The 72,089-nt window shown below is 34.0% G+C and overlaps 1 pseudogene; it reads right to left on the minus strand.

Annotated features, from left to right (window-relative positions):
- Window positions 1-19,291: 19,291 nt before the first annotated feature.
- LOC149143153 (phospholipase A1-Igamma1, chloroplastic pseudogene) lies at window positions 19,292-20,539 on the minus strand (annotated as a pseudogene).
- Window positions 20,540-72,089: the final 51,550 nt, after the last annotated feature.

Here is a 72,089-nt window from a genome sequence, read left to right on the forward strand (position 1 = left end):
TTGGACACACACGAGGTCGCTTCAACCAATATATGAAAATTGTTAAACTTTATTGGCAAATGAAGCTTATACTGCACTACTTGAGGGTTGGGTTGAACAAACGTTAAGCCATCGTCGTTAAGCGTTAAACCAATATTTTTATTTACATAATAAAAAAGTAATGAGCCAAAAACACCAACTTAAAAATCATATAAAGATGATTTAAAATCAAAATGAAAAAGTAGATGTGAAAACTTTGGCTATTATTTATTTATTTATTTCATTTTCAAACAATTTCATAGAAAACTTGTTGCTTCATTACGAAACTCCAATCACACAGAAACTTCTCAATGCTTGCATATCCATATTCTATATCTAATACATGGAACATACATGGGGATTCCTCAATCAAGGTTGAATACCATCATATTTTCTAATTATTACGATTATCACTGTTAGAGTAAAGCGGGGCTTCTAATTGTTGTTCTGACTTTTTCTAATAAATAAATAAATAAATTTGTACACATGCTTACACTGAAGGAAAAATGGCTTAGAAAAGACACAATGGAAACCTAGGTGGAACTCCAAAATAATGGAAGTATATCTTCTAATATTTACATTTTTAATAGAAGGATAAATGTTGTCAAAACATTTCATACAAAATTTATTCAAAGGCCAATCTTTGCAAAAGGTAATAAACCATGCACTATTCATGTTGATAACTCAATAAACAAACCATCTATGCAAAGCTTGATGTTTAAATGATTTAAGTTTGAAGGAAATATTTACTCATTTTATGCACGCAATCACATTACTAAAATTGATTTCTACACAATAAGGAAGATATGTTAAGTTGTTTTAGATTGCCACCTACTTATCCATATTTACTTAAGTCTCAATTATCTCCTCACAAATGACTCCTTTTGTGATTGTTGTGTCCCTCTATGGTAGTATTCATTGCTCTATAGCTAATAGCCCACAACCTCCCTTGCATGTGCCTTTTGGCACTTTAACTACTTGTAAAAGACTTGAGATTAAGCTATGTATCAATGTAGAAACAACATTTTTACACTAGAATATGATGTCAAACATGTGTGTTCTTATCACAACAGAAGACCTAAAGATTAAGTTGAAATTCAATCATAAACAAAATATCATTACTTAAATATCAACAACAAATCACTCTCTATCCATGCATTGAAAAAACCAAACACCTTTTCTATTGTTATTCAAACAAGTTTACTCCCTCGGGGAGGGGTTGGGGGGTGTAGGGGGTTTGGGGGGGGAGGGGGCGGGGGTTTGGGGGTATGGAGGGGGGCGGGGGCGGGGGCCGAGGGGGGATGGGGCGCGGGAGTGTGGGGGGACAGTAGGGGGTAGGGTGAGGGAAGGGGAGGGGGGGAGCTTAGGAAGCTTCGTTCAAACAGAAAATTCAGCTGAAAACAAACATCTAGCGTGGCATGCAAAAGATGGACCACGAAGAAATACAGAGTTGGCGAGCGAAACAAAGAGAAAACACAGATTTGATGGATGCAGGGAGTACAATAACTTGGTAATCATATCGAGGGATTTGTCATCATCATCATTTTCGGAGATTGGATCAGGCGTGTTACTTTAATTATTAATGTGTAGTGAATCCAGACAAGAGATCTCTCTTGAGAGGAATAAGTTAATGGGGCCGGGGCTTCAATGTAGTCGTCAGGGGGTTGTGGGGGGCGCATGGGTAGGGGCTCGCCCATACTTGCCTAATTGTGCACTTAGTCTCATTATCCCTCACCTGAACTCCCGCTCACCCATCGACCTGCCTGCCCGTTAGAGGTGGCTGGGCAATTCTGATTATACAAATAAAAAATTTATGGTATATTTTTGTTGTTAATTTAAGTTAATATGTTTTTTTATTTACTAATTTATGTGTTTTTTTTTAGGAAAATGGCATCAAGGAAAATTTCTGTGAATCTTTCTGGACCAAAGAGTCTTAAAGGTGTATCTTCAAAAAACATTGGTGAACGAACTCCACCTGAGCTCATGCCTAAAAATATTTCAAGTGCTTTAAGTGATAAGAAGCTAATCTCAGATTGGAAAAGTTCAAAAGAGGTGAAATTTCCATCAAGAGTCTGGTATGTGAAAGAAAGAGAGAGCACAACTGTGATTTTCGCATTGATTTTTAAGTTGATTATTATTTTTTGAAAAAAAAAGTTGTTATTATTATTTTTTTGACATGAAATTCATAAAAAAAACTATTATTTGACCATTTTTAGTTAATATTTTTGTATAAAAATTGTGATTTTGACATGTTAATTCTAGCAAAAAATTATCAAAACGTTTAGTTTTTTTGTTATATTTATGTTAAAAATGGTTATTTTTATGTCCATTGTTAAAAAATGTTGTTTTTTAGAAACAATTATTTCATGTGGATTGAAAAATTAATTAAGGATGCATAAATATGTAGATTATCTAAAATTCAAACTATCGACTTTCTAATTTAAAAACGCAAAACAATAAAAACCCCCCTAAAAAAAATAAAAAATAAGATAGAGAACAAGAAAATATGAATAAAATGACGACTTAAAAAACTATCAAATTTAGAAAATAATTTTTTACATTTCACACACTAGAAAATTAAAAGTCAAAAAATAGGTCTTTTAAAAAAAGGGTGTGATGCAGAATACTCACTTTTTAAAATCAGCATGAAAATCACTACCATTATAAAACTTGATTTCATCCTTGAACATGAAAAAAAATTAAAGTTCCAAAAACCATGTTCTAAAAAAAACATGTGTATTCTGCATCACCAGTTTTGAAAATCGGGTCATTTTTTTGCTATCTCTACGAAACGGGTAACAGTATCAGTTCCCGTTTCAAAGTTTACATTGTTAATATGTCAACATTGTGTGCAACTGGTATTTACATAAGAAAATTCTATAGTTATTGTAATGATATTAAAGATTATTTGAAGCCCACATATGCAGTAGTAATACCCATCCATTGTTGTAATGTTGTTTTCTCGTTGAGACTTAATGATATTAGTAGGAATAATGGAAAATCCATGAATTGAATTGAATTTTTTATGTAAATAAATAAACGATTTTATTGATAAATAAATAAATTTAATTGAAGTACTTGGGAATGAAATACTTGAACATGATATTCTTGCCAAAGAAATAAAAACAAAAATCTCATTAGTAAATGAGATTGGGATAATTATTTGATGATAAAGATTGTATATAAGTGTAATGGATATGAGATAAAATCCATTAAATCACTTAGTTGGGGAAAGATGCTAATCAGGGATAAGTATAAAGCACCATAGGAGAGAAAGACGAGATTTTAAGAAATTCCTAGGCAAGTGGACATAAGGACCACAAAAGTGGGATGCCGCTAAAGGAAAAAATTATCATGAAAAAAAGGTATAAAATACCTTTTGAAGGGATCAATAAAGGTTTTAAATACCCTGGCAAGAACTTTTCAGATCAGGGATGAACTGGAGGTTTGCAGTTCAAGCTTGCGTGGTGAAACATGTGAGATTCCCAGGTGTTCGATCGACAATTCTAGTTGGATTACATTATTATGTGATTTATTTTATTTTATTTCTCTTGATTATGATTCAGTTTTAGAATTGTTATATGAAGAATATTTAAGAAGTTTTGACGCTCAAAATCATTAAAACTACCAATTTATTTCCTAGAAAATCAAATTTAACTCATAAACATGGGTATTTATTGATTAGAAATGAGCCTTTGTTTGAAGGCTAAGTTTTACTATTCTACTAGCTTGCACATACTTTATTATTTCCGATTTAGTGGAGTGTAATGTGAATCTGATACTATAGTGCATATAAATGACTAATAATAGTCTTAGTTGTTAAAGAGAAGATAGGAATTAAAGTATTGAATTAGCACGGTGATGGAAGTAATCAATATCTACAAGATTTTTCGCTTGTTCTGGTAATGCGGAAAATAATCCTACACGTTCATTGGAGGAAATCTATTAAGAAAGTTTGCGGAAAGAGGTCAATAAGGAAGTTGTCATGAAAAATTATGAATAAGTTTTTGAATCTTAGATATACAATTCTCTAATTTATGTTTTCATTTGAATACTGGGAAAGCTTAACTCTCATAACATATAGTTAACAAGGTTTGACATGTTGAGAGTTAAGTAGAGGAATAGAGACAAAATAAAGAGAGGAAAACTATATAGGAACTCATTCAAACTTGATTTCTCTACCCATTATACAACAGATTTTACCCACAACCAAACTTCTAGTGCTATGAGTAGATGTATTTCTCAATAGAAACATGGTAACATCTATGGATCTGTATGAAGAGACTAGCGCACAACAATATAATTCGAGCACCAAGCCAAAATAACCACAATATATGCTCCTACATGTATAGAAACATTTAACTAAAAGAAACAACGAGTATTACTAGGAGGTAAACAATGTATTAATGATATATTTAGAAAAACGCTGATAGAAAATGAACAATTCTCCTTATTCTTTTTGGGAAAAAGGAAGATACACATCTATAAAAATATTTACAGGTAATAATTTAGAACTTCAACAAAAATCACTTCACTAAGATACATAGATTGAACTGGTAAAATTCTACCATTATAAATTGACATTAATACAGATGCATAGCATGCCCAATCAACATATTTATATAACCATGTAACGCATATGAAACAAAGAGTGGGAAAAAAATCCTGAATAATTATATAAATATATGTAAAACTTTAGGAGCAATATTACATCACGATCAACCATAACAAGAGGAGGAAACTGTCTCGAGCAAGCCATCACTAAAATATAGTCCATACATATATACTAATTGTATATTCCCTGTTCTTATCATAAATTACATAAGGTCTTATGCATGGTATAAAAACCATGTTGGGTGGCACAACAGTTCAGAGATTTCACCATCACTATGTATGGTCTCCATTAGTGCAATCCTAGAAAAAAAAACAAAACAAGGACTGGGTGTAACATAAGCAGGATGAATAGCCTCTAGTAAAGAGAATGATGAGCATACAGGTCTCAGTAATTTAATAAAATTAACCTCCATTCTACTCACATGAGAAGTACATCGATGGGTTGTACACCCAAATTACCCTTTCATAGAAATCACATTGGCACATAATAACAATTAGAGCCTGATGGTAAAGGTGAACCAACTTGGAAGATGACATATACGCATTGAGACAGATCTTTCGGTTGAGCGTGAAAGTAAAATGTGGTGAAAGGGTGAAGATGCACCTCCAAGAACAATGGTTTTGGTATTGACATTATAGAATGAAGCTAAATTATATATAACTCATTTAAAATATGAAATTCTAAAAAACAAAAGCATTAACAAGACTGCACCTTCTCATGAATTTCGTGGACATGGAAGGGGGTATGGAAATACATACACACCATCTGATATCTCCACCTCTTGAAGGTAAGATTTGAAGATGTGAGATCTAGAGTTAGTTCAAAAATTACGAAGTAGGAACGAGTTTTGGAGAACTCTCATCATAGAACTAAAAATTTCTAACAACCTGTGATATGCTATAAATTTCTAAGAATGCCTCACTCTATTTATACAATCCATGGTTCGCAGACCATGGGTAGGCCGACACACTTTACATTAAATTACATTATCTTAGGGTGGACAACCCTAGACTCTCGCGCTCCGCGCCCACATTTCGCAGGGTCTTTACATTACACTGGACCAAAATTTGGGCTTCAAGCCCCAAAAACATGCTATCGGGGGATCCTCTGCCCAACAATAGGTAATAAATTTACAGAAGACAATAAGCAATCAAACATTCCCTGCAAGTGAAACTATAGTTGAAAGCATGGTTGAGAAGGTTTGTTTTACTTTATGTTCTATGCTTATAAATTTTGGGTATTTACATGTGATCAGTCATTTCGTGCAACTAAGAATGAAGAAGGGCCCAATTATTTAAAACAACCTTGGTTCTGTGATGGAAATATGCCTAAGAATTGCAGAAGGGTGAATAGCAGGTCCCATGAATTTATCAAGCCGCTCTTACCCTAAAAATATTTACTAACAATAGTAATAACAAAAGAGAGATGAACCAAAATAAGGAATTTTGTATCAACCCTAGATGATAACTAGAAGAGAGACAAGTATTGCAATAAATAAATAGATTAACAAACTAACCCTAAGGGTATTAATCACCAAAGAGGCAATGACCATACATTTAGGTAACCATATAAATACATACATTATTTTCCTAGGATTTTCATTCAGGAATTCAAACATATAAATGAAGTCAAAGATATTCAAATTATATAAAAACAATAATGGAAATTTCCAGTGGCTAGATAAAGAGACATATCCACATGCTCGAATATATTTATGGAACATTGAGCAAAACCAATATAATATTGCAAGTGCATATTAGTGACAAAATAAAGACACAGTCTGAGGCCACTGCTAGAAGTAAGGTCTTCTAACGACAATCACACAGTTAAATATAAATGCATGAGGGTTTGACCGTAACTTCCATTATATGTCCAAAATAGAGCTAGAATAAATAAAATAATTATTTAAGATATACCTTACAAGAATAAAGAGTATGTCATGGCATAGCCTTAATATAAGTTAATTCCCATCATCTTACCCTGAATAGGGAACCTCTGAAATTCTTTCTTAAATCAAGAGAAAAGAGACCTCATGGATATATGTTCACACCTAGAATGCATAACAAGGGAGAGTGGATATGTTATCAATATAACCCCAAAACGGAGTCGTAAGCAGAATGATAATACCACGAACTAGGGAACACCATAAGCCAAGGCACCTTAATTGTAGGAGGAGTTATATACATTAGGACTGTAGCATCATTTTGACCACTCTAAGAGAAGGAGAATGGAAGGAATCGACAACAACATACCCTAAGGTTAATTACCTAGGTCAGAGCTGGGTTGAAGAGCTTCCCACAAGAAACCATAGGAATCGAAACGTCCACTAATAACCCGGGACAATAAAGAAATTCAATTCATAGAAATACTTGTAGAAGAAAATTCACTTGGAATTTCCTACACAATATTAGATCAAATATGATGAAATCAACATGTTGGCACCTTACACAACGATCCATGATTTGTTAATGAAACCTATATATATTATTGAAAATAAATAGAAAAATGTTGGGAATGTTAAAGCGGGAGAATATTTTCATTACCTTGAAGGTTAGAGTCGAGACCTAGTGGGTTCCTTCTCGAAAACTCCACAGACCAAATTGTTACCAAGGAAATTGTATGCTCTTGGCTATGGAAGAAGAGATTTGATTGAGGAAATAGGGAGTGCCAATGAGAAGGGGGTAAAACCTGCACAAGTCTCAAACACTAGTTGAGTTGCAGACCTAGGTTGAGGGAGAGAAACAAAGGTGAATGGTCCTTGTACATTTCCGGAGAGTAGAGGGTAGTTACCCTCTAGATACCCTTAATCAATGTGCATCATTGATTGAGAGACAAATGCCAAAGACCATTGATCGTCTATGCATCCCAATAACCCAACCATCCAAGATGGCGGGCAATTGTAACTGATTTCTAGATAATTTGATTATTCATATCCATCGTATCCTAGACCTAAGCTAAAGCTGGTAATCCATTCAATGCTAAATCATAATGTATTTAACTCGTTCTCATGACACAACGTTGCAAGGTACATGGTAGTCCCATGAACTTTATAATTGTTTGACACCTAATCCTCAATGGGTTAGTGTGGAAGCTGAATAGACTAAGTAGTCCAAGAGACCTTGGGATGTGAAACCCATGAGTCACATAATGTACTATAAATGTATATCTCTTGTTAATAAAAATTGTACTCACATGATTTATCTTTCCTATTTTATGTTTCCCATGTGTGTCTAACATGGTATCAGAGCAGGCGTATTCCTGCCCTGCATAATTATTTTTGAGCCATTCGTTTTATGGCCCTTATGTGTATGTGCAGATCATTTCATGAATAATTTCTCAGCTAAATTCTAGTTGTAACCTATCATTTCTCCAGCACCATTTTTGGCCTCTCTCTGCCATTCTGAATCTTCTCCGTCGTAATAATCTGCCTTATTCCCCTCAGATCTGAAATAACCTTCCTCTACCAGCACTGCACATCTGTCCATACTGTCAATTTATTATAGCACTGTCATTTCCGGTTTTAGCGTTGAGGCCTGACGATGCCACTATAGAGATTCGCCACCATCAATGAGGGTCCAGCTCCTGTTGAATGTGTTATGTTCGAGGTTTGAATACGTTATGGTTCGATATTGAATGGTATGCGTAACGCTGTCCCGTAGTATCAACGTTTGGTTTATTGAATGCATATTGCATTAATTGTGGCTGAATCATTTGAACGCTGTTGAATCTGCTGAGCCACACAAAGATACCTGTATTGCTTTAACGTTTGAATGGTATATGCGTTGAACCTGAATGGTATGCGTTAAACCTAAATGGTATATGCCTATGCGTTTGAATTGTTGTGTTATTAACACTGTTGAATGAATGCGTTGTTGAATGCGTTTGAAACGCTATGGTAATTGAATGCGTTTGAGTATTAACACTGTGGGTTTACTCACTGAAAAACCATGGATTCCACGGCTCTCTTAATCTGGAATCGAGTTTTCTTGTTCAAGAATTCATTACAATCGTGATCTCATCGTCCTTGTATGGCACTACGCCCTTCCGTTGCGCCAAGAGCGCTTCAAGCGTCTGCGACAAACTCTGTTTCAGTGCCCGTCCAAATCTGTATATGCGTGGGAGACACAAGATTTTTGAATTAAACTGTTTTGAAGCTTTAAGGTCGCGAGTAAGATTAAAGCTTTAGATGGACGGCTTGAAAGTGCTTGAATACTGAAGATCAATAGGTGCTTTTCCCTGCAAGATTCCTTGGTTTGCGGAGGCTCGAGAGCACTGGTTCGAAATTGTTGGACGGAAGTAGCTTGACTCTACAAACAATCCTTTGTGAAGATAAAAGATTGAAGAGCATGGTTGAGAGTTTTGCTAAAAGAGGAAGTCGTGAAATTGAGCCGGTTTCAAGCTTCGCTGGTTCTAGTAAAGCTTTGAGAGCGATGATCCAGAAATGATTAAAGGGTGACCTTTGATTGCAACAATTTAGCCCTTTCAAGGTGAAAGCTTCAAACACATTTGAAATCATCTACAAGGGAAGATCACTTGTCGATTAAGGTGATTTTAAGCTTTCTTGAAGCTGATGCAGCTCGAGAATACTATTTCAAAAATGATTGAAGTCTGTAGTCGGAATTTTCCCAAATAATCCAATTTGAAGCTCCTTCAAGCTTAAACCTCGAGAGCCATGGTTCACAATTGCTTAAAGCTTTGAAGTTTGACCGTAAAATTAATCAATTTTGAAATTTTTCTTGTAAGTTGAAGCACGGAAACCATGGTTAGGATTCTTTGGGGTTAAAGGCATACGAAAGTTTTCGTTTAAATAACATCGCTACTCGATTCATTTAGCTTCTGGAAAATAGAAAGATGAAACGCTCTAAGCTTGGCATACGGGAGTTTTCATGTACTTGATGGCTCGTTTATACTGAAATATAACCTGGTACTGTGCACACTTAGCTTTACTGGAGGACTATTTTAAGCTATAAGCTTGAAACTGAAGTTGATGAGAATATCAATACCATGTGACTGTTGGGCAGGGTGGAGTACTCACACGGTATTGAATTCACAGTTCTGGAACCTGTTAAAGAGAAATCAGTGAGGTCAAACTCCTTTTGTTTGCAGGAGGATGCCCAACATTATGGAGAAGCAAAATAGTGGTGAAGATAGTGATAGCAAGGGTCAGCTTTATTGCATATCTAATAAATGAAAAATATTGTTGTCTCTTATATTCTTTAGTTCTTCTACATACGCTCTCTGTGGTGGACTGTTATATGGTTTGAAACCTTGAAGCTGCATTGAAGGGACTGTATGCTATCTTAGAAGTTGAATGAGTGTGGTTTGATCATGATACAAGGACTGTGGTGAAGAGGGAATCTATTCTTCCATTTCCTGGGCAGCGTACATCATAAACAAATGTTGAGGTGCCATTTTTGGGACTGATAATTGCATATCTACTAATTTGTGTTGCCTGACATTTAATTATCAGCTTCTATCTTCCAATCTATTCATTGTTTAGTTAAGTTTTTTGAATGAGAAAAGTCCATTATGTAGTAGCTATCACTTAATGGTCGTTGCATTTAATTTGCTATTGGATAATATAAGTTTATTTGGAGACTGTTACTACATGTGGAAGCATTAAAAACAATGTACAGTGAATAAACTTACGAAAATCACCCACCGTGGAGAACATTGTGGCAAAAAAAAATCATTTGCATATCAGGGTTTATCTATTGAGATAATGGCCAGACTTGAAGATGCATTAAAGTTATTGAATATCATAATTCATTCCACTGTTGATGGGATAGTAAAATTCAACAAAGAAACTCTTTTTGACATTCAAACTTATTTGCAAAATGCACAAGAAAAGAACAATTTTTTGTAGCTTGAATCACAGTTACAACAAGAAGAGCTACATCAAAATAGACACCATTCTGAACCTGTTTTTGTTCAGAAAATTGAGACAACCACCCATCAGCTGCAAGTCAATAATGTTATCGTTCATTCAAATAAAGCAGCAGTTGTACATGCAGATGCAGAAACTCAGTCTGCACTTCCCAAGCCCATCATCAGACCTTGGGAACAGCTTGTCCACAACAAGCACAGAACTGGTCTTGGATATGACAAGGACTTGTCCTTTCATATTCCAGACTACTCAAAGCCCATTCAGTTTCAGAGTGCTAGATTCATTCATGACAGTTCACCTGCTCCTCATGACAGTTCAGCTTCAGCTGTTCCAGACTCTACCCCTCTTCCACAGCAACAACAACAACAACAACAACAACAGATTGTGAAATGCCAACACTGTGACCGAGTTGGCCATTTGAAAGATCACTGTTTTGATCTTCATCCATGTAAGCACTGTCATAAAACTAGCCATTCTTCACACAGATGCTTCAGCAACAAACACCCTGCAAGAACAAAGATTCATCTTGGATGGATCGCTTCTTGGCAATGGGCATCAACAGCCAAGAAGATATTCAAGTCACATGTTAGAACTTGTTCTAGAGTTTTGAAAAGTCTTGCAGTTGAGTTTTCTCCATCCTCTCACCTTGTATCTGACAGGGGGGGAAATGATGGTCATCTACAAGCTTCAAAGCCACATCAAGCGAGCCTGAGCCACAACCTGCCACACCAGTTTCAGAGTTGTAGCCAGAAACAAAGATGCCCATAAACATGCCTTCAGTTGGCAATCTGGGACACTTCCTCTAGCAGAAGACTTCAGCTTCTTGCCAGTTTTGGAAGAATTCTGGGAACAAAATTGAGAACACTTCCTCTAGCAGAAAACTTCAGTTTCTTGCCAGTTTTGGAAGAGTTCCAGGAATTGCATTAAGCATTCCAAAGTTGTTGGTCATCCTTAAACCATCACAGGTTGAGACTTCCCTTTTCAGGTTGAAGTTCTCCCTTTTATGCGGGCTGAGACCTCCCTTTCATGGTTGAAGGTTTCCCTCTTCAAAACAATAGGAGCACTTCCTCTAGCAGAAGACTTCAGTTTCTTGCCAGTTTTGGAAGAGTTCCGGGAACTGCACTAAGTGTTCCATTGTTGGTGGTCATCCTTAAACCACCGCCCTTTATACCAACATTTCAGAGAGCACATTCAGCCTAGTGCTGCCATGCATTTTTGCACATTTTGTATTATAGCTCTCTTCTTGGACTCATACATAACCCTTCGGATTAAGGGGGAATGTTGGACACCTAATCCTCAATGGGTTAGTGTGGAAGCTGAATAGACTAAGTAGTCCAAGAGACCTTGGGATGTGAAACCCAAGAATCACATAATTTACTATAAATGTATATCTCTTGTTAATAAAAATTGTACTCATGTGATTTATCTTTCCTATTTTATGTTTCCCATGTGTGTCTAACAATAATATAATTAATTTTCCATTCCTAATGATGGTCAAATAACACAATGTTAATATTAATACATTTTCACATAGAAAGAAATTAGTGCTAAATAAGTGGAGAATAAATGAAATAATCCTAAACACTTAATATAGTTTGGTTCAATTGTTTGATTAAATGAGCAAGGTGAAGATAACAAAAAAATATCTCTGGTATGTGACAGTAGATATAAAATTATGTTATTTAATATGGACATTGAAATATTTCACTTATGGTTGACAATAAAATATTTTTTATTATTAATATATATATTTTTTTAAATACCATATGTAAACTAGACTTAGAATGAACTACACATCATAATATAACAATAATACTATTTCCTATGATTCATAGTAAAATGTAATTTCTCTTTTTACCCATCTCCATATTAAATAGTGAATAAATTACATTTCTTGCTCATACTAAAAAGTAAAATATTTGTTCTACTCTTAGTTATTTCATATCTCTATACAAAGCTATATAAAAATAACTTGCTAATTAAAGTATTTTAATTGTGATCAACCTTAATTTATTTTTTTGTTATTATTTTTAATTTGTTAATTTAAATTATTAATTTACTATTTCTAAATGTAATTTATCTCACAACATCTCTCACACTAAGCTATATATTACACCCAAGGACATAAATCTTATTTACATATTAAATTTTTCGAAATTTACATATAATTATATTTTACTTTATATTTTAAATAAATTATTAGAGTTGACTTTCTAAAATGGTTAAATAATGTTTCTCTCCTGTATAAACTTATATAATGATTGCTCAAACAAAATGTGCCTTTGTCGACGTTACTTAACCATGTTAAATAATGTTTTGATATGTTTTAGATAGAGTAGTAGGTCACAAAAAAAATATGAATAATTTAGACTTATGGTAAGACCAAAATAGAGAGCATTTCAAAGGTTTCTTGATTTTTTTTTCTTTGTTAAAAGTGGTTGGGCATCAGTGATTTTTTTATCTTTTATCCTCTAATCACAAAAGTTTGAAATTATTCAAGTGCTTTATATGTTTTAGATAGATAATTGAAAAAGTAGTAGGTCACAAAAAAAATATGAATCATTTAGACTTATGGTAATACAAAAATAGAGAGCATTTCAAAGGTTTCTTGATTTTTTTTTTCCTTTGTTAAAAGTGGTTGGGCATCAGTGATTTCTTTATCTTTTATCCTCTAATCACAAAAGTTTGAAATTATTTGCGCTTTATATTACATCATAATTACATAGGTGAATAAAAATTAAGAAGAAGAATTGTTTATTCTTTAAATTATGAATAATAATGTAAAAGTAAAATGAAAGATAATGTTTTCATAGGTTTTATACATACTCAATGAAAAAAAATAGTAAGTGTTAAGAAATATGAGTAATTTAGAATTAATAGAAAAATAGAGATTATTTTCAAGACAGATTGAATTATTCCTTTTGATTTGTTAAAAGTGGTGAGGTATGAGTAGTTTTTTCACATATATAGAGATAGTGTGGTCTCCATAACTATATGTTGTAAATTTAAAAAAGGGGCAATGGACATAAGAGATGTATGAGATAAAAAATGGTGTTAGAGCTAACTAAAGATTTACTAAATTGATATTGCAAATATAAATATGCAAACATTGGTGGGTCCCTTAGGATAAATTATTAGGAATTGCAAGATATTATGACATGGAAAGTCCTAGTAAAAAGTAGGAGATTGTGGTTGGGTGGTGCATCTATAACCATGGAAAGGAAAAACTTTAAACCCATTTTTTGTGAGCTGAGTGCATAGGGAAGAGCCCCACGGATATAAACAGGAAATGAACCCTTTCTAGCCATCATCAACTTGCAACGCACGATGACAAAGTCCAAATTTGAAGGAATTTTTCAGTATGGACTCTTGATTCTATGTAAATAAAAGCGGTTTAGGATGGGCATAACTAAGTTTACTTGAACAAAGTAGCATCCATGTAGCCATCTTGAGCATGGAAAGGAAAAAGGAAGTTATCCTAAACCATACTCCTTGCATAACTAACACATATTTAGCACTTGAAAATAAGATAAAAAGTATAGTAATATTACCTAGTACGATAATATACGAACTATGATCTATCATAAAAGAAAATAACAATGAACCATTTATGGGATGTTATCACCCCTAGGTATATATTGCCAATAGAATTGGTATTTCCATGATTTGGAATTTTAAGTGGAATCGATCCTTATCAATTGAATTAGCTATTGGGTAGGTAAGAAGGATTTAATGCTATTTTTATGAGTTTTTAATGAGTTTTATAGCCCTTAATGAGTGCAGATTGCAAACCATGGTGGCGTTATGATGTATACTAATGACCTTGTGGCACATATAAATAGTAACAAACAATGTATTTAATAAAATGGAAATGAATGTGTATGTGTTCCTAAAGTAATGATAAATGGACCTAATGATAATGATTGTCAATCTAATATGAACTAGATGGAATATTTCTAGTGGAGCCTCTACATACTCATAATCAAAGAGAGATTATGTTATAGAAAAAAGTTGTTACCGATAGTGTCATGGAAGAAATTTAGTTAGGAGAGGTTACCTGAAAAGATGAAATAAATATTTTATGCACGAGGCATATCTTAGCTTATTTTGAAGACCAGGAAATGTCGAGGATAATGTTTTGCTCAAGGGTGAAAGATGTAACATCCCTCGTTGAAAGGTAAATATTTAATTTACTGCTATCACAAAGATTTGGTAAATTGTAGGCTATGTGAAAAGCCTATGTTGGGAATTTAAATATTTGAATTTTATTTAAATTTTATATTTTTATATAAAATAAAAGTTATGGAAAGTCTAGGAATTCACAGGAAAAGGTCCTATATGAAAATTTTCATTTACCAAATAGTTAGAGGATAGTTATTCCTATCCCTAGAGATAAATAACCTCAGTTGGGACAAGGGGGCCAAGAGGGTGAGAGGAGAGAACACCTGAGGAAACGTTGGATACTTGGTGCGTAGTTGGAAAAGGTCTAAGTGGGAGTATGAAGCTGAAATCTTATGAAACTACAACAAGATGTTATTTAATAAAGGAAGGGCAATGCCATTTAGGGTGTTCTTGAGCTAGAGTGAGAACGAGTGGAACCCTGAGACAAACTTGAGGGTCTGTAATTTTTTAGCTTGACTCGGTGGTATTGATGATAAAGAAATAACCTTACTGGGTTACTTTCCATCTGCTATTCTGGAAATCAAAATGCTCTAGGGGAGATTTAGTTGTGAGGACCAATCTCATTGGTTGGGAGGAGTGATCCTTCTCCCGGTTGGATTACTTGACAGTATAACTATAAGATATAAGTATTCTATAATGTTGTTTTATTTTCTTTCTCATATCATAAATGTTATTATGCAGGATGGAATTATATGGACTCTTTGACTGTAATTGGTGACTTGATATAAATAGTTTCTAAACTTTCTCTGTAAGGTAACAAAAAATTGAATAATCAAGTATTAATGACATTTTTAATTATGTTAGGAATCTTTTTCACCAAGGAAATTCATTTATGAATAGAATTTTAATAAACATGTATCCAAAATTGAGACTCAAAACTAAAACTTATTCATACTAAAAAGCAGATTGAAGCTAATGTATTTAAATTAAGAGCATGGGTTCAGGGATGGGAGCGAAGTATATTATGCAAGAGACCAAGAGAAATATTAAAAGTAGTGAAAAATAGATGCTTAGAGTAAATGAGACTGGTACAATGTTCTTAGAGGCAGTTTGGGTTAGTTCCTAGGAAAACCTAAGTAAAAAAAGAACTAGTAACAATCCCTAGTATCTATTGAATGTAGACTACCAAAACAATTATACAATAAAGTTATAAAAAAACAAACTAGCCAATAACCAAACATGAAAACATTATTTTTGAAGACGAGAGTAAGAATGTTGTGCTATAGAAAGTCACATAAAACTTTTCATTTAGTGTTCAAACCATGGAAACACAACCAAGTCAAATGTTCGGTAACATGGAGTACATGTGAAGGAGTGCAAGAATCTACACATTGTAACAAGAATACAATAATTAATCTAGCAAGTAAATTTGTTAGGAACTAAGGTTGGAAACTCTGATTGGTTAAATAAGAACGGTAAACTGTAAGACAATGTGCTATATATATATATATATATATATATATATATATATATATATATATATATGGAATAAATTTACAGAAGAAAATAAACCATCAAACACTCCCTGCAAGCAAAACTGTAGTTGAATACATGGTTGAGAAGGTTTGTTTTACTTGATGTTCTATGCTTATAAATTTTGAGTATTTACATGTGATTGGTCATTTTCGTGTAACTAAGAACGAAGAAGGGCCCAATTATTTAAAAAAATCTTGGTTCTGAGATGGAAATATGCCTAAGAATTTCAGAAGGGTGAATAGCAGGTCCCATAAATTTATCAAGCTGCTCTTACCTTGAAAATAATTAGTAACAATAGTAATAACAAAAGAGAGATGAACCAAAGTAAGGAAAGTTTTACCAACCCTAGATGCCAAGTAGAAGAACGACAAGTATTGCAATAAATAAATAAATTAAAAACTAACCTGTCAGGGTATTAATCACCGAAGGAGCAATGACCATACATTTAAGTAACTATACCAATACATACATTATATTCCTAGGATTTTCAGTCAGGAAACGTCATGGGCAATGATCCATGATTCAAACATATAAATGAAGTCAAAGATATTCAAATTATATAAATACAACAATGGAAATTTTCAGTGGCTACGTAAAGAGACATGTCCGCATGCTCAAATATATTTATGGAAGATTGAGCAAAACCAATATAATATTGCAAGTGCATAGTCATGACAACATAAAGACACGATCTGAGGCCACTGCCAGAAGTAAGGTCTTCTAACGACAATCACACAATTAAATATAAATGCATGAGGGTTTGACCCTAACTTCCATTATATGTTTAAAATAGAGATAGAATAAATACAATAATTATTTAAGATATCTCTTAGAAGAATACAGGGTCTGTCATGGCCTAGCCTTAAGATAAATTAATTCCCATCATATTTAGCCCTGAATAGGGAACCTCTGTAATTATTTATTAAATCAAGAGCATAGAGACCCTTGTGGATACATGTTCGCACATGGAATCCATAACAAGGGACATTGGAGACTTTATCAATATAACCCCGAAAGGGAGTCGTAAGCAGAAGGATAATACCATGAGCTAGGGAACACCATAAGCCAAGGTACCTTACCTGTAGATGGAGTTATATACATTAGGACTGTAGCATCAATTCGCCCACTCTAAGAGAAGGAGAATGGAATTAATCGACAACAGCATACCCTAAGGTTAATTACCTATGTCGGAGCTGGGTTGAAGAGCTTCCCACAAGAAATCCTAGGAATCGAAACCTCCACTAATAACTGGGGACAGTAAAAAATTCAATTCATAGAAAGACTTGTACACGAAAATTCGCCTAGAATTTCCTGCACAATATTAGACCATAGATGATGAAATCACCTTGTTGGCACCCTACATAGGGATCCATGATTCGTGAATGAAACCTATATATATTATTGAAAATAAATATACAAATGTTGGCAACGTTAAAGCGGAAGAATATTTTCATTACCTTGAAGGTTAGAGTCGAGACCTAGTGGGTGCCTTCTCCAAAACTCCACAGACCAAATTGTTATCATGGAAATCGTAAGCTATCAGCTATGGAAGAAAATATTTTATTGAGGAAACTGGGAGTGTCGATGACAAGGGGGTAAAACTTGCACAAGTCTCAAACCCTAGCTAAGTCGCAGAGCTAGGTTGCGAGATGGTGGGCAATTGTAACCGTTTTCTAGATAATTCGATTATTCAGATCCATCGTATCCTAGACCTAAGCTAACGTTGCTACTCCATTCAGCATTAACTCATAATGTGTTTAAATGAATGTCATGACACAAGTAAGTTACATCATAATTACATAAGTGGATAAAAATTAAGAAGAAGAATTGTTTATTCTTTAAATTAAGAATAATAATGTAAGAGTAAAATGATTGAGAATGTTTTTATAGGTTTTATATATACTCAATGAAAAAAAATAGTAAGTGATAGAAAATATGAGTAATTTAGAATTACTGTAATAGAAAAATAGAGATTATTGTCGAAACGGATTGAATTATTCTTTTTGATTTGTTAAAAGTGGTGAAGTAGGAGTAGTTTTTTCACTTTTATTCTGTATTGATAAAAATTGAATAAAAGTGCATATTTTTAAACAAAGATTTTAAAGATAATTTATGATTATTTGGGTTATTTGGTATTGATAAACTATCTTATTGATAAATTATAATATTAATTGATAATATTTTTTATAATAAATTTAGATTATAAAATAAATATATGTTTTTAAATATATATATATATATATATATATATATATATAAAAGTTATATATTAATTTATTTTAGATGATAATAATAATAAAATTAAAATCTAATCCAATATTTAATTTATTTTTTAAAATTTAATAATGTAAAATATATAATGAAATAAGTGTTTGATACTTATTATAATGGATAGTTATATCCTTATTAATTATTTAATTTATAGAATTATATAAAAATATTTGAAAAAAAATATAATTTTATAAGTTTAATAATTAATAATATGTAAATTTAATTTTCATTTTTTTTTTCAAATTTTGATTCTTTTACGTGGTTTAAAGTATCTGCCTTCCGAGCGTGAGGACTCTTACACAATTGGCGAAGGTCGTTTACTTGAAACACTTTAATGTATAATGTTCTGTTCATCACTCCAAACATCGTCCGAGAGAAAAATCCCGCAGTTAAAATAAAGATTAAAGAACCCAAACGGGCAAGAATTGTCCTGAAAGATGAGAGTATAGTGCTATATGATGACGTAAAATGTACTTAAGAAAAATATCAACAAATTGTTCAGGGTGTGTAGCAAGCCCGCATTAAAATGATATTATTAGGATTTTAGTGTTATCATAAAATCGGATGAATAACAAATCAACAATGATGTTCCTTGACATCTCTAAGTCTATGATGGAATCGACATTCTTAACAAGTCTGCTAGATATGTGTGAGGTCTCTTACAAAAGCTATCAGAACAATAGAGAAGGAGTTTAATTTGGACAGAGTCATCTAACCAAGTGTCCCGATCACTTGACTCGCTCACAAGCAGGTCATGGTGATAATAAAGGACGGAAGCTCTGTTTCAGTCAGTCATCTTACATTTTCTTTTTCTTGTGCAGATTTATGAATCTGATCTTCAATTAATAGGCCGCAGCAAGTGGAGCAGGCCCTTTCCGCCCTGAAGACTTGAAAGGTCTACCCTCTCCGACATAGTCTTCAATCAGATGAAGATAAACCACTAAATTGTGGGCGTAAGCAGGATAAAGATTGCGGATGTCATTGTTGTCCAAAACAATCTTTACACCCACGTGAAAATATGACCAGGGAAGCCAATCCAACAGTTTTGTTAACCATCGGCATGAGTTCTCGTTGAAAACAAATCCAGGAACTTTGGGAACAACATCCCTCCTATTCACCAACCGCAACACTTTCACTCCTAGCTCCTCCATTCGCAGGGCAAATGCTCTATTCCCTACGCGCGGACTCGCGAATGCAAACGCAGTCACAGGTAAAGGCCGTTCCGGAAAGTTTGAGTTGAGACATTTTTTTATGTCATATGAACTTAACGTTGCCAGGGCAGCTCCCAAGCTGTGTCCAGTCAAAGTTACGCTCAAACTTTCATCCTTGAATTTATCCACCAATCTTAGAATCTCAGAAATAACAGTATCTCTGGCACATCTTGAATCTTCTCCTTTAGAGATGTAGCAGCTTAAAAATCCTTTCTCTACTCGGACACCCTTATCGCTTAAACTAACCGTACTTGGTAATCGGTGTCCCAGCACTCTCTTGCTCAAACGAGGAGTAGTTGGAAATCCGGCTACGACAACGTTGTGCTTGAAACGACTAAAAGATAATCGAGCAGGAACTAAAATATCTCTAGCATTCTGTATCCATTCTTGGCGTGTTTCAGTTCCTCTCCAGGCTACTACAATATCTCGCCTCCCTAGTCTTCGTATCTCTTCAGCGTCTGTGCAGACTGCAATAAAGCCAATCCAAACAGATTGCTCTATCGACCTACCCAGTGCATCAGTTTCTGCGTACAAATACTTGGTCACTTCATAGCCGGCACTACAGGGAGCTCCGGAAAGAGCAGACCTTCCACGACTTTCAAACAATTTATCAAGGCTGTACTTACACCCACCTAGATCATTGGTGGAAAGTTCACTATCAAACGCATCATAGCACAACTCTGCAAAATCACCATATCTGAGAATCTCAGTTTTCAATACTGGATTAATGGGATCTAATAAACCATTCCACGAGTCTGCTCCTTGAATATCTTGCCACATAGCGGCGAGTGGTATATTTTCGTATGTGGAGGCCTTTGTCAAATCTTCCTGCAAAAGAGGGCAGCTCGAATCTTTTGAGGACGAAGGGAGAAGCCTCATCCTTCGTAGTATTGAACACAGGTGATGTACGATTTGAAATATCATTTATGATTTTCTAGGTTTTCAAGTGAAGTCTAGAGGCCGGGCAAGTTAACGACTTTAATAACAGCTTAACCTCTGCAGCTGTAAGCAAGATCTTCAATTATCTGCAACAGAAATCCCAATATGTATATTGCCATACGCCAAATACCATTATATAAGGCAGATCAAAGTGGAATACCTTGTGTATCGATATGACATAGGAAACACATTTGCAACAGTAAGCAGGATAGACTTCATGAATTTGACTATGTCAAAATTGAAATTGTCGCGTGAGGATAAAAATTCTCACCCTACTGCTGAACATTGACTGAAAACCTTTTTCTTGAACTTGATGAACCTTCCACCAAAAATTGTTCAATCGCGAATAGGTCTCTTCCCACCTGTGCAACGGTCCCTGAAAAACCATCCATCCGATAACAACGTTGATCGGCATCACGGTCACGTAATTGGCAAATTAGTTTGGAGATAAGTGAGTATTTTTCCCATGTAACTTACCGCCCCAACTCCCGAATGGGTCAATCAGTCGGACGAGTAATTTTATGTCATAATCACCATGGCTGTAGCATAGTGCACCTCGCCTTCATTCATGAAACTTCGGAACGTTTTTTGCGCCGTCTACCCATCGCCGCCACTTACTGTGACTCGTGGCGAGATATGAGATTTTGGCGGTGGTTAATTAGTTAGTACGACTTGTACGGTGAGGATATACCTCTCGTTGAATAAGCATATGTTCGGGATAAACCTCTCGTTGAATAAGCATATTTTCGGTGAGAATAACATAAGATTCAACGGGCAAGATTAATTGACAAGTCAAATATAAAAAACACTTAAATGTATTGCTGGGTAGGAATGTTAATCAGATTTAACATTATATGGTACTTAAATCTTTTCGTTAAAGACTCGAATTAAAAATGTAGTAAATGAATTAACTAGTTCCATGGTGCCTCGTTCGGATCCCTTTACCATAATAGTTGCAACATTTCCATGATTTTTTATTTGATTCTTATGTGCGGTAAGACCTCACAACTAAAGGTTAAAACACTACAAAATAAAGTGTATATATAATTTAAAAATATTATTTTCTAATTTATTATATATTGATAATATATTAATTATTAAAATAATTAATATAATGGTTTGAAATTGAATAGATATAAATATAATAATTTTTCATATTACTCTAAAATAAATTAAACAATACATCATTATGTTTACCATTTTTCTCTTATAAAATAAGAATAAAAGTAATATTTCCGTGTAATTAATGTTAACTATCCTAGATTAATATGAAACTCAAATATATGAAGCCTCAAGAGGGATCAAATCTTTCAACATTCTCTCAATTCTCTCAACATGGAAAAAAAATTTGAGCTCATAACTTGAGGAAATATTTGCACTTCTAGAGATTTAATCCCTGTCGAGACATCCGGGTTTAAGATAGATTTAAGATGGTTTCACTGGTGTGCAACAATGCAAAAGTTGTTGAACATATAATTATTCTAATAATTATAAATATTTGAGGTTCTGAATTCGGATATTCCACAGTCTTCATTTTTACGTTGTCGACGTTTTGAGTCTAGAAAAAGACTCATCATCAGGATAGTCCTGATAATGAGCCTTGTTCTAGACTCTGAAACGTCGACAACGTAAAAATGAAGACTGTGGAATATCCGAATTCAAAACCTCAAATACCACACCATAGAAATCTGCAAACCATAATTATAAATATGCTAAATATGTCAACTTTTCTCAATTACCTAGATGATAAAGACATCTAATAACAAAAATGGTGAAAATGATGAAATATAAATACCAAATACAAATTGAAAACGATATAAAATGTGAATAACCAAAATGTAGTTAATTGCAAACAGTTTTCATTGTAAGCAATCTCAAACTAATATTTTTTATTGTTCTTATTGTCACACATGTTAGTTTTGCCATCTTTTCATATGGATCATATGAAAATGGTGGGTGAACTCATAGACCATTCAAATATTCAACTCAAACTATAGTACTGAGCATCACAGCTTGTCTCTCTTGCCCTCCAATGTTAATAGTAGCTTTCTCCAAAGTCAAACATTCTGACTTATGAAGTGTTAAACCCCAAGTAAGATAATAGTAGTTATTTTCTATTACACAATGCAAAGTGACTAAAAATATTGAATGATGGAAAAGGGGAATAATAATAATGTACTCAAACATATTTTAAATGATGGAAAAGGGGAATAATAATTACAAATATTTTACAGTTTCAAGAAGCAAACATTTAAGCTAAGTGAACGTTTTATTTAAGCTGAAAATTCAAGTATTTTATTTTTGGTTGAATTACTGTAATACAAAAATCAATGCATCTCCTCAATAATTTTTTTTGTGATTATATTGAAATCGTGAACACTATTAATCTAATTAATTTGAAATTAATGTACGTCATACATTTAGTTACATTAAATTAGAAATGGGCAGCTAGTAAAATCAATGCATCTAATGCAAGCATTCAAATAGTATTAGAAGTCAACATCTATATTGAAATCAATGCAACTAGTGCATGAAATCAAATAGGATTAGAAATCATCTACACTAAAATCAATGCGTCTAGTGTAACCAATAAAATATTGCTCGAAATCACCATCTACGTTGAAATCAATGCATTCAACGTAATTAATAAAATAGGATTATGAATTAACATCTACCCTAAATCAATGGATCTATTTCAATGAATAACATTGTCTCTCCCGCTCCCTCTTTCTCCCATATCTCTCTCTTTCTCTCTGCTTCTCCTTCCCTCCCTATGTCTATCTCTTCATCCCTTTCTCTCCATGCCATCTATATCTATATATCCCCCCATCTCTTATTCTTTTCCTCTGTATGTCACTCCCCAAAAACACATGTTCTCTCTCTCCATATATATCTCTCTCTCCCTCCTGCTCTCTAGCACTCTCTTCTTCCCTCTCTCCCACCTCCATCTATATCTCTATCTCCCTTTGTCTCTCTTTCTCTGTCTCTCTATCACACCCCAAACATACACACTATCTCTCCATATATATCTATCTCTTTCTCCATCCCTCTTTCATTCCCTCCCTCTTTCTTCCCTGTCTCTCCCTCTCTTTCCCCTTATCTCTCTCTTTCCTCCTGCTCCTCTCTTTCCCTCACTCTCTCTCCATCTCTCCCGTGCCACTCCCTCCATCTTTCCACATTTCTCTCTCTATTTATTTCTTCTTCCCTTGATCTCTCTACCATACAAATCCATCACTATTTCCCTCCATCTCTCCTTAGATTCCTCATGTCCTCTCTATATTTCCACCTCTCTCTCCCTTTCTCTCATTCCCTCCTCTGACCCCGCCCCACCTAACACACTCTGCCACTATATCCCCCTCCAACTCCATCTTCTCCCCCTCCCATCCTCCATCTCTTCCTTCCTTTCTATCCCTATCTATCACTCGCTCCCTCCTTCTCTCTCTTCCATCCTCTCTCTCTCTCTAGATTTATGACTATGTCTCTCCCTCTCTCCTTCTCCCTCTCCTCTCTCTCCAACCTCCATCTATGTGCCTCCCCCTCTCTCTCTTCCTCTTCTCTCCATCTCTCTCTCGTCCTCTTCTCTCTCAGCCCTCCTTCTCTTCTCTCTCGCTCACTCTCTCTCAATATCTCCTTTGCCACTTCCTCTCTCTATCCACCTCTCTCTCTCTATGTATTTTTTCATCCCTCCCTCTGTCTCCCCCTCTCTCCCTCACTCTCTCCTTCTCTCTCTCCCCTCTTGTCTCTTTTCCTTCCTCTCTCTCCCTATCTCTCCCACCCGCCTCTCTCACTCCATCTTTTCCTCTCACCCTCTCTATGCCTCTCCCCTTTTCCCTCTCTCCCCCCTCCATCCATATGATCATGTATTGTCACTCTTTGTAATCAATAATATATTTAAGGTCTAATATAATAATACTTATAAGGGAGATGATTATTATTATAATTTATTGGAATAATAGTAATCAATATTATCGGTTAGTATACCTATAATAATATATAACGAGATAATATATTAAAGAAATAAAAGTACATTAACATTACATTACAGATAGACCAATTCCTTCTTTTAATCGAGTTGGTAGCTATGTACCTTACATTTTACATTTTACATTTTACATTACTTTACATTTTACATTATATTACATTTTACATTTTACAATATATTATATTTTACATTTTAATTTATATATGTTTTAATTTGAGTATTAGTTAAAATGTATGAAGTCGACATTTAATTTTGTTTTATTTTTTCTCTCTATATGTTTTGCCCGATACATTTTGCATTACATTTTACATTTAAATATATTTTAATTTGAATATTAATTAAAAACATATAAAGGCAACATTTGTTTTTCTATGTAAAATTTTCCTCGCATTCAAAAAATGATGACATACTTTTTGACAGTTCGCCCAAACATTTTCGTTTGTGCTTGTCTCTGCTCCCTCTGTTAGTCAATTTTTTGGGGATCTTATAATAAGTCTAGACTTATTATTATCCGACATCAATTTCCTAACTTTGACTTTCTTTTCATAGAGCATCTAGATAGAGTGGGGTTTTTGTTTTCATAGGAAAGATTCCATTCGGTGCATCATGGAAAACTGGAAATCTATGGCACTGCAGCAAAAAATAGTGTAAGATCCAAAATACAAGGTTCAATCTAGTAAGATCGGAGAATATATCAAAAAAATGTATGAAAACGCTTTGATTTGTAAATTTATTGCATTATGGTCCTCTTAAAAGGTTTTGATAGGGTGGATTTGAAATCAGTGGAACCCTAGGGTCATATAGAATTGAAGTTAGGTGCGATGGGATTTTCTATAGTCATCTTCCCCATCTTAGAAGATAGATCAAGGGTTATTGAATGAGGACCGTATTTGTTCAACAATGAAAGGCTTTTCATGTGATTCTAGAAGGAGATATTAAAACTAGAAAAGGAGGATTTCCTTTGAACACTAGTGTGGGTTTCTTTTTTCTCTTCCCAAGGAATGTTGGGAGGAGGAAACCCTTGAAGGAATTGGAAATTGAATCAAAAACTTTGTGAAAGTATGGGAGGCGCACTTCATATGCATAAATCTACATTTACATGAATATCTCCTAGCCTCTTCCACACTACATAGATATATATTTTTAGGATGGTTTTCAGAAGAAGTGTCTCGATTATGAATAGGTCCCTTTTGGATGCACACAATGTCATGAATACAAGAATATTTTTAGTGACTGATGCATGAATATGAATGAATCATTTGAAGTAAGCCCTTCTTACAAAGGGTTAGTGTATTAAGGAAAGTTCTGCCAAAGAAAAAGAAATTTGAGTCCCCAAGGTAGCTCAAATCCTACCCAAATCCCTAGACCTAAAAATAGGTTCAAGTCTCTCTCCTCTCTAAAGGAGTCCTTAGAGAAATTCACTAATTAGCCAACCATGCAATCAACAAAACCTAAATAGCATAAACCTATAGAGATCATGAAAATTTTTGTAGAAGGACTCTAGCAAAATATATTACCACAGGAAATGATTTGCTCTCATTCGAAAAAAGTTCAAGTAGAAGCCATACTATAATATAAGGAACTAGATGACACACTATTGGTTTCTCTTGCCAATGTATGGCATGGAAAATATGTGAAAGACATGCTAGTTCATGAGATTAGGATTATGTATAATGCCTATGTCTAAATCAGGCAGTTGGTCTTGAGTTCCTCATATTTTTGTTTTTGGGTTCAAACGATTGATTTCAAGGTCGTCTCTAAGAAAGAAAAAGAAGCCAAAAAATGAGGGTGCAAGAGAAAAAGGTAAGGATCTAATAATATCATGAATAATTAGTTTACTCAAGGATATGAGAAGAATGTGACTAATTAGTCAACTCATCGAAATTCATGAAAATTCAAAGGCATTTCTCTCCTTGAAATATTGAATCTTCTATAAGTTTTTGATGTTGTAATGATTATCCTAGTTGTCAATCTTAAGCAACTTGTTAACCTTATGTATTTCCTATATTTTAGTATGATGATGGCTAATGTCCACTAAGACCAATGCGGTCTACTAGACCTCAAGAAAATATAGTCTAATTTTCATTCTTCAAAATCTTGTTTCTGTGATCATGGAGTAGGGAAAGAAGCGTTCAAGGATCACTATAGTTGGGCTGGCTTAATAAGTCAAGAAGATTGGAGGTGTGGCTGATGATAGGGAATTGAGAAGAGATGTGGGCAAGAGACAGACAATCTAAAAAAAAGTGTATTAATAATATGAAACAATTCATGATTCAATATAATGTTGGTAATTATAATTTATGTCGATATTGTTATTAAAACGTACAAATATTATTTTGAATAGCTTTTTGTAAATTTTATGTAATAATAATTTATGATGAAAAAATTCAACAATATAGAAATATATATATATATATATATTAAAAACACTATAACATGACTTCAAAATATCTTGATAGAAATACTGTATGATATTTTAATATAAATATAAACATTATCATGTATTTTTCAATTAAAATATTATGTTAATGGATTATAAATTGTAGATCATTTTTTTCTAAATATAATTGTTAGAGATTCAATAAGGATTTGTTTTAATCACATGGATAAAAACTTTACAATGTAAATATTGTGTTAAATTTATTTATTTATTTAAAAATATAATTTTAATAATATAAAAAACCATAATTTCATAAAACAATTAGGTTAATAAATTATAGGAAAAAGATATAAATATATAATAATTTTACTATATTTTTTTGTAATGATAAAAAAGGTTAATAAAAGGATAACTATTTCTCTCTTAAATTGACATAGTATAATTTAAAACTTTCATTTTTTTTTCAATTATTTGATGAAAATAAAAAATGATTAATAATAATAATAACTTGTGAAATAAAATATATAATAAAAAATTCCTTTACTCATGAAAATAAGTGTAACAATTTTTATTTCAATGTTGTTAAATAATATTTTATTTTAACTTATTGACACTCACATTTTACATTTTGATTCAATAACTATTTCTTTAGAATTTAACATTTTAAAATGTTATGTAATTATTAGAATGATTTTAGCTAGCAAAAATATATTTCATAGAGCATAAGCTTTAATGCTTAGATCCTTCTATAGCTATCCAATGAACTATTAAACTAACAATAACTCTAGGCAAACTGAATTTTTAGACCAACTCAATTCAATAGTAATGTAGAAACTATCATATTTTAATGTATTTGATATTATAACTAAAATATTGGTCCATTCAAATGTTAAATCCAATTTCATTAATAAAATAGATAAACTTAAATTATTAACAAATAACCTAATGGTTTTCTTAGTTGATTTAATGGATTAAAAATAATAATAGAGATAGTTATGAATTTAAATAAATAATCTAGGAGGGATGAGGGATTGTTTTGGGGCTATCATGAATAGCTGGACCCCGAAACTAACATTATTCCCTTTCAGTTATTTTATTTATAAAACTCGAAATCCTAGTTTAAGGTGATACTATACTATCTTATTTTCCTAATTATAGTTACATAAGGAATAGTTATCATACCATAATGTTCGCTTTCGTGTGTGCGCATTTTTTCTATCAACCTTTTATTTAAGCTTACTCTAAAGTTTGAACCTAGCATAGTTTTTTTTCTCTTTAAAATCCTGTTGTCGTTGGAACATTGCAATAAGGAAAATTAATCAAACTTTATCACAAAAAATCACACTACATTTATTCTTTTCCATTAATAATATTCCATATTATTGGTTCTATGAATTTAAAGAATTTAGATACTCAACACATTATTTCTTTCATGATTTTCTACTATAATAAATTCGAGAAATACATACTCAACACAACATATACCATTTAACAAACTAGTGCAATACTTATCTGTTCTTTTGAGTGAGCTTACATATGTGGTTACAACCACATGAGAGACACGGTTCCTCCCTACCAATGACATCAATCTCAGCACTGCATCTCCCCCCAAGCTATCTTCACAAGTGGGGTATTTTCCTTGGATAGTAATACATAGAATAATTCATAATGACTATTTGGTTCCAACCAGATGTAGCAAAGAACAAATTCAACCTTCAGAGAATTCCTCTCGCCTACCAGTAATAAATTTCTTCTTTGTAACAATTCTTTCTCAATTCTTGTAGTTCATCTCATTCAGATTACTTCAGGTTCACTGCACCGTCTCGGTTTTCCTTTTTTTAGAACTTTTATTTTCACTAAGAGAAGTTTGGGCAGGTAATTCCTAACCCATAATTGTCCAACTAACATGAAAAGTAAATCTCATTACACCTTACACTTCCATGTGGTTTGTCTCACGATTCTTAAGTAAGCATTCATATATTTCATAGAAAACTAAATATTTCCTCATTACTTGTTTGACATCTACATGGTTTGCAAAGTAACATAATGTTTTTAACTATAGTAAAAGTAATATTTATAAGTTACCAAGGGATATCACATGTCTGACCCCTTAATAAAAACACTATCTTGGTGTTTCCAAAACCTCAGAATACGTTTGGGTATGCTTCCTTCATAAATTATTCATCCTTCCAGGTAGCCTCTTATGAGATAAAGTTCCCCCAATGCACTTTAACCTCAGGGATAACGCGCTTTCGCAACGTTACTTCTCTTCGATCGAGTATACGTAGGGGTTTGACCAAAACTCTCTGTCTGGTTCGATGTATATCCACTGGCATCAAAATAGTGTTAGTTTTTATTACTAACAAATTTCACAACATGTCGACAAATACACATCATATAATTAATTACCTGTATATTGTGCCAATCAATGGTGTGTATAGGATCATAAATATACTTTTTAGTAATGAAACATGAAACACATTATGGACACGTATATGGCTAGGAAAAGCTAGCTGATATACAATAGGCCCAATTTGGGCTAGAATTTGAAATGGGCCACAAAACCGAGGAGCCAGTTTGGTGAAACATCCCCATCATAGAATACTCTTATTATGCATTATGCACAAATATAAGGGATCCCCCACTTGGAACACCTGGTAAATTCACTTTCTATCTGCATAAGTTCTTTTTTGTCTTCGGTAGCTGTTAATTTCCCTTAACTTTTTTCACTGCCTCCTCCATATCCTTCAGCAAATCAGGTCCTAACATCAATTTATCTTCCAAGCCACTCCAATTAACATGTGTTCTACACCTAGGCCCATATAATACCTCAATAGGGCTCATCTTCAAAGAAGTGTGGTAGTTGTTATTGTAAGCAAACTCGAATAGATGAATGTAGTCTTACCACTTGGATGGCTATTGCTTTACGTACATTCTCAACATGTCTTGGATTACTTGATTTACTCTTTCAATTTTCCCATATGTTTGATGGTGGTACATTGTACTAAACTATACCTGAGTACCTAAGCCTTCAAAAAAATCCTTCCAAAATGCGGATAAAAATTCCACATCCCTATCCAAAATTAATACTTTCAATATCCCATGTAACCTGAATATGTCCTTTATAAATGTATAAATAAATGTGTACATCCGAAACTGCTCATGAAATTTACTAAATCACAAGACTCGAAGCTACTCTATTGATTTGTGGAATTTAATTCACGATATAGAACACAAATCATAGACATTCAAAACCAAACATCACACATGCATAAAGATTTATCTAGGCGAAATAAACTCCTCAAAACCATTTCCTATTTGTATTCCATTAATCAAGGAACATAGATGAATACATATGCTTTCTCAAGCCTAAGCACAACCTGCAAGTGTATAATCTATCCCTCCACCTGACCGACTGAATCTAACCAACACTTATCCAATTTCCACGCCCTCCAAGCTCCTATTTCCTTCCATTGTTCCTATAGGAAATTGGCCCCTATTATTTAGGAAGTTCACACTATTGAATTGCGTAATTCCCTTGGGTCCTTTCTTTGACTACATGCACCACTTATACACATTGGAATATTCTATAGCTGATAATACACTTCCTTGGAATCCCCATCTCAACTAGGTATCTCAAATTTGTTGCATGCAACAATTTTTTAAGGCTAATGGATCAATTACGTGGTTGATCATTGAGTGTGGTCAAATTTCCACTTCCACAAGTTCACCTCCACTAGTCCTTATGAAAATTAGAACTAATTAAACTAATAATAACTCAAATTATCTGAAATAGATCACTACAAATTAGAAACCAAACAAATTGAATTGAACTCAATCTTCCCCAACTTGAATTACCTAAGCTAGACTCCTATTGTTTAGGAATCAACTCAATAAAATCAAACCTCGAATCATTAACTCTAATTGAGTGTTCTTAACTGAGTGAAAAGATCCATGACACCTCAGTTAGCTCCTCTAAGTTGTCCGTTGATGTGGAATTTCGAATTTCCTCAATTTGAGTAAGGAAAACTTAAAATTGAGGCTTTCTTGCTGAATTTTCAACACTCCCTCTCAACAAGAAATGGATTATCAACCACCCCTATCCTACACCTGTGGAATGCACTCCATGCAAAACCTCTCACTATTGTTACTACTACTGCAACATATGCAATTGTGAGGCATAAAAAAAAAGAAATTGAATCAATTGTGTATGCAATTGTCTACTAGGAAAATTGTGTTGTTGCTAACTTTGCTACTGAGCCTCCTCCTTTGTTGTCAACACTCCTCTACACTCGTCAGTATTTGACTGACACTGATCCTACTACTACTGAATATTGTGGACCCCTATAGCAAGGTAATGATGCATGAGGGGAATGCCTCAATGGACCCTGCCTAAATTTCTACAACTCTTGGACTAGGGATCTACATTGCCCTACCTCACACTTGGAGGTATAGTTACATGCATTGAGAAATTTTATCTACTCATATTATTGTTGATACTTCTCTATTGTTTATTCCACACGGTTATTGCAACCATTGTAATAATGAGTCTGGTCTCCCCAGATCGTGAAGTACTAGCTTCTATAGGGATGCTCCCTCTGAAACTAGAATCCCTATGAGTTCCTATCTCCCACTAGGAAATCTCGATGCTCCTTATTCAACCAATATCAATTATCACAACCCATTTTTGTGTCACTAAACATTGGTTCATTGATCTTCTGACTACAAGCCTTCCATCTCCACTAAGAAGTCTACACATAGGTTCTTCTCGATTTGCTCTCAACTAGGGCTCCATAACTCTGCCTCGTAATGGCTCATTAGTTATTTAATGATCACTGGACATGAGGAATTCAATGATTGGTTTCTAATGGGAATCCAGCTTCGACACCATGTAGAAATAAATGTGTAGATTCAAAACTACTAATGAAATTTACTAAATCACAAGAATCGAAGCTATTCTACTGATATGCCAAAGTCAACTAACCATATAGGACATAAATCATATAAATGCAAAAGGAAACATCACACATGCACAAATATTTATCTAGGGGAAAGAAACTGCTCAAAACCCCTTCCTATCTCTATTGCATTAATCAAGGAATAAAGATGAATACATATGCTTTCTCAAGCCTGAGCCCAACCTGCAAGTGTATAGTCTATCTGTCTGCCTGACTGGATGACTCTGCCCAACACTTATCCAGTTTGCAAGCCCTCCAAGTTCATATTTCCTTGCGTTGTTCCTCTTTGAAATTGTCGCCTATTATTTAAGAATTTGCCACTATTGAATTGCGTAATTCCCTTAGGTCCTTCCTATGACTACATGCACCAACTATACACATTAAAATATGATACAAATGATATTACGCAGCCTTGGAATCTCCATCTCAACTCGCTAACATGAATTCTCTGCATGCAATAATTATTTTGGGTTGATGGATCTGTTAACTTGTTGATCACTAAGTGTGGTTGATGTTCCACTTCCACAGCTTGATCTCCACTAGTTATTCTGACAGTTATAACTAATTAAAATGACAATAAGTTAAATTAACTGAAATATATTGCTACAAATTAGCAATCAAACATACTGAACTGAACTCAAGCTTCCCCAACTAAAATTAACTGAGCTAGACTCCTATTTTTTAGGAATCCACTCAAGCAAATGGAAATTCAACTCATTAACTTGAATTGAGTGTTCTTAAATGAGTGACAAGAGCCATGTCACCTTAGTTAAATCCTCCAAGTTGTCTGCTGGTGTGGAATTTTGAATTTCCACAATTTGATTAAAGAAAAATCAAAATTGAGACTTTCTTGCTGCAATTTGAACAATAAATATGTTAGAAATTTTAACTATTTTGTATGTAGATTGCACTAGAATGAGATAAATGAACTTACTCAATTTATCGAATACCACCATTATGTAGACATTTTATCTTTTAGTCTTATGTAAACCAGTAATAAAATCAATTGTAATAATATCCCATTTCAACTCAGGAATAGGCAATGCGTGGAGCAATACAACTAGATGCTAGTGTTTGGGCTTCACCTGTTGACATTCCAAACAATTAGAGAAATATTCAACCACCTCCTTTTTCATGCCCGCCCATAAGTACTCTTTTCTCAAAGTAGTGATTAGTTTTTGGTATTTGTGGTGGGCAACATATGGACTTATATGGTATTCATGTATAATTAATTGTTTAGCTCTTATCTGACTCGAAACATACATTCTATTTCGATAAATCCACATATTTTTCTTATTTATCTCACATCCAAGTTGACATTCACAACTATTTGGGTTTCCTGCTTGCTGCCATAAGGACTAGTATTAAGGATCCCTCTGAGCAACTTCTTTAATTTGTTCTTTAAAAGTAGTTTCCACTTCACTAAATGAAATTTCATAGAAAAAATCACTTTTTTTCTCAAACGTCTACAACATGATTCTCTTTTCCTTTCAAATGTTTAATTTCAAACTTAAATTCGCTTAGGAAGAAAATGCAGCATGCTTCTCGGGTGTTTAAGTTAGGGTGTTTAAAATAATTAGTTAGGATGTTATGATCTATCATTAATATAAATATTTTCCCAAGAAAATAATGTCGCCACATTTTCAAGGCACGTATTCCCATTGTTAACTCCAAATTGTAAGCTGACTACTTTTATTGATGTTCTTTCAGATTTCGAGACTCATAAGCTATAACCCTGCCCTTCTACATTAATAATCCTCTTACACCATCCTTGTTGGCATCTATACAAACAATAAACTCATTACCTCAGTTAGAAATACTCAGTATAGGGGCAGTGGGGAGTGAGTGTTTCAATTGATCAAAATTGTTTTAACACTGAATTGTCCACTTAAAGGTCCCTCCTTTCTTTTGTAAGGGAGTAATGGGATAAGCCACCCTTGAAAATCATTCAATGAAAAATTTATAGTATCCATCTAACCGCATAAAAGATTGTATATCAACCATGTTCTTGGGAACATGCCAGTCCATTATAGTTTTTATTTTCTCTGGGTCTACCACTATTCAATCGTTGGTAATAATATGCCCTAAGTACTAAATTTTCTCTTTCTAAATTCACACTTACTATATTTTTCATACAATTGATGCTTCGTCAAAGTTTGTAAAATAATGTGTATATTATTTCTATGCTCCTCCATATTCCCAGAGTAAACTACTATGTAATCTATAAAGATCATCACAAATTTGTCTAGGCAATTGTGGAATATGTTGTTCATGAAACACATTAATTTCGTCAGAGCATTGATTAATCGAAAGGGAAGAACTACAAATTCATAATTCCCATATCGGGTTCTAAAAGTTCTTTTATATATATCCTCTTCCTTAATTGTTATTTGATCATACCCAGAACATAGTTCAATCTTAGAGAACACCATAACCCCTTTCACTTGATCAAATAGATCATTAATACGGGGTATGGAATACTTATTTTTGACTCTAAACTTATTTAATTGTGTATAATCAGTTCATAAATGTAAAGTGTCATCAATTTTCCTATAAAAAAAAGTACTAGAGCTCCCTAAGGTGATACACTTGGGTGGATTTACCTTTTATCTAATACCTCTTGCAACTGCATTTTAAGTTCAGTCAGTTGTAGGACACTGATACGACATGGTGCTCTAGATATAAGAGAAGATCCTGGAACAAGTTTGATGGTAAAGTCAATATACCTTTTAGGAGGTAGACAATGAATATATTCAGGAAACATATCAGTAAAGTGCTATACTACTGGTAGGTTTCCCAAAGTGGTAGTCTTTTCCTTATAATTTGAATACCTTACTTGCATTGCATAAATCTGGCATCCCTTCCGCATACATTTCGCCAACTGTGAAGTTGCAATCGACATTACTTTCCGGGGTCTCCCTCACCCCCTGAACCTCTTGCCTTATACCTTCCTCTTCGAATAACTAATGGTCATGTCCTTATAATTTATAAGAGACCAATGCTTCTGCAACCACTCCACTCCAATTAGAATGACATATGATCCTAAGAGTATAACATTTAGGTTTGCTAATATTGAATTATCTCCTAGTTTCACTGGGAAACTATCCACTTTGGCTATCACCATTCTTTCTTCCCCGTGGCCAGTTGTACTAGCCTTGGGTTCTTGAATTTAACAGTTTTCAAATGACACTTTTCTGCTATCTTGGGACTTATGTAACCTAAACTAGCTCCGGATAAATTAAAATGGACACAACTTGGTTGAAGTCTTTACCTTCAAAATCCACAATTTTTGGTTGGCACTCCGCATAATGATCCTCCAGTGCAATATTAATTCTAGGAAAACTCCTTGCTACCTCCCCCACAGTGGATTCTTCTTGAATTTCCACTACTAGCTCTACCAGCTTTTGGTAAGAACATTTTTTATATAATGTGGTCATCCACACCCCCAACACTGCAATAGAGGTCTAGCTACTAGTCCTGGCGTAGATTGTTATGTTGTTTAGTAGATTTCAATTCATTCTATAATTTTGACCTTTGTTGGGTTCTTCCGAAATTTCTGTTTGGCTCGCTTTTGTAAGGGTTTTTAAAGTTTACTACCTTCGACCCCTTCACATTTTGTGAAGGTTTATATCCCTTCTTATATGTCAACTTTTTTCTACTATCTCCTTTCTGCTTCATTTGCGGGTAGCATATCTGGGTGTTTCTAATTTCTTCATCCATAGTCTTGGGATTGTCAAATTCCAATCGATCCTTCATAAATATTGGCAAAATACTAATAAACCGCTACTCTTTTTCCTTTTCTTATCATATGTAGGGGACATATCTTATCAGGGATGTAAATATTATCACAAAATCGTCCATAGAAAGTTGTCCCAACCAAAAATCATGGAATTCCTTAGATTTTTCATCGTATAATTATTCAATTAGATATTTACCTTTAAAATGTTTTTGGAAATCTTCCCAAGTTACTTCTTGTTCATCAATTCTCTGTACTATTTTCAGCTCTTCCCACCATAAGGCGACTTTACATTGTAGTTGATAAATTTCCAATCGGGCTTTCAATTTGTGATCGTATTCATAAATATGGAAATATTTATTCATACTATTGAGACAGGGTTCAACAACCTCCTCTTATTCACCATTTGTAAGCATCCTCCTTCGACATAAATTTTGTTTTTTTGTGTATATAAACAAAGGTTTCTATATGCCCTTATAACTGGTAACCAAATTTCACCACTTCTTTCTTAGTTTTTTTCCATTGCATGACTACATTAGACACTCCCTTATTTATCTATATTTGTTGCTGTCAAATATCTCTATATACATAAAAACGATGATATTATTAACTTATGTCATGTTACCTATATTCAATTTCCTAAGAATTAGTTCATAAATATTTCTAGTTTATTGGACATTGCCACCTCCCTTAAAGATTTTGTGGGAAACATCCCACTTCCTAATATGAAATATATGTCGTTTATGCCAAATTTGTTGGTATACATAAGTGTTTGAGAGTCTTTACGATATTTATGAATGGTATTACATATAAGGTTTCTTTAACCTTGGTGTTTGGATGTTTTGAAAATTAGATGGGGTCATATTCTACACTAGTTCCATTACCCTCTTTGTTAAATATTCAAAACTTATATTCTAACCCTTTTCCATAATGATATTGTATTACCTAATCGACCTCCTTGGTAGAAAGTTGGTTACATTTTCCTTAACATTTATTGATAACGGTGCGTATATTAGGCTTCGCTTATCCGTAGTGAATTGTGATAGGCCACATATACAAGTCCCATGTGATTTTCACATGGCCTACTATACCAACCCTTATTAACAATCATATTTTATCTTCATTCCATCAAATGATGGAAATTGAATCCTCCTCCTTACCGTAATGCTAAGGCTTCAGTTTTCCACACATGGAACTACTCGTGTTGCTTCCTCTGTGTTGTGCTCCAGTAACACTGCCATGAGATGGATGGAATTGTTAGCAGCTGGTTTCTTACTCTAGATCCCCATGGCCTCCACTCGAGTACCCTCTCACTTCCATCTGCCACAGGTAAGAGTAACTTTCTGCAACATTGTTCTTTTTAATTTGCTTACATTAAGTCATATTGGTCAGTGATGTTTTAAGTTTCCATATGACTATATTTAAAACTAGACTTGTTGATAATGTCAGTTTGAATTCAAGCCGGAACTTATCTTTCATGTCTCATCCTTTTCGCCTTACATGTAATACCTAGTTCCTCATTGCCTTTCTTACACTGGATCTGATAAGGGTTTAGTAGGGTTGTCGGAATATCAATTTGAGATTTTTTTCCCTTCATATATCGAAATTTCTAATCATGGTTCAATGTGCAGATTGGGTATTTTCTTAGGGAGATGGTTTGGACTCGACGTGGGTATAGGTACACCTCCTTATATTATTTATTAATTTTGCAGTGTATATTATTATTAACCTAAAATATTATAGGTCTACTACTGTGAAACACTAATATTTCACTGCAATTTCAGGGAAAATAGAGTGTTTAGGTATGAACCCATCTTCAACAAGTATCCATATCGCTTACTATGGTTTATATTCGTTATCTATTCGATTTTGTTTCCCATTCTCACACACCGACTTTTGAACTTCTGAGTTCCACTATTGTAGGTAATTTCATTACCTGTAAGTACAAGGTTTCTCTTTTATGGATCAAGCGATGCTGAGGGCTGATCTCCCACCTAATAACTTCTCCTGCTCAGACCTAGGTTGGTTCCCCTTGCATAACTTCTACTTTTGGGAGATGCCTCTCAAGTGTAAAGGGAATAATTGTTGCTCTTCCTTATCAGTTTATATTTTACCTGTTAAACGATGCTACTAGATTTTCTAGTTTAGCCATAGAATAAGGAATTTGAACAATCTAATGATATCAATTTCCTTTTTCTTCAAAGATTTAATGTATACAGAAAAGTGATATAGGTTATAAAACTTCGGCTATATAATGAAACCGACTCCATATTCTCCTCTAGATAATTTCTATTATTTGTATTTTCAGGTGAAATGTATTTCAATTTTGCTCATTGTGATATTGTATTCCTTGTTTCATGAACTATATAATATTTTTCTCGGTACAAGGAATACGTTTTGTTAGTATATTTTTGTCTCTTAATTTTGTCTTGTATATATGGATGCAATGAGCATATATTTTGTTATTACATATATCCCAGATGTAGTTGGAGACTGGTTTTATATTCTTTTCCTCTTATTGTTTGTAACTGTATTCATTTTCTGATCTACAACAAATTGTTTTCCCTTTTATAGTATTTTATGTATATACTCGAGTATTTAGTTAATTTCATAGTCTTGTTAATCTATGTTGGATACTTGAGTGTGGCAAGTCCTGTTCTATTAATTTATACCTACCTTAAGGAACTTATGACCCTTTACCAACTACTAGATTTTCCCCATCTCGACGAGTTTTATTCCAGGTTTTTATACTTCTGATAGTAAATTATTCTTCCCAAGACTATCTTACTATACGTTATCAACTCGGTTGGGTCGGTTATACCATTTCTAGTAATTTATAAATTTATTCAGCTCGCACATGATTCGTAGAGGATACTGCTTGGAGTAGGCTTTTGAATTTACAGTATCTGATGATCGCAAATTATGGGTATCAATATATCTCTGTAACTCTAATTCATAAATCAGAGTTGACTCTATATATTTCCTTGGGGATTTTGGTTTTTCTTTTGTGAATACCTTTCTTTTGTAACCTTGGGAAAAAAACTAGACAATGACTATACCAATAGAATATGGACAATACACCATGAGATACTCTATGTATCAACTCGTATACCTTTTTCGTGTCCCATGGATTACAAATTTCTGCTCAATTCACATTTTTTTCCTTTTGATTACTCGTATTATTAATTTTCCAATTCCTTAATTTACCTAATGTATCTTATCCATCCATAGTGAAAATTATATACCCTTGACTATACACCAATTCGACTCATACACACACATGCATTCCAAATTCAATAGAAATTTGGGGTAACTCACCCTAATTAGACATTAACAAGGAAAAACCAATACAATTTCCTTCATACATTGTTCTACCTACTTTAATTTTCCTAGATTAGGCATCTTCATGAAACACAGTCGTGAATAGTTAATTACACATAAATTCATATTGTACCTATTCTTTTACTATCCACATGCATGCTCATAATTACACATCCACTCCACCCATACGTATGCGCTCATTGTAATAACAAATATGATATACAATATAAATATACATGAACAGTTAATGAGTACCATCAATAATACTTTCATGCTTAAGAAATACACAATACATTCATAATTTTTATATAATCAAAAATTTAATATTAATCTAGAATTTCTAACCGTATTTATAAAATCGGATTTCACTTGGGTGATCCACTTTCCTCCCAACCTTGAACTCAACCTCTAGTTGCCCTTGAGATGAGATGTTCTTTCCAGGGAATCAACAACCCCTTTGATCCCTTGATAGTGTATTTTTATACATTCTCTTCCATAAAATATTTTTCCTTAGCGGTTTCCGCCTTTCGTGGGTCTACCAACCCACTTGCCCAGGATTTTCTTTCTCCTTTTTTTTAACTCACTTTTCTCTCCCGCAAAGCTTTATTCCACCCTACTTAGTGTATTTCTCCAGCTAAGTGATTTAATGGGTCTCTCTCTCCTATCCCATTAAATATTATTTATCACGTCCTAGGGATTTCGTTTTTAAGGGAGTCTTATTACGAAAGATTTATCTCAATCTCATCTATAAATGAGATTTTCCAAAAACAAATTCGCAAGAATCTCTTAACTCTATTGTCTCATTGCCAAGAAGTCCCAATATTTTTTGTTATTCATATACAATTTATTTATTACATCATAATAAAATTACTATTCACATTTCATTTCAACCAAACATGGTTTTTTTGTCATCCAGTATAATAATTAAAACTATGTATAGTAAGACATTTCATAACAAAAATAGAGGGATATTACACCATCAAATGTCAGGGGTTTAATTTTCTTAAACTCTCCCTGCAATTCCATTTTTCTGCCTCTTAAATCCCTTATGACCTGAAACATTATTAGATTCTTCATCCTTATTTTCTTGATCCCCCTCTGATTCTGGGTCTTCTTCTCTTTGCTAGTGTGTCCCAGTCCCATTTCAATTTTCTAGACTTGGGATAGGATGTCGATGGTTTTGTTGATCTGATAGGATTTTTATAATTGTATCCTATTCTTGCATTAACCTTTCATTATCTACTCTTAACCTTACCATCTCATTAATACTTGTACTATTTCAATTAATTTTGTATTATCATTTCGAATTTCCTCTCCCAGCTGTACCCACATTTAAGGGTTGTATTTTGTATAAGGTTTTGGATCAACTACTATTGTTGGTCTAACTTGCGTAGGTCCAACTCTCCACATTATACCTCCTTTCTTTCACTTTGTTCACACAACAAATTATGTTAATCCTTTGCTTATTGAGATAGGCCACAATGTTGGAATGTGGCTCTAATACAACTTTTCAAGTCTCTCACATGATTTTTTTTCTTACTTAGCACACATTTTTTGTAATTTAATATACTCACACACATACTACATTTACTTAGTTGTTCCAAAATATTACGATGATCTTACTCAATTCATAACACCATAACTATCATACCGTGATTTCCCGAGGTGTTAAGCATCTTAGGATGTAATGAATACTTTGTAAAGTTAACAATGTTATAACATATTTTTATGATTATAATATCTACCTCCCCATCTGACCAATTCGCTTTAAACTTACCCCAACAAATATATGCATTGTAACTATACACAAGTACTCAGGTTAATTCATTTCATTGGGGTTGAGGTGGTGAGTAACGAGTGAACTTTCTCGAAGTTTTATCTCAACCATATGCCTGGAACTTCAGATCTTAAGACCAGAAAGGCATCAACAACTCTTCAGTTAACCCTAATATCGATGGTCTACAGTCCACAGAGTTGGTTGATGTAGTTAACTCCTTACCACAGTGCCATAGTTTGGTTCATTCAATGCTCATCCATAGGGATGTCTAGCTTTGTAAATCACAATAATTTTTGGGGGTTTTCTGGTGTGATTGTTACAGCTTCAAGTTACTCAGGTTTCGACTGGTTCTTCTCATGATTAGGTGAGTTACCTGCAAATCTCTTTCAATGGTATTCATTCTCGCTAATTATTATCTCTCAAGTTTTTTACCTGCCCCTATATTTCTGTTAACAAAGGGAGGATGAATTTACCATCTATTATCTCTAGTTGGGTTATACGTTCTACTAACTACAACAACCTCCTCTGCACATGTAAGTGTGCATGTTTTTTCCTGAAATCAATTGAAGACTATGAACCCTATAACAATTTGACTTTGGTAGTTCACTTCTCTTTGCTTTTTTTTTCCCTCCATATATGGGTTACAAGGTCTTCCCCTTATTTATGTACAGGTATATGATGTTATTTAATAATCTTCCTACTTATCTTGGTGTTGGTCACTTATGGCTCACTAACGTATCATGACCCTTATTTATTTTAGCAGCTGAGGGTTGTCATTAGTGAGTATCGTTCATACTTACGACATTACGGAACCTCGGCTAACAATTTATTTTCCCTTTCCATTCTAGCCATTTAGCCTTCTTGGCTAGGGTTTATTTCACTTATCACCGGTCTAGCAACGTTCTTAATGCTACGAGGGTTAATAATTTTAGGAAAAATAGTACTAGGGTTTTTCTAGCTGATTTGAGAAGTTTACATTTGAAAGTCAACTTCTTATGCACTACCGATTATGACCTATTTAGATAATTGTTTCTCTTGAATTGTTTGGGATAATCTATGGCGCAACCAACTTTTGTTTAATAAATATTCTCACTGTATTTATCATTTTATTAGTAGTTCAATGCAATTTCTTTTGATATTATTTTATCTTTGTATGGAACAAATTCTTTCGCTGAGAGTTTTTTCCTTTCAAAAGTAAATAAAACAAATTTTCAGAAAAGTTTATGTTTACTTCAGGCTTGTTATAGGGTTTCATACCAATTATTATTTTTTTGTTATATCCGTAGCCTTCGAATTGGTTTCTATTATTTTGTTTCTCTTTTCTAAGAAAATGTTTATATGGAAGTGGTAAATCAGGTTCATCTTTAAACCCTGCATGATGTTTTTTGATGAATTTACTTCAATAAAGGTTTTATTTATTATTTTCGTTACATTCGTGGAATATGTGCATTGGTTTCTATTATTTTGTTTCTCCTTTCTAAGAAAATGTTTATATGGAAGTGGTAAATCAGGTTCATCTTTAAACCCTGCATGATGTTTTTTGATGAATTTACTTCAATAAAGGTTTTATTTATTATTTTCATTACATTCGCGAAATATGTTCTTTCCAAGTTTTTTTGGTATAACATAACATACCCAAATGGATACCACTATATACGAGGTTAGACAACTAAGGAGGAACGAGGGACTATTTTGGGGCTATCATGAATGATTGGGCACCGAAAATAACCTAATTCCCTTTCAGTTATTTTAATTACAGAACTTGAAATCCTAGTTATCATACCAGGCCATTCTCTTTCCTTTGTGATCGACCTTTTGTTTAAGCTTACTCTAAAGTTCAACCATATAAAATTTTTGTTTCTCTTTAAAATCTTGTGGTTGTTGGGGCCTTGCAATAAGGAAAATTAATCAAAATTTATCACAAAAAATAACACTACATTTATTCTTTTCCATTAATAATATTCTAGAATATTGGTTCTGCAAATTTAAAGAATTTATATACTCAACACATTATTTATTTCATTATTTTCTACTACAATAAATTCCAGAGAAACGTCATCAACACAACATATACCATTTAACAAACTATTGCAGTACTTATCTTCTCTTTCGAGTTAGCTTACACAAGTGGTCCCAACCACATGAGAGAGAAGGCTCTTCCATACCAATGAGACTAATCTCAGCACTGCATCTCCCCCGAGCTATATTCACAAGCAAGGTATTGTCCTTAGACAGTACTGCACAGAACAATTCCTAACGACTATATGACCCATAACTATCCAATTACCTTAACAAGTGAATTGAGTTTCATTAGAACTTACACTGCCATGTGGTTTGTCTCTTGATTCCTCCGTAAACATTCATATATTTCATAACAAACTAAATATTTACTAATTATTTGTTTGACCTCTACCGAGTTTACAAAATAAAAAATGTTTTTAACTACAGTAAAAAATAATATTTACAAGTTAAAAGAGGATATCACACATCCATTGGAACGTTGTGGTTTTTTAGTGGTTTGAAATATAGTGGTTCGATTTGGTCATCTTCTTTATATTTATTGGTGTTGTAGTGATTTGGTTTCAAGCACAATCCAAAGAATAACGCTTCTAAGAAGTACATTGATAAGAAAGCATGTAATACATGAAATTATAATAATATTTATTTATGGTATCAAGAATGTTACCTTTTCACCTATAAACCTGTATAAATAATGTTTAGTTTAAATGTGTATAAATAATGTTTGGTTTGGTGATATATAGGTTATGAAATAAATGTTGATCTATCACAAAATGTGATAATCATTAAAATAACATTAAAGTTGTTTATAAAAATTAAAAATTTGGCAATTTGTATAATAGATAGTAGTTTAGTTAACACTATAAGAATGTGAAGGTAAATGTATCTATAGCCTAAAAGAAAGGTTTAAAGGGTTATAAGTATGATTGTAATATTTTTTTTAAGCAATAAAATACTATATTTTTTCTACTATTAAGATTTTACTAAGTAAATTTTAAGTAGTCTATGTGCTTTGATAATGACTCCATTCATATTAAAAAAACATATAAAGTACGTGCTTAAAATCTTAGGAACCCACCAACAAGAAAAAATAAAAAATTGATTCCTATTCATTTAAGAAAATATATTTTTTTAAATTTTACAAAAATCCCAAAAAAAAATTATTTTACTAATTACAGATAGTCCAAGATTGAAAAAGAATACTCAATATAAACGCAAATAACTTGAAATCTAAAAATATACAACTAACTATCCTTTAGTTAAGCTAAAATCCAAAAACTTCCCCAAGAAAAAAATGGAGATGCTATAGGCCAAGTGCCTTCCTTGTAAATGCACCCACATGTTGTATATCACAAATATCACATACAAAGACTTTAAATGTACTTAAAGCACCCATTACATATAAAATATCACAAATATCACATACAAAGACTTTAAATGTACTTAAAGCAACCATTACATATAAAAGAAAATTGGCTTAATTATCAAATTTCCTATTATTATGTATAAAAATGTGACATAATTCTATTCCTTTAATAAAAGTAAAATTAAAAACTGTGATTTATATATTATATAGTTTATTATTATATATCTATTTAATTTTTAAAAATATTTAAATTTTTTATTTTTCAATTAATTAATTTATTTAAATTTTCTATTTTAAAATTAATTAATTTTCATTTTAAAAATACTATTATTTTCTAAAGATTAAACATATTTAATTATTTGTAATTTTCACGTATTCATAAAATAAATATTCGGCATATATATCTTTCTATTTCTATCTCTTGTCCAGATTAAACTGCAAAATTATGCGTGACTGCTTTTACGTTGCGAGCAAAGTCTGAATGACATTTGATCTAATGTTTATATATTTAGTATTAAAAATAGATAATCATATGTCACTGATGTTTATGATTTATTTTTATAATTATAATAAAATAATATATATTTACTATTTTTGAAGTTAATATAATAATATTTTAATTATTGTATTTTTCAGCTTCTTATTGGAAGTTGTTTTGTTATGTTATATAAACGTTTTATAGGGTCAAATAAATAATACAATTAATAATATATTTTTAATAAAAATAGAAATAATTTTATTTTAAACATTTTTATTGGGTCAAAAATAAAAATAAAAATAATTTTATCTTAAAAAACAACTTTAAACTAAAATAATAAGGTAAATTTGATTTGGTCAAGTTATTTGCGTTTTTTGAGGTTGGGGTTTACAAGAACCCATGATATTCTTGTGCAATAAAGCCTATTTAAAGAAGGAAATTAAACTAGTATAGATTCATCTTAGTTCCTGATCTAGTGGTAGTGGCTAGGAAAAACATAAATCTAGCCTCAAGTGCATCTAGAAAATTCCTAGTGGTAACGAGGCCCGTCAAGACACAAGGAACTCTAGAATGCTTATGGTTTGATTGAAATGACATAGCAAATCAGAGGCCAAGTATGTAGATAGAGGCCAAGTATGTAGATACAACTACAGAACAACTATTTTTATAAATAAAAGAATGGAAGAGGAGAAATGTGCTACTTTAGCTAGTTGTGAAAGTATGTAGATGCGACTCCAAAACAATTATTTTTACAAATAAAAGAATGGAAGAGGAGAGATGTGATAATTTGGCTAGTTGTGAAAGTGTAGTAACATTGTGTAGGAGGCTACAAATTGGAACAACATGTCGGTTGTGTAAAACACTATGAAGACTGAAATCCATGATTAGGAGAAGCCTGACAAGATTTTTTGTTTTGTGATGAACAAAGGCTAGAAACATGTGGTGATATAAAAGATAATTTATTTTTTGTGTGAAGGAAAGTGCTTCAATCGATATGTTTTTCTATAGTAGTTTTGGAAGGAGTGGTCTCTTTGTGTGCTCAAGGGAGTAGGATGAAAATTTGACTATGTTGCGAAAGAATATAGAAGTTATGGTAGATGGAAATAATTGAATAAAATCCATTCTACTTGGATTTTTAGCATGGCCAATAGGATTTTAGGTTTGAATAAATATCCAATAGGTGGCAATCGAAGTATGTTGAACTTAGGAAGAGATGAGTGTGTTGTCAAGGTTGTAATGGCAAAGCAACTGGACAAGTGCACCCTATTTAAGGCACTTCAGGATGACTCATTGGACTATGTTTTGGTTGATGAGCCATGATGAAAGTGATCATTAACTATGTAAGGGTGTAAGTGCACAATGGTGTTGATAGTATCAAGAAAATCAAGGAAGAGGACACACAATGATAATGAAAATGCAAATGAATAAGACAAGGACAAATAGGTTAAGTACTAAGAAAGTCTAGGTCAATGTATGGATAAGGAAACCTAGATATGTAATGAGAGTACTTGTATGGATGAGAAAGTGGAGATGGTGTCAACTGTGTGAAGTTTAGTGAAGGAGCTAGGGTGTCATGAGAGCCTTAATGATGTGATAACACTAGTGGTGTGTGAACACCCTAAGGGCTTTTGGTCCAAGTTATTAAATCTTACCATAAGAAGGTGTATTCCTCAAGTAAGTTGTAAGACTTTTTTCTTAGGAATATATGTCTTATAGGAGCACATGATGACTCATGTTGTGTATGAAAAACTTGGATAGGTATGAGGGTGGAAGGTGTAATTGTATGCAACCTTGAGGTTGGATGTTGTAATACATTAAGGCTTTGATCAGGGATACATCTAGTGTAATGGTACATGTAGTAATCAAGTTGTGGAATGAACCACTTAAATGGCTACAAGGGTGGCAGGTGTACTATTATCCTCGCTTGAGGGGGGTAACGTGAGAATGTGAGCTGGTTAATAAATCATGTAGATGAAAACGTGTCCTAGATAACTCACAGATATGATTGCTAGTTACCCATGTACTTTCATAGATTGTAACCTTCTTATATGGACTTTGAATGAGTGATTGGGATTGGGTTAATCTCATAAAGTCAAGTTTAATGGGGGGATTAATGGAAAGATTGTTAGGTTAGCTTAGATAAACTTGACTTAGACAAGTTATTGACAATAGTTCTAGAGCTCAAAGTTTATGAGAACAATGGTTTTTATTATGGTATTCATATATAATGTATCCTCTGATCCGGATTTAAGCAGGAACGCAATAGATTACAGAGATAACCATAAATACAGAGATGCGATAACCATAAAAACAGAGATGCAGTGGAAATAATACTTCATTTCATTAATGGAGAATATTGAAATATGCTTACAAATAGAAATAACCCAGCTAGGGCGATGGTAGCTTATCTCTGAGAAGAGATGTGTCGGCTACATGCCCCTGAACTGTTTCGAACTGTCTTTACAATGAGGCTCGAAGGCCTATTTATTATTGAGAAACAATGGAAAACCCTTAACATTCCAAAACCTAACCCTAGAAGATGAAACGCCAAACTATGGGCCCTGTTTGGGTAAATTGGTACATCAACTTCCCGGGGTCATAACTTTGGCATACGATCTCCGTTTGATGCGCATGATAGCCCGTTGGAAAGATCTCTCCAAGGACTACGACGAAAAAGATGATTTTTTAACTAAAAAATCGTGAGAAGGTAGATTTCCCAAAAAACGTCGTTTAGGGCCTCAAAACGGCTCCGGAAGTTTAGGACCCGAAAAACTGCTAAAAATAGTAAACTGCGCTATACTTAAGGAAACTGAAAAACTGAAAGAGATAGTTGTGGGGGTCCAAATGGGATAGGTGGGTGGCCACCAACATCCACCTGGATCATTCCTCCCGCTTTAGGAAGCAATGGTCCCCATTGCGTTGAGTTCCTCCATGAGATGAGGAAGCTTCTGCTGAGCTGAGTCTCCAGTGAGCTGTTCTGCAATCTCTGATGTGTCCAGAAATGGTGGGAAGCATGGTCGGCGATGGTCCACATTGAACAATCGGTGCAAGCGAAGGAATGGAGGAATGTTGTGCTTCAAAGCATTGTTTCCCACAGCCTTGTTACTGGTGTAAGGACCATGTCGAAGCGGTCTGAGTTTCTGATGGGTTCTGGTAAGGCGTTCTCTCTACAGATGTAACCAAACTTTTTCGCCCACCTGAAACTTGTGTGGTACCCCTCTGGGTAAGGAGAAGTTGTTCCTGTGTTCTGTCATGACTGTATCCCTATGTTGCTGCTCCTGCATGGAGGAACCCTTTGCGGGGGTCATGGATGTAGCAACGATCTTCCCCTTACTTTGGGAGCGAAGCAGATAGAAAATAAATTTCCTAGTCTGTGAGATGAGCTTGCTGCCTTTCTTAGCAGTGATCAAAGAGGTGGTGGTAGGTGGAGCTACCTCTGGTATCCTGTATAATGAATTATCCAAAGAAATAATGACAGCGCGAAGCCTTGACTCATACACAGCATGTCGCCTCCACAAGTATGGCTGGCCTAATAGTACATCACAAACATCTAGAGGTGTAACATCACACAATACCTCATCTATGAAGGGCTTGATGCTGTAGGGAAGGCGGCACTGCTGGTGAACTTTGAGATCTCGTCCTTCGTGAAGCCACCCGATACTGTACGGTTGTGGGTGTGGCGTAGTTGGTAGGCCCAACCGCTTCATGACCTCTGCTGAAACGAGGTTCTTTTGGTTGCCACTATCGACAATGAATTGCAGCGGTGAACCCTTCACCCACATCTGTGAGTGGAAAAGACGTTCCCCCTCCTCTGGCTCTTTGGGCTCATTCTTCTGGATCTTGGCAGTGGCAACAGTGGCACTAGGATCCGCATCAATGATTTGCTTCCCTTTGCCATCCCCCTTGTCGGGTTCTAGCTCAGAGTCAGAACATGCATCTGATTCGGAAGCCTTCAACTCGGCCACCAGCGACTGCTTGGTCCGACACTCACTTGTGTTATGAGTGGGACTCTTGTGGAACTCACACCACTTTCCTGTGTCCTTCTTCGGCTTCGTGGTGTTGTTCTTTTCTTGCAGCTTAGAGGGGTTGTCTTGGGTCACCCTGCCTTGGCTTTGTCCTTTGGGCTTCGGATTTGCAGATCCAAAGTCTCGCTTCTTCTGTTTGAACTTTTGCTTGATTTTGACAGCGTATCGGTATGCTGTGCCAAGTGAGGAGATGTTCAAGAACTCCATCTCTTCCTGGATGTATCTGTGTAGGCAGCCGCGGTATTTGAGTACCAGATGCAGCTCAGAATCTTTGATACCCAACTGTGTGCGAAGGGTATGAAAAATATTTGTGAACTCTGGTACATCTTGGTCTCGTCCCTACCGCAGTGTGGTCCATTTGATGTATTTGTCCTCATAGCTTTTGACAGGGTAGTACTGCTCCTTGATGGCATCCTGGAAGTCATTCCAAGTGGGGGCGGCTGAAAATAGTGAGCCTGTACTTTCATCCTTCTGCTCGCAGTATGTTTCCCACCAGTCCTTGACGTGGGGGGCTGCTTTGAGAAGAGCGAAAACAATCTTTTCCCGACTTGAAAATTCATGAAAAGAAAAATACCCATCTAGCAGATTTAACCATTTATCTACGGCATCTGCGTCTATTTGACCCTCGAAGATGGGGATTTCAAAATTAACTTGTACCTTAAACGGTGTGGCGTTTCCAGAGTAGCTGTTGGAAGCCGATGCGTCACCTCTGGGTAGCCACTGAAGGATCTACGCAAAGCTATCCATCATCGCGTTCCTTTGCCGCTCGAGGGCTTCTTCGAGCAAGATTCTGATAGGATCTCCTGCCCCCTCATCTTTCTTCTCATCCGCCATGGGAGGTCGTCGAGATTTGCGAGGCTAGTCTTGCAAAGGTTCGACCAATTCAAGCCCTAACTCCTTATATCCCGACCTCGTTGGGGACATGCAAAGAAAAACAGAGAAAAAGCAGACCGCTCTGATACCACTGATCCGGATTTAAGCAGGAACGCAATAGATTACAGAGATAACCATAAATACAGGGATGCGATAACCATAAAAACAGAGATACACTGGAAATAATACTTCATTTCATTAATGGAGAATACTGAAATATGCTTACAAATAGAAATAACCCAGCTAGGGTGATGGTAGCTTATCTCTGAGAAGAGATGTGTCGGCTACATGCCTCTGAACTGTTTTGAACTGTCTTTACAATGAGGCTCGAAGGCCTATTTATTATTGAGAAACAATGGAAAACCCTTAACATTCCAAAACCTAACCCTAGAAGATGAAACGCCAAACTATGGGCCCCGTTTGGGTAAATTGGTACATCAACTTTCCGGGGTCGTAACTTTGGCATACGTTCTCCGTTTGACGCGCATGATAGCCTGTTGGAAAGATCTCTCTGAGGACTACGATAGAAAAGATGATTTTTTATATAAAAAATCGCATTTCCCAAAAAACGTCGTTGAGGGCCTCAAAATGGCTCCGGAAGTTTAGGACCCGAAAAACTGCTAAAAATAGTAAACTGCGCTATTATTAAGGAAACTGAAAAACTGAAAGAGACAGTTGTGGGGGTCCAAATGTGATAGGTGGGTGGCCACCAACATCCACCTGGATCATCCTCTTTACAGGTGAAAAGGATATGCTAATTCATCATTGTACCCATTGGGATTGTAAAGAACACCACAACCTTTCTATGTTTCATGATCATAAATAATTATAAATTTATTTTAAACTATTATTATTATTACTTTTATTATTAATTATAAAATAATTGCTTCAAAAAATGCTCTTCTCATCTCCTAAAAATCCCCAACTAATAATACAAGATCTCCTAGCGTTTATTAACATTCATGTGGCTTGATAGAAAAGGTTTAGGATTTCCTTCAATGCATAGAGGTGTGAGTAGAGTCCATTAGGGAAAATTAGTATCATCTACAAAGAGGATATGTGTTAGGGAATAATATGGGGTAATACAGATACGCTTAAACCTACCTCTTTGAAATTCTTTTGAGAAGAGCATTCTCAACCACTCTGTCGCTAATAAGAAGAGGAGGGTGGACAGTGGATAGCCTTATACTGACCCTCTCTCAACATGGAATTGGGATGCATCCCCATTTACTAGTATGGTGAAGGAGAATGTGTTGATAAAGTTCATAACCTAAGAGAAAATAGAGTGATAGAATCCTAGATTGATTAAAAAGAGTTTCAGGTCTAATCAACTCACCCCATTAAATGTTATTGATAGGTTAAATTTGAATATTAATTATTTTTTATACTTAGCATCTATGTAGCGTAGAGCTTCTCGGGCAAGTTCAACAACTTCATGTATTTTCTTATTTTCTAAGAACCCAAATTGTTCAAGGGAAATGTGTGTGAATAGGACATCTATTTGTATGATTGTAATTATCTATGATATTATTTTATAGATAGATATGTAGAGGGGACTGGGTATAAATAAGCCAAACAAATAAATATATTTAGCTTTTGGTATGACGGAAATGAAGGTGGAATTTAAAGGGGAAATAATCTAACTTATGGTCCTTGAGTATTCAATAGTTGAGAGAAGATATTCATGAATAAAATCCATGCAACTGTTAGGGTACCATTTCCCTCTTAATCAATGAACCTCGGGAACAACATTTCTATAGCCAATATATGTTCAATAGTGGTTGTTTTTCTTAACGGAAGGTATCTTTGGAATACAAGTAGCCCTCTACAACAATATCTAAGAATAGGGTAGCTAAGGGGCCCTCATAGTTTTTGATTCCCCAAATTGAATTGATGGATTTTATTTTATTTTCCACATGATGAAAGAAATTTTGTATTTGCATCACCTACTTGAGCTGAAGGGCATTAATTTTCATTTTCCATTCCTTCTCTCCATATAGAAGGATGCTCTTTCTATTTTCTCAACTTCCGAATTTATATCCATGAGGTTCTCACGTGCCTCTAGAGAGGTTTCAGATCCAAAAGTGGATTGAATATTTGATTGGATCTCTATGTGGGTTTTAGAATCAAACTCCCTTTTTTCTTCTTCCCAGTCAATAGTGATACCTTTTGATCTGTTGATATTTAACTCCAACTAAATTGCAAGGGATTCTTGGAGATCTTAGGATACATGTGACCAATTTTGTTTCAACAAATCCAAGGGTGAGCGTTCTTTTATCCAACAAGGATTTAATTCAAGAGTATCTAGTGGTTTTGTTGGAAAGTGATGAAATTCTAGAAATACTTGTGAATAATCCTAGTCTACAACTATCAAATTCCATTGTCTAATATTTGGATTGGTATTGAGTAGGGAATTTTAAATAAGGAAGTTGTCCAAATGTTTGGCAATTCTAGTTAATCTAGATCTGTTTTTTGTCCAAGTTCGAAGAATATTGGGGCTAAAGTTGATACAAAGACTTAGTTTTTCCAAGAGGGAAATGATAAAATACGAGCGAGGATTAGGTTTGGTAGAGGGCCCCTAGAATTCAAAATTTCCTAGACTGAAGTTCAAAACACTTCCTATTAAAACCTTCAAAGAGTTAAAAATAAGAAGAGTAGTGGAAGTTTTCCATAATTCCTTCCTCTTGTAATATGGACCATGAAGGTCCAAGACTAGAATCCACCTCATAGACTAGGTACAAAAATATTTAATATGATGGGTATTCCAACCTGAGATTTAAGACTTTCTGATCTACCAAGAGAATCCACTACCATAAAATCCCAATTTGGGAGAAGTGGTTTGAGGATGTTTATTACCTTATCCCATTCTCGCATCATTTTGGTAGGAGAAGGACATGTGGAGTGTATAGTTCAATAAGTATTTTGATTTCCATTTCCTTGAGGGGTTGAGAAACCCCTAGATTTTAGAGAGATGAGACTCATTTGAAGACAGAAGGAGGTCCCAATGCTCCAAGTTCCCTTAGATTTGATGGCTATTTTCCTATTTGAATTTCAAAAGAGGCTTAGATTTGTGCCTCCAAGGGAAAGGATTTGCATCATTGGGAACATTTTAGATGAGGTGGATTCTACTAGAAACCCCAATCCCCGACCATGATCTATAACAAAAAGGTTTGGGGAAGTAGAGGAAGGGGGAGGGGGATTGAACAACACAAGGAGTGAATATTATAATGATGTAGGGATAGGGGGGTGTAGGGGAATGAAAGGAAGGGAAGGAGGAGAGCATAAGTAGAGGGAAGAGAGGGGGAGGGTGAATGAAAATATTGGCAAGGGGAAGTAAGGGAGAATATGGGAAGGGAAAGGGGGAGTAATGCAAGAAGTTTTAGGATGCTACAAGATACATTCCCAAATATTTTTTTAGGAGAAAGCAAATAGGACTTGAATCATTCAAATGATAATATTAAATGGGGAGAAAAATAGGGAATTATCCATTGTACATGAAGAGGGGGCACCCTCCAAAAGTGGTTTTCCTACATCTTTTGCTAAATAAGTATTTCTGATAGGGGGAGCTATAAGCACTAGTATTTCCATCCGTGAAGAAAATATAGGTGTCTGAGTCTCCCTACAAATGCCTGTTTCCAGTTGAGTCTTTCCCAATGAAGCATGCTACTTTAAGTGACTCACGGATACTTGGGGAATTCTAGGCTAGATGAAGGGGAGACTAAGGTGGAAAAAATGAGTATAATGTATTTTGGTTGAGGATTGCTTTATAAACAAAGTAATTTGATATATTAGTAAAATTTTATAGTATTTGGTATATTAGTAAAATTTTATTACTATAATGGGTTGAGGATTTCTTTATAAACAAAGTAATTTGGGATTAAATCTCGTCCTACATTTTTATGTCAATTATTAATTCCCTAATACTCTATAATTAGATGGACATGAGCACAGTCCATCCGATTCCCCGATATCAGAGGAATCAACGATATAAAACGGTTAACGGCGTAGAAATCCTGGTCATAAAAGTAATGCAACATTATAGTTGCACTTAATTTCACGACCTAGAGGTACGCTGCTTTCAAATCAAACCAAATAATCGTTGGCCTAGAACGTGGCACATGGTAATCACTGGTAGATACTACTCCGCAGTTAAGAGATGCATTCCTAAACGTTAGAATTTATAAACAGAAGGTAGAAGACATCAGATAATCAGACATCACAGATTACATCATAAATTTGGTTATGTCTGACAAACTTGTAAACAAATTTCTGATGGATTCACTTATTTATAGACTTCAGCTAGCCGCCTCGTGCCGCAATAATATTAGCCATCTCTAACGTGGGAGAGAGATGTCCGTTAACGCTCGTTTGAATAATTCAAATCTAATTTCTGGAAGAGTGCTAGGTAATGAATTCTATGCGACGATGTCAATTTCTTAGCCTCATGCGACGATGTCAATTGTACAACTTCAATGTCATCAAATGAATCCTAGTTCCCGCGGGAAATTTGCTGGCAATCTCCCATAACCAGACGGGGAAGTCTTGAATGATACATACGCGCGTTTGAATAACTTGAATAGTTCTTGAGGCCTGTTGGGTGAAGAATTCAAGGTAAATGTCAATATTCTAGCGTCATGCGACAATGACGATTTTATAATTCCAAAGTCACGAAATCAATCTTATATAAATGAACTAATTTATATAATATAATATAAACAATAATTATAAATTAAAATCCACTCGACTATATAAATTATAATAATCATTTATATTCATGATATTTCAAAATTCAATAATTAAATTAATTAATAGAGATACACAGATAGATAATTGGTCAGGTGACCTCGCTGAGGTGAATGTTGAAATTTTAACTAACTTTCTAGTACATAATATTTCATTTTTATTATCATCGCTAATTGACTTGCTCTTAAGGCTATTTAAAAATTTAATATTTATAATAATAAGATAAAAATATATGTATCTACAATTGAATATAAATAATTATATTAAGAACTAAGATATATCTATATTAACTTCGAATCTTCCCAGGGTCGAGAGGGATCAAATATCTAAAGATGCTATGGTCTTGTTTCAATTTCTCTAGGTGTAAAAATTCACTCAAATTTCACACTAAAAATGAGGTTTTCGTTTTCAAAGATTTGATCCCCTCGAGGCTTTGGTAATTTCGAAATTAAGATGGATCCATGCTAGTTTTGCCGAGAGCTGTTCTACAACCCAGTATATGGGTGATGTTGTAGTGGTGTAAATATTTATAAACATTTAACATAAATATTAGAAAAATTGGTTAATAATGTAGTGTTGACTAGAAAAAAAATATAATTAAGCATAAATATAAAAACCAAGTGCACAAATCATACAAATCGGTTTAACATTTCAAATTCATGTGTGGGTCACGAGATGATGTAGAATGCCGAGATACAACAAGATCACTAGGTAATTAAGGATCAGGAGATAAAGCACAAGTTGCAGGAACTTGGAGTTATCAGGCGTGTTCTCGGCGATTTCATGTCGTGTATGCTTTTGCATTTAATCGAGGAGGATAGACAAATCATTTTGAGTGATCAATTATCGTTCACTGAAGTTCAAACCAAAATTGATATGGATTTCTTTTCCTATGATAACGTTCTTGAGTTTTCACAAGTCATACGCAATGGAACAAATGTAATAGTAAGTAGTTTATTTCAAATTTCATCTTTGTATTTGCCAAGATATATTTATAATCATTCAAAGTGATGCTATTATTCAACATAACCACGTCACGATGAATCCAAATGTTCATGGCACTCAGTATTTGTATAGGTATTCTCTAGTCCTGCTGAACCCATATTATTGCGCGAAGAAGAATTCTACAACCTAGTATGGAGGTGATGTTTTGGTGGTGTAAATATTTGTAAACATTTAAAATAAATTTAAAAACAATAGTTATTAATGTAAAGTTGACCACAACAAAATATATTTACGTATAAATATAAAACACAAATTACACAAATCAATTTGTCAGTTTCAATTCAAGTGGGTATTAAGAGATGCGGAGATGATGGAGAATATTGAGATAAGGAAAGCTCCTGATTTGATTATGAATGACGAGATAAAGAAAAAACTGCAAGAATCTAGAGTTATCAGGTGCATTATCGACAATCTTATGCCCTGTATGCTATTGTATTTAATCTATGATAATAAACAAATTGTTTTGGGTGATCAAGTATGGCTCAGTAAAGTTTAAAACAACCCTAATATGGATTTATTTTCCTATAATAATGTTCCCAATTTTTTAGAAGTAAGACGTAATTGTACATAAATAATAATAAGTAGGTTATTTCAGATTTCATCATTATAATTTTTCATATTTTTCATATTTATCTGAAACCCACATCATATCTCTCAATAATATCAGAATGGATCTCAATTAAATTTAATAATAGTTTTGGTTGAAAAAATGTATAGGTGATTTACAATCCCTGAGGTGAATGCACTTATAATATCTCTGACTCCTTTCTTTTTCCACATCAAAAGTGAAAATGAGGACCGTGGGAGTATGAGAGGATCATGTAGTATGTGTGATCCATGATTATTTTTTCTGTGATGTTAGTAGAATTGGACGAAAGACCATGTAGAAGGCATATATGCAAAAAATTAAAGAAGAAGTAACATAGAAGATACCATAAGGACAATACGACCAATATTCGATAACGGAGTTTGTCCAATGCGTGCTATGTCCTTGGACCCTGCTTCATTACTAGGGAGGCCTCTTCATTCATTTGAGAAAAAATAAAAAATGAGTAGATGGAAAAATATATGATTATACCTCGAATCCTTAGAGTGGCTTGAAAATTGGCTCCTCAAATCAAAAAGAAGATTGCACCAGTCAAATCCTTAAGAAATTCTAAGTAAAATGAGTATAAACTTAACTATATTCCTAAACTTTCAACTCTTCACCCCCAAGAGAGCCTCCAAGATTCCACAAAGAATCTAAAGGGAATATTCTATAAAATATTGTAGGAATATTCCCTAAGAATATTCTTGTATCTAAATTCATGCATGAAGGGTTCTACCCCTATCTTAGTTCTTGCGGCTCCACCTCTCAACCTTCCTCCCTCGACCCACATTCTCCCCTATGCGCGTCTTTCGCATCGGTTTAAATATATTTCTCATGGTAGATATAACAAGAAATGTGTTGTTGGCCCGACCATACTGTGTGCCAGGTTAAGGTTAGGGGACCGTGGGATGTAGGTTTAAACCTACTGGACCCCAACAACATACATTTTTTAAAATAAAAACAAATGATTAAAACAAACCATCACCATTAATTAAGCTGCTAGAGTAATATATTATATATTTAGAACACTGTTAAAATCGTCGATTAACGATTTTCCTGATTTGAAGTTGAATTTTCCATGGTAAATTAGGGCCAATTCAGCACTTGTTGGGTGCCACAAGGCACCATCTGATTGGGCCATGTGACACCATACTATTGGGCCACTTGATATGCCTCCAAATTTAGTGGGTGATGATGTATTTAGCAGTTCCACCAAATTTAGTTACAACTAAAAGGAGTGCCAATTTTAGCAAGATTATGCTAACTTTAGTTTTTGATTAGGATAGACCACCAAATTAGAATCTCTCCAAATTTATGCAGCACCAACTAATTCTTTGTCTTTTTTCCATGTTTGAGTAGAAATTTGACTGAGAATAACTTTCGCATACAAAGTTAGATTGAGGCACCATTTGTGTCCTTAGATTCCTTGTGCCAAGCTTTTAGACTTGGTGTTGGTTTTGTTGGTATTCAAGGAATTTTATTTTCAGGCCATTAGGGATTCTATTGGATCATTACTTCCCACAAAAGGAATTTTGGTCCTCCAAAAGTATAAACAAGAACAACAATCTAATGTACTCTGATCTACATAACAAAATGTCTCTAATGGGCCACACTTTCCCTTCCTTCACCTTTGTACTTCAGAACCAAGAATGATGAGGCTAACACATGTATCCATATGAAAATATGTAACTTCCTATACATGTGTCACAACTTGCAAAATACCAAGCAAGACCATACTTTCCAAGTGTTTATAAAACAGTCATGGTCGAATTTTACAATAGAACTTGTATTCTCTGTTATCGAAGTAAAGGGAAAATTATCGCTATGTTGCATTCATAAATGATGTTATACACTTCATCACTTTTACAATTTCTTGCCCATCTATGTGGTGTTTAAAAAGAAACATGTGATTTCTAATGGTGGCCATGCTCAACTACTTAAGAATGCTTCACATCTCTTACCTAACCAGTCTAATGTGATTTCTCCTTGTAGCTAGTTTCCTTGTTGAATTTCTTTATCAATCGGCTCCTTCATAGGTGCTTTCATATGATTTTGTTCCTTATTTAGGTGTAGCCTTCGATGGAGCTTCCAACATGTGGATTTTTTATGTCCATTATTATCACAATGGATACAATAGTTTTCTTTTCTTGAGAATTTCTTGACCTTCTTTCAAATCTCCTTCATAGGCCACATAACCTCCCTTGAATGGTCATCTTTGATACAATTTGGTGAGGCAAAATTGAACTAGTTCTTCCATTAAAATTCTCACTACCACTAGAAGGTTGTGATGTTCTCTTAGAATCCTATATAGACATAGACCTATTTCTTGAGGACTCTCCTATGTTTGTGGGTTTAGAGTGTCTTTCATTGACTTCCTCTTTGAAATAGCCCAATCTTTCATATCGACGTAATTCCACCACTTCGATTGGATTAAAAATTCCCTAGAAATTTACTCCCAGGCCCTTTGCCTCATATCCCATCTTCTTAATTATATTCAAGCCAATGCCTACAGTGTGATTTTCAAAATCACCAAAATCATCATCATAATGAGAACACGAAAGTGAAGAATCACTGACAATGTGTACCTTAGTTTCCAATTCTGAAGTGGGTGATGATGGCTTAACTAAGCCTTCTTTGTACATAACCTTTTCAAATCCTATTTTATGGCTTGTATCGAAAGATGCAATCCTTCTTTCTCCTCTTTTGCTTCTTGTAGTAGTCTTCTAATTTCAAAATTCTCTGTTTGAATGCTCTATTTGATCTCATGAAGTTCTTAGAGCTATCCATTCTTCAATGATATTTTCGAATGATGAGATTATATGAAGAAGAATAATAAAATTCACATGAATATGGTTATGGAATATCAGACGATCTCCCTGTTGATTTACCGAAACATTGTCTATTGCCTTCTCCTTCTGATTCTTTTCCTTCCTTAATACTCTCTTCTCATAACCTACAAACAATTTATCTACCATGTCTGCCATCCTATAGGAATCTTTATCGAAATATTTTTCATTTAGGGCCCGAACATTGTTATTTGGAATTTTCCTTCTTCCTGTTGCACATTGAATCTCTAGGTTAAAATACTTGAGTTTTCCTTCACCCTTTTTGAGTTTCACTCTGGTTATCTTCCACACTTACAGTTCACGTCAATATGAAGACTATTATGATATCAACACGATCTAGTATATTTTATTCAGCGATGTTAGCATAATTGCATGAAAGAGCATGTAAAAACCATATAATCAAGCACGTAAAGAACAAGAAACATAAAGGATACCATAAAGGAAATGCAACCAATATTTGATAACAAATTTCATCTAATGTCAAGTACGTTTCTGGGCCTTTCTTCAATAGCGGGGAGATCTATTCATTCATCTTAGAAAAAGTGAAAATGAGTACATGCAAGATTACAACATTATACCTCTAATCCGAGGAGTGGCCTAAACATTGGTTGCTCAGATAAAAAAAATAGACTACACCAATCAAATTCTTGCAAGATTTTGAGTACAATCAGTATAAGCTCAACTATATTTTACCACCATCAACACTAGTCCCTCAAGATAATATCCAAGATTCCACAATAGAGTCTAAAGGAAATATTATATAGAATATTTTAGGAATATTGCCAAGGAATACAACCACCTCATAATTCATGCTCGTAGGGTTCTTCCCCTATTGTGGTTTGTGCAGCTATGCCCATCGAACTTCCTCCCTCAGCTCGTCCTCTCCCCTATCCATGACTTTGGTACAATTTAAATGGATTTTTTGCATGGTTCATATAACAAGAAACATGCCATTGGCCTAATGGTACAACATGCCAAATTAAGGTTTGGTGAGAAAGGGCTGCAATTTCAAGCCACGTGGTCCCCAACAACATGCATTTTTTAAAATAAAAAGAAATGATTAAAAATCTATCATCACTAATTAAACCATGAGACTAACATATTATATATTTAGAAAAAAATTTAAACGGTCGATTAACCATTTTCCTGATTCGAATTTGACTTTCCCATGGACTGTTGGGGCTGATTTATCGACCAGTTGGGTGCCACATGGAACCATATGATTACACCATGTCGCCCCATACTATTGGGCCACTTCAACTACCTCCAAATTTATCGAGTGCCACCAAATTTGCAAGTTCTACCAAATTTAGTTACACCTGAACCAACCACCAACTGTAGCAATAATTTTCCAAATTTAATTGTTGATTTGGCCAAACCTCCAAGTTGGTGACTCTCCAAATTTATATGGCGCCAACTAAAGCTTTTTCTTTTTTCCAGGTTTAACTCAAAACTTTTACTAGGTATAAATTTTGCGTACGAAATTGGATTGAAGCATTGTTTGTGTAATTTGATCTCTTGCGATGAGCTCTTTCACTTGGTCTTGGTTTCACTAAGATTCAAGGACATTTTATTTGTAAGACATTAGGGATCCTCTTGGATGAAAGTGGAATTGAAGAGTATTAATTTCTTATGTGCTTCTAGGAACCATGGGTTAGCACCAGATACTATTTATATTTTTCAAGTAGAAGAAATGTCCACCCACATCTCTAACCAACTCGCACAAGAAGAAGGGGCCTTATTTCGCAAATGAATCAAGTGAAGCAAGCACTAGACTAACATTTTGAAAATGGATAAGGAAAAATTCTCACACATATAATAATGGAGGGACTTCTACAAAGCATGGATATGATGATACACCTCGTAAGCAAAGTGATGATAAATCAACTAGTAAACCAAAACAATTCAAGAGATATTAAGTGGCCATATGTGTTGAGTGGAATTTGAATATATGGAAATAGCTTATATACCATTTTTTTGTTCTTTACATATTCCATATCATTTACTATTTTTAAATTACATACTTAATAAACTATTTATTTTCCAAACATATGAGTGAAATAAAATCCATCACATCCCATGTGCATTGTTTTTCTACTATGATGGCTAGGGTTTGGCCCTAGATGACCACCTCTCATACTATATTTATGTTAATACCTTCTGATGGACATTCCTTTCCCTGAGGTAGCGTTAAATCCTTCTTTATCATAGTTTCTTTCCTTGATATTTCGATTTTTTCAACTGCGGGTCGATACGTCCATGTTTCACTCTCTATGGTTGGTTATACTTTGTTTATGGCTCCTTTCATGGATCTCATCAAGTCTCCTGACAAACAAGGAATCTCCTTGGCAATCGATCTTCATTTTACCTTTGCTTTTAGTTCTTTTGTAGGAAAATGTTTTTGCCTCTCTTTGAATATGACTTATTCTCCTTCTGCATTAGAGAAAATGGCCTCGAGTTTTGGTATTGATATGAAAGGTATTTTAGTTTCTGTTGCTTCCCCTTCCTTTTGTGACACTATGAAGTCTGGCCTTGGTTCCTCCTCCTTTGTCTATCAGTTCATGAAGCCCCTTCTGTTGAAGTTCCTCTAGATGCAGATTCTTTTTGGGAGAAAAAATTCTTCTCAGGAGTTGGTTTGATCTACATATTTAATGGATTGTGGTTGCAGTTAGCTAAACATCACACTTGGTTATTTTATCAACAAAAATATTTGATTTCTAATAACTTGAACATCTACCCTCTAGCTAGAGGCTTGTTTTTGTAGTATTTTACAATGGGTTAATTCCTAAATATGGTATGTGGTTATAGGGAAACACAACACTTTCTATGCAACCCTCATTCCTTTCATTCGACCTTCTCTTAGCTTCAATCTCTACTACTCTAGTTTGCGTAAGGCTTTTGAGCATCCCTTTGCACATGTGAAATATGTCAACATTGTGTGCAACTGGTATTTACATAAGAAAATTCTATAGTTATTGTAATGATATTAAAGATTATTTGAAGCCCACATATGCAGGTAGTAATACCCGTCCATTGTTGTAATGTTGTTTTCTCGTTGAGACTTAATGATATTAGTAGGAATAACGGAAAATCCATGAATTGAATTGAATTTTTTATGTAAATAAATAAATGATTTTATTGATAAATAAATAAATTTAATTGAAGTACTTGGGAATGAAATACTTGAACATGAGATTCTTGCCAAAGAAATAAAAACAAAAATCTCATTAGTAAATGAGATTGGGATAATTATTTGATGATAAAGATTGTATATAAGTGTAATGGATATGAGATAAAATCCATTAAATCACTTAGTTGGGGAAAGATGTTAATCAGGGATAAGTATAAAGCACCACAAGAGAGAAAGACGAGATTTTAAGAAAATTCCTAGGCAAGTGGACATAAGGACCACAAAAGTGGGATGCCGCTAAAGGAAAAAATTATCATGAAAAAAAGGTATAAAATACCTATTGAAGGGATCAATAAAGGTTTTAAATACCCTGGCAAGAACTTTTCAGATCAGGGATGAACTGGAGGTTTGCAGTTCAAGCTTGCGTGGTGAAACATGTGAGATTCCCAAGTGTTCGATCGACAATTCTAGTTGGATTACATTATTATGTGATTTATTTTATTTTATTTCTCTTGATTATGATTCAGTTTTAGAATTGTTATATGAAAAATATTTAAGAAGTTTTGACGCTCAAAATCATTAAAACTACCAATTTATTTCCTAGAAAATCAAATTTAACTCATAAACATGGGTATTTATTGATTAGAAATGAGCCTTTGTTTGAAGGCTAAGTTTTACTATTCTACTAGCTTGCACATACTTTATTATTTCTGATTTAGTGGAGTGTAATGTGAATCTGATACTATAGTGCATATAAATGACTAATAATAGTCTTAGTTGCTAAAAAAAAGATAGGAATTAAAGTATTAAATTAGCGCGGTGATGGCAGTAATCAATATCTACAAGATTTTTCGCTTGTTCTGGTAATGTGGAAAATAATCCTACACGTTCATTGGAGGAAATCTATTAAGAAAGTTTGCAGAAAGAGGTCAATAAGGAAGTTGTCATGAAAAATTATGAATAAGTTTTTGAATCTTAGATATACAATTCTCTAATTTATGTTTTCATTTGAATACCGGGAAAACTTAACTCTCGTAACATATAGTTAACAAGGTCTGACATGTTGAGAGTTAAGTAGAGGAATAGAGACAAAATAAAGAGAGGAAAACTATATAGGAACTCATTCAAACTTGATTTCTCTACCCATTATACAACAGATTTTACCCACAACCAAACTTCTAGTGCTATGAGTAGATGTATTTCTCAACAGAAACATGGTAACATCTATGGATCTGTATGAAGAGACTAGCGCACAACAATATAATTCGAACACCAAACCAAAATAACCACAATATATGCTCCTACATGTATAGAAACATTTAACTAAAACAAGCAACGAGTATTACTAGGAGGTAAACAATGTATTAATGATATATTTAGAAAAACACTGATAGAAAATGAACAATTCTCCTTATTCTTTTTGGGAAAAGGGAAGATACACATCTATAAAAATATTTACAGGTAATAATTTAGAACTTCAACAAAAAACACTTCACTAAGATACATAGATTGAACTGGTAAAATTCTACCATTATAAATTGACATTAATACAGATGCAGAGCATGCCCAACCAACATATTTATATAACCATGTAACGCATATGAAACAAAGAGTGGGAAAAAAATCGTGAATAATTATATAAATATATGTAAAACTTTAGGAGCAATATTACATCATGATCAACCATAACAAGAGGAAGGAAACCGTCTCGAGCAAGCCATCACTAAAATATAGTCCATACATATATACTAATTGTATATTCCCTGTTCTTATCATAAATTACATAAGGTCTTCTGCATGGTATAAAAACCATGTTGGGTGGCACAACAGTTTAGAGATTTCACCATCACTATGTATGGTCTCCATTAGTGCAATCCTAAAAACAAAAAAAAACAAAACAAGGACTGGGTGTAACATAAGCAGGATGAACAGCCTCTAGTAAAGAGAATGATGAGCATACAGGTCTCAGTAATTTAATAAAATTAACCTCCATTTTACTCACATGAGAAGTACATCGATGGGTTGTACACCCAAATTACCCTTTCATAGAAATCACATTGGCACATAATAACAATTAGAGCCTGACGGTAAAGGTGAACCAACTTGGAAGCACAAAGATGACATATACGCATTGAGAGAGATCTTTCGGTTGAGCGTGAAAGTAAAATGTGGTGAAAGGGTGAAGATGCACCTCCAAGAACAATGGTTTTGGCATTGACATTATAGAATGAAGCTAAATTCTATATAACTCATTTAAAATATGAAATTCTTAAAAAAAAAAACATTAACAAGACTGCACCTTCTCATGAATTCCGTGGACACGGAAGGGGGTATGGAAATACATGCACACCATCTGATATCTCCACCTCTTGAAGGTAAGATTTGAAGATGTGAGATCTAGAGTTAGTTCAAAAATTATGAAGGAGGAACGAATTTTGGAGAACTCTCGTCATAGAACTAAAAATTTCTAACAACCTGTGATATGCTATAAATTACTAGAGCTATAAACAAAAATAAAGAATGCTTCAAAAGTAGCAAAAGTAATTCATATTTTCCACTCCAGAAATCGAGGCCATTTCTTCAAGGAGGCCATGCTGTAAAATTCTCTTTATGATCCAAAGGATAGAAATAATATAGAAATTTCCCAAAGGGATAGAAGCTCTGTGGCTCCATGGAACCTTAAAATGTAAAAAAAAAAACTAGAGAAAACCCTAGTATCCCGAGAAGGAGATACAAATTGTAGCCAAGGATATATAAGTCACTTAAACGAATGAATAATACTGAAAAATGACTAGGAAGTGCCTACAACAAAGAAGAAATAAATAATAAAAAATAGTGTGTTACATGAAGATATAAGGACTGCGATGAGGTGGACCGATTGACTCCACAAATGCGTCATATGCAGAGGTTTTCGAAAAGAGGGCATGCCTGTAGCTTTCTGTCTTGTAGCATCAAAACTCATAAATCAAATTAAAATGTAATAACCCTAGTGAAGGTTGTAGATCCAGTAGAAAAGAGAAAATTATAAACAAAATGAAGGAACTGTGACCACTATAGGTAAAAACCCCACTTTGATAATATTGATACTCAAAGTAAATCTTACCATTGATATATGGGCCTAGGTAGTGCCAAAGCTCCATCCATAGCCAGTTGCGCCTTCATAGTTGAACACTAGTTCCATAGGTGGAGCATGTAGCCTTTTCCCCAAAGTGACAGATAGACCTATGACCGTGTGCAAGGATAGTCTTAGGGTTTGGATAAGTGTTAGCTACTGCCGATGTGGTGAAACCTCATCCTGCCTTTCATACGAATGTATTTTGACTGTTCAGGTGAGCATCACATGGATATGGGTTACATGTCCATAGAGGATTTAGGCACCAAACCCTAGGAGCATGTGTACCATTTGCTAAGGGTTAGGCTCACGGTGGGTAAAAGGGAAACCCCGACACTATTCCAGACCATGTTGAAACCAAATTTATAAAAATGAGAATACCAAGGTTAAGAGAATGATAGGGCATGTGAACTATAAATTTTATAACACCATACACATGAATTAATACCAACCACCATTATTGAGGTCAAAAGGGGCCTACATTTACATCGAAATCACATCCTAAAGAATTCAAGGTGGTTCATATATGTGACAAAATGATTGGTTGACATATATATATATATATATATATATATATATATATATATATATATATATATATATAATGTCAATTACATAGTGTGGCTAAGTGATTAAACTCATGTGAATATCTGGTAAATAAAGATAGAATTAACCAATACCCAGTTCATCTTGTTGAAACAAAAAAAATATATATGTTCCAAGGGTATGATAATGGTGTTTAGGTATAATTTTTTTTTGGGGGAGTTGTGACAGATAGTATCGGAGCCCAAGTTCACCACTGGGCCGAGGAACCACTACAGAAAGAAATATAGAACATTGTGTAAAATTGAAGAAGTGTAGTAGGAAGGAAGAACAAATAATCATTTTTGTTTGAATTGCGAGGTAGGCATGTGAACCAATTAAAACAAAGAAGGTAGAGGAGGCTCCAACTATCACTAGAGGTGAAGACATGTATGTTGAATTGGGAAATGAATCCACCCCAAAAACTACTGAATTAATGGATGTCACTAGAAATCTTCAACAATAATTGTCATGCCTAAGGAGAAATAATGAACGTATGTTAAAGGCCCGCGAGGAGAAGGATAGGATTATCAGAGGGTTGACTGAAAAGTCTAGCCATAGAAAGGGGGAACCTAAAATATTGAAAGGAAATAAAAGATGCACAAATTTAGAGAAATCTAATAGTGGGGGGAATTTGATAGAACATATCTAGGAACACAGAAGAGAATGAAACAAATGGAGTTACAAGGGGAATTTTAGAAAATCAAGCCCCATACTTTTGATAGGGAAAAGGAGGAGGATTTCGAAGCATAGTTACTTAATATGACCAAATGTTTCCAATTTTATGAATATGAGAGCAACTTAAAGGATAGGTTGGCTATTTATCAGCTGCAAGGTAAATCTACTCTCGGGTGCGAGGAAGCAAAAATTGTGCATCTATTGGATGAAAAAACAGTAACTTTGGAGGAATTCCATCAAAAATTTGAAAATTGCTATTTAAGTGAATGTTATTATGAGTACCGTGTAAAGGAGTTCCATGAGCTACGGTTGGTTTAGCCAACTATGGATGAATTTGTGGAAAATTTTACCAATTTGCTACGGTATATTCCTTACATTAAGGAAGAAAAATCCAAGGTACAATGTTTTGTGAAGTTCTTGCATACTATCTACAAGGAACAAATTGGGTTTGAAAATCTAAAAACAATGGATGAAGAAGTAAGGAAGACAAGGTTTTGTTACCAAAAGTTTAAGAATAATGGAGAATTCTCTAAATTTTCACAGAATAAGGATAGAACCAAACCTATAATTGGACGAAAATTACAGAAACCTGACTATCTTAAATTTTTTGGAAAGGATCATCATTCTAAAAAGTTTAGTTAGGGGAACATAAACCAATCGACATACTCTCAATATAGGTCCAAACATATGGATATGAATGGGAAAAAGGTTAGTGGGGGTAAGGAAATAGAGCCACGTAAGTGTTGGGGGTGTGGTCCATGGACCATGAAGGTCCATATTAATAATAAGCATGAAGGTCCAAGACTAGAATCCACCTCATAGACTAGGTACAAAAATATTTAATATGATGGGTATTCCAACCTGAGATTTAAGACTTTCTGATCTACCAAGAGAATCCACTACCATAAAATCCCAATTTGCGAGAAGTGGTTTGAGGATGCTTATTACCTTATCCCATTCTCGCATCATTTTGGTAGGAGAAGGACATGTGGAGTGTGTAGTTCAATAAGTATTTTGATTTCCATTTCCTTGAGGGGTTGAGAAGCCCCTAGATTTTAGAGAGAGGAGACTCATTTGAAGACAAAAGGAGGTCTCAATGCTCCAAGTTCCCTTGGATTTGATGGCTATTTTCCTATTTGAATTTCAAAAGGGGCTTAGATCTGTGCCTCCAAGGGAAAGGATTTGCATCATTTGGAACATTTTAGATGAGGTGGATTCTACCAGAGACCCCAATCCCCGACCATGATCTATAACAAAAAGGTTTGGGGAAGTAGAGGAAGGGGGAGGGGGATTGAACAACACAAGGAGTGAATATTATAATGATGTAGGGATAGGGGGGTGTAGGGGAATGAGAGGGAGGGAAGGAGGAGAGCATAAGGAGAGGAAAGAGAGGGGGAGGATGAATGAAAATATGGGCAAGGGGAAGTAAGGACGAATATGGGAAGGGAAAGGGGGAGTAATGCAAGAAGTTTTAGGATGCTAGAAGATACATTCCCAAATATTTTTTTAGGAGAAAGAAAATAGGACTTGAATCATTCAAATGATAATATTAACTGGGGAGAAAAATAGGGAATTATCCATTGTACATGAAGAGGGGGCACCCTCCAAAAGTGGTTTTCCTACATCTGTCGCTAAATAAGTATTTCTAATAAGGGGAGCTATAAGCACTACTATTTCCATCCGTGAAGAAAATATAGGTGTCTTAATCTCCCTACAAATTCCTGTTTCCAATTGAGCCTTTCCCAATGAAGCATGCTACTTTAAGTGATTGAGGGATACTTGGGGGAATTCTAGGCTAGATGAAGGGGAGACTAAGGTGGAAAAAATGAGTATAATGTATTTTTACACCAATTGTTTCTCTAGTTTCATAGTCCCTTCTTAGGTGCCCATGGGCATGGCAGTGAACACATTTAAAATGGATTCATTTGTTGATGATGGTTTGGTGGTACATAACTGATTTTGGAAGGCTTAGTTTGTGACTAAGGCCCGCCACAATGAGCGAAATAGCCATACAAATTGGTTATTGAAATGAGAAGCATGCATCATAATATATTTGAATTTACTTAATATGAAATTTATATGTCACATCATAATACTAATCCAAATTATATTTTACAAGTTATTATATACTACATAATAATCTTATAACGTCAAGATTTTGTGGCCATTCTTTTTCATGCTCAACCAAGGTGAGACATCGGGTCTATTGTTAGCCAAAGCAACGTTTTCTACATTATCAGTGTTCACATTTATTCGACTTGAATATGCAATTTTACCAAAGTTATTTTCCTTAGTAAAAAATTAAGAATATTCACATTCCATGCCATTCTACACCAGTTTATTGTAATTGTGTACTCAATAACCTTATATAAGACTTCTGTTCATAGGAGATGTCAAATATTTGAATTTGTCCTCTTCTTAGGGGGAAAACGAATTGGTCCAACGAAGATGGGTGGGTAGTGAGCTCTCGGATCACGGGTTTTCAGTCTGTATCCTCTCAATCCAATTTCGTTACGCAATAATATTCTCACATATGTAGTTATCAGTGATGCGTGTGCTAATGCGTTGCATCGCACGCTTTTAAACATTTTAAATTCAAGTTTATGGTGGTGGTAGATTTCTAAATTTCGTTGATATAAAACAAAGTCAAATCGTGTCTTATGTCCAACTGTACATACAACAAAATCAAAAGTTAACTTCACTAAAAACACATAATCCATAATAAACGATTCAGCTTTCAATTTACCAACAGAGAAATCACTATTAGTGATTGAAGACGTCAACAATTAAGAAATGAAAAAAACTGCAATGAAGATAACTATTGAACAAGTTAGCAAAAGAAACTAGATATTAAAGAAAAAGGAGAGAATGGGATGAAGATAGCTGTTTAACAAGTGAAAAAAGTTATGAAGATAACTATTTAACAAATGAACAAAGTTTTGTGATTATTTGTTTTATCTAATAATGATTAGATATATTAGTAAAATTTTATTACTATAATTGGTTGAGGATTGCTTTATAAACAAAGTAATTTGGGATTAAATCTCATCCAACATTTTTATGTCAATTATTAATTCCCTAATACTCTATAATTAGATGGACATGAGCGCAGTCCATCCGATTCCCCGATATCGATATCAGAGGAATCAACGATATAAAGTGGATAATGCAACATTATCGTTGCGCTAGAACGTGGCACATTCCTAAACGTTTTCAAATCCAACCAAATAATCATTGGCCTAGAACGTGGCACATTGCAATCACTGGTAGATACTACTCCGCAGTTAAGAGATGCATTCCTAAACGTTAGAATTTATAAACGGAAGGTAGAAGACATTAGATAATCAAACATCACAGATTACATCATAAATTTGGTTACGTCTGACAAACTTGTAAAGAAATTTCTGATTCAGCTAGCCGCCTCGTGCCGCAATAATATTAGGCATCTCTAACGTGGGAGAGAGATGTCCGTTAACGCTCGTTTGAATAATTCAAATCTAATTTCTGGAAGAGTGCTAGGTAATGAATTCTATGTCACTGTCAATTTCTTAGCCTCATGCGACGATGTCAATTGTACAATCTGGTTCCCGCGGGAAATTTGCTGGCAATCTCCCATAACCAGACGGGGAAGTCTTGAATGATACATACGCGCGTTTGAATAACTTGAATAGTTCTTGAGGCCTGTTGGGTGAAGAATTCAAGGTATATGACAATATTCTAGCCTCATGCGACAATGACGATTTTATAATTCCAAAGTCACAAAATCAATCTTATATAAATGAACCAATTTATATAATATAATATAAACAATAATTATAAATTAAAATCCATTCGACTATATAAATTATAATAATCATTTATATTCATGATATTTCAAAATTCCATAATTAAATTAATTAATAGAGATACACAGATAGATAATTGGTCAGGTGACCTCTGGGCTGAGGTGAATGTTGAGATTTTAACTAATTTTCTAGTACATAATATTTCATTTTCATTATCATCGTTAATTAACTTGCTCTTAACGCTATTTAAAAATTTAATATTTATAATAATAAGATAAAAATATATGTATCTACAATTGAATATAAATAATTATATTAAGAACTAAGATATATCTATATTAATTTTGAATCTTCCAAGGGTCCAGAGGGATCAAATATCTAAAGATATTAAGGTCTTGTTTCAATTTCTCTAGGTGTAAAAATTCACTCAAATTTCACACTGAAAATGAGGTTTTCGTTTTCAAAGTTTTGATCCCCTCGAGGCTTTGGTAATTTCGAAATTAAGATGGATCCATGCTAGTTGTGCAGAGAGCTGTTCTACAACCGAGTATATGGATAATGTTGTAGTAGTGTAAATATTTATAAACATTTAACATAAATATTAGAAAAATTGGTTAATAATGTAGTGTTGACTAGAAGAAAATATAATTAAGTATAAATATAAAAACCAATTGCACAAATCATACAAATCAGTTTAACATTTCAAATTCATTTCAAATTCATGTGTGTGTCAGGAGATGATGTAGAATGCCAAGATACAACAAGATCACTAGGTAATTAAGGATTAGGAGATAAAGCACAAGTTGCAGGAACTTGGAGTTATCAGGCATGTTCTCGGCAATTTCATGTCCTGTATGCTTTTGCATTTAATCAAGGAGGATAGACAAATCTTTTTGAGTGATAAATTATCGTTCACTGAAGTTCAAACCAAAATTGATATGGATTTCTTTTCCTATGAGAACGTTCTTGAGTTTTCACAAGTCATACGCAATGGAACAAATGTAATAGTAAGTAGTTTATTTCAAATTTCATCTTTGTATTTGCCAAGATATATTTATAATCATTCAAAGTGATGCTATTATTCAACATAATCACGTCACGATGAATCCAAATGTTCATGGCACTCAGTGTTTGTATAGGTATTTTATAGTCCTGCTGAACCCATATTATTGCGCGAAGAAGAATTCTACAACCTAGTATGGAGGTGATGTTTTAGTGGTGTAAATATTTGTAAACATTTAACATAAATTTAAAAATGATAGTTATTAATGTAAAGTCGATCCCAACAAAATATATTTACGTATAAATATAAAACACAAATTACACCAATCAATTTGTTAGTTTCAATTCAAGTGGGTATTAAGACATGCGGAGATGATGGAGAATATTGAGATAAGGAAAGCTCCTGATTTGATTATGAATGACGAGATAAAGAAAAAACTGCAAGAATCTAGAGTTATCAGGTGCATTATCGACAATCTTATGCCCTATATGCTATTGTATTTAATCTATGATCATAAACAAATTGTTTTGGGTGATCAAGCATGGCTCAGTAAAGTTTAAAACAACCCTAATATAGATTTATTTTCCTATAATAATGTTCCCAATTTTTCAGAAGTAAGACGTAATTGTACATAAATAATAATAAGTAGGTTATTTCAGATTTCATCATTATAATTTTTCATATTTATCTATAATATGTCAAATTGATGTTATTAATCCACATAACTAGGTCACGATGGATTCAGAAACTCCCAGAACTAAGAAATTACATGAGTATTCTATAATTATCCGAAACCCACATCCTATCTCTCAATAATATCAGAATGGATCTCAATTAAATTTAATAATAGTTTTGGTTGAAAAAATGTATAGGTGATTTACAATCCCTGAGGTGAATGCACTTATAATATCTCTGACTCCTTTCTTTTTCCACATCAAAAGTGAAAATGAGTACCGTGGGAGTATGAGAGGATCATGTAGTAAGTGTGATCCATGATTATTTTTTCTGTGATGTTAGTAGAATTGGACGAAAGACCATGTAGAAGGCATATATGCAAAAAAATAAAGAAGAAGTAACATAGAAGAGACCATAAGGACAATAC

Source organism: Pinus tabuliformis, chromosome X, assembly GCF_031772625.1.
Source record: "Pinus tabuliformis cultivar Carrire ecotype Pingquan chromosome X, CPIR1, whole genome shotgun sequence".
NCBI lineage: Eukaryota > Viridiplantae > Streptophyta > Pinopsida > Pinales > Pinaceae > Pinus > Pinus tabuliformis.